Below are 72,089 nucleotides of genomic sequence, written 5' to 3'. Positions count from 1 at the left end.
AACTCACTACCCCTTTGTTGATACCGATGCATATCTAGTTAGTTCTGATGTAAGTCTTTCTGGGTACATTTGTACTCAAGTTTGCTTAATTTATGTTTTGCAGAGAGACTTCAGTCTCGCTAGTAGTTCCATGTGGACTTCGACATTTAGCTTGATACCTCAGCTACGATCTTGTGCCCTCGGCAGGATCTGGTAGATAGTCAGGCTTCTTAGCCTTTTTCATTTGTAGATGTCTGTACCCAGACATGTTAAGCTTCCGCATGTGCCTTGACTTGTATGCTCTGAATGTTGGGTCATGAGACCCATGTTTGTAATATCTCGCTCCTCGGAGCTTAATGAATAAATACTTTGAGTCGTAGAGTTTTGTTGTGATGCCATGTTGTATTTACACATATCGAGCATATTGTGTGTATGATTGAAATGCTTGGTATGTGTGGGATCCGACAACCTAGTTGTTTATCCTTGGTAGCCTCTCTTATGGGGAAATGTAGTCTTGTGCTGCCATGAGCCATAGTATTCCGCTGGAGCCGGTTCACCGGAGTCCTGCTAGCCCAGCACTACTGGTCTGGAACACTTGACTGACCGGCATGTGATTCACTTTGTTCCTGTGTCTGTCCCTTCGGGGAAATGTCACGTGGTGACATCCGCAGTCTTGCCTAGCCTGCTACAGCCCGGTTCACCGGAGTCCTGTTAGCCCAGTGCTATAGCCCGGATTCGCACACTGCTGACCGACATGCTCGATGTTGATTCATGTATGCCTGTCCCCGTAAGTTAGTGCCACTTTGGGTTCATGACTAGTCATGTCGGCCCGGGTTCTCTGTCATATGGATGCTAGCGACACTATCATATACATGAGCCAAAAGGCGCAAATGGTCCCGAGCTATGGTAAGGCGACACCCATGGGAATACCATGCGTGAGGCCGCAAAGTGATATGAGGTGTTACCGGCTAGATCGATGTGACTTGGAATCGGGGTCCTGACCGCATTGGTATCAAAGCCTGACTGCCTGTAGGATTACGAAGCCAAACTGGTCGATGTTGAGTCTAGAAATGTTTAGTTATATAAGGGAATTGATTGTGGATGGGAACATAAGGCTCTTTTTACTCCTTTACCTTATGCCCTTTTGATCTGAGTCATCCTCTTCTTTTCTACGGGGATTAAGAACTAGGCTTCTCTTCTATCTCTCGGGATGACATGTTACTAAACCGTAGTTGCCTAGGATTGTTAAGTTCAAGCCTCAGTTCAATTCCTACTACTTCCATATGTTCATAGCTGGCCTCAGAACCTTGATATTGTGATGTTGAGTGGTTATGCCACCATTCTGTAGGATGTCTCAAATCATTTTGAGCATTTACAGCCGTTATGTTGTCCGAGTCATCCTAGGTTTTTAAATAGTCTGATGCACTTGCAAATCTTTCCTCCATGTTCCCGTTGTATTTTTGGGCCAGATTAAGCACACTAATCGGTGTGTTGAGGTACTCCGTTGCCTTGATGTGTATGTTGGAGTTAGTATTATGACCCTAGGTGTCCTCGAGAATTTAGCAATGCTTCCGTATCCCTAGTGTGATGATTCTTGCCATCATTCTTGAAAGCATCCCGTGATGCCATTTAGTAGTAGGTATTCTACTCCTAGGTTTTGAACCCGAGATTCACCCTACTTCATGGTGTTAGTATTTCCTAGTTCCCTTAAGATATTAGTAACCTTGTGATAGTCCTTGAGGTCCATGGTATTTCCTTCTTCCAGATACCATGAACCATTAAGGCAGAAGTTCTTTGAACCAAAAGATCATCATTAGAGTACTCCTGAGGAGTTCTCCATTCATAATTGTGATTCTGCCAGTTCTACCTTTCTGCATGGGTTATCCGGAAGAAATATTATGAACTCGTTTAACATACTAATCTATGCATCCACAACTCAGAAAGTTATATGTTCCTTTGAGTTGTCTCCCTTCATTTGTATTCCGACCATCGCCTATCAATTGATAGTCAGGATTAATTGTGCATCCGTGTTATCGATGCTTATTATTCCTGTGGTCCGTCAAGCCATTCTATCTCGGAATGACTAGGAGAAACAAACTCCAGTACCTCATCCATATCCAGGATTGGGTCAAAGTAGTTGTGTTCTGCAGATCAAATGCCCATCCAACTTTTGCTCTGTTCTACCCTAGAGTATTACCCCCTTTATATCAGGATTGTCATGAGAATTGCACCATCTCTCATGAATTCTTGACGCAGTGATACTTCGTGCCATCATTTTTCATTCCTCGGTTCCGTGTTGTCGCAACCGGAATGTCGGCAAGTGAACCATGATGTGTGAAATCAATACTCCTAGCAACCGTGTTGCTTGGTTGTTAATTGACACTAATATCATTCTTAGCGTGTTGGTTATCAAAACACTATTCTAGGATTGATTGTACTACCTTGTCCTTATTCTGGTGCACTCTTCGATCAATGAGTTAGGATTATTCAATCCCTTGCTTATTTTTCTATATGGTCTTGCTCTGAAAAGCAAGATTGTTCTCGAGCTTAGTAACATATTGGTGGTTCGTGATTTTCCTAATATCTTCTCGGAAGCATTACCAGGTTGTCCCCTGACTGTTATGTTGAGTTCGTGATCAAGTTGGTTTTCCAATAAATCACTCCTTCTCCAAGAATCTGTGTTGGATATCCCTGAGCTAGTTGGTTGAGCAAGACAACAACTTGGAGAGTTGGAAGATAAAAGCTTGTCTAACTTAGTCCATGTTAAGGGATATCTTTTTGTGTGTGTGCGTTGAAGAAAGATAATATCTCCATCGATTGGTCCTCGTGATCAGTTGTTGGATCTATTGCCTTGTCAAAACTTTGACTTGAGTATGGGCTATCGTCAAATCAAGCCAGAACCAATGATATTCGTAATGTTGTCTTACTCGTGGTTGATCCCTTGAGCATACACCATTACATCTTTTGGTCTGACCAATGCTATCGCCGTGTTCACATAATGGTGGAAGTCAAGTGATATGGAAATTCCGATGAGTCGCTGTTGAGCCCATCAGCAGCATTTTGTCTCCTCCATGATTTGTGTTGAACATCCAACTAATGTTGGAAACTTGTGTAAGCATTTTCTTCATGCCCCGTTCATGAAGTATATGTTTGGATGAAAGAAGTGACCTCCTTTGATTCACGTGCATTTGATGTAAGCTGCCGCCGTGAATCCGAGAAAGTTTGTTTCGCTTCCTCTGGAATCATCCTAAGTCAGTCATGCATGTGCGAAGTATTCTATGGTCTGATAGACTGATCATCTTCATTCCATATGTATCCCCTAGCACACAAATCCACTGATTGATTGGTTCAAGGAAAGGAAGTTCCTTCTTAAGAGCATGCCTTATGCAAGGACCTCAATATCCTCGATATTGGTTCCTAATCGGAACTCGGTAGTGGTTTTTTATAAGACTACCATGTGGTCATGCTTGTCTAGGACAGTGCGTTCACATGTGTGTAGCAGAACTAACTCATGTTTTGGAGCTTGCTATCGTAGTTCATCTCCCGAGAGTCTCACAACGTTATCTCGTTGATTTGTGTTGCAAATCTTGTTTTCAGACATGTGAGTCTGAAGTATCCTGTTTCTAACCATATCTGAATCTCAGGCAGATATGATGGTTGGAACATTCCCAACAAGTGCATTTTGTTCCCAGCTTGCACCGCCATTGTGCCAATCCTACCATGGGTTGCCCTCTCGGTAATTACTACTCAGGATTATCTTCAAAGTGGACCTGCCATGGATTCCACCCATCTCCGGTGATAAGCAAAATCATCCCTTGCGTTGTCTTCAACAAGGTAATCCACATCATCCATACTAGTCCAAGTGTGCCATTCTACCGAACCCCTCCAAACGATCGCTCGAGATTTGCCTTAGGCTGGCATAGAGAGTCTCAATGATCTCTATATCAAAAGTAATTCTTTTTACCACTTAAGGTAATAATTCTAAGAGTCATTTTTCCTGAGCTGCCCCGTTATGGTATCATGGCAACTCAACTCCTTGCTACGTTGACAACCGTTCACCACTTCTTAAGTGTGGAATTGTTGTCTACCTAGTGACCCTTGGTCATCTGTTTCACTCCATCCCTCTAGATGTATGCTTCGTGTCTCAGCCCGAGAGATGTTGCTATGTATCATTCCATGATTTGATCCTGAGTTGTTTGATCTTCAAGGAGATCGATTGTGGTAGAATTTCCTTTCCCTTTTGTCATCATGTTGGATGAAGATCTCGAAAGCAAAGACGTCAAGATCAATTTGAAGCGATGAATCAACATCTCTGAGAAGGACAGTTGGATCATGAAGATTGCATTAGCTTTGTGTCCCCTCTTTCCTCATACATCACGTCTTGAATTCGGGATGAGATTCTTGTTTAGTGGGGGTGAGCTGTCACAACCCTAGTTCAGTAATGCACTTGGGTTGGATCTGCATGTTGCATCATGTTTAAATTTTATTTAAACCTGGAATGGGGATGACCAAACCCAAGCAATAAATGAATTCAAACTAGGTTCAAATTCAAATGTTCTCAATGAGCCCAAAATGCCCTTCCAAAAATGTTCATTATTTATGGAAAAAGGTTAAAACCTTAACCAGAGGTCATGCACATTTTTCAAGGCGTTTATGGTCTTTGAATTAAATCATATTGTAATTGAATTGGGGTTATAAATTCTTATAAATACTTTTATAACTCCAATCATTCTGAAAATATTGTGGGGCTTTTGGTTAGTCCATATTTGCATCCACAAATAATTTCAGAAGCAAAAAAATTGGTTTAGTATTAGTACTAAATCAAAACAGAGCAAAACAAATAGAAAACAGAAAGAAATAAAAAAGGAACTAACCTGGACTTACCTCCTCGGCCCGAGCCAGGCAGACGGCCCAGCTGTCGGCCCAGCCCACAGCCGACACCAGTCATCGTCCTCCTTGTGCCAGGAGGACGAGAGGCACGTGCTCGCCACTTGAGCGCATGGGCGCCACGCCACCTGCCTGCCTTCCCCACCCCCTTAATGCTCCGGCCTCTCTGGACGCCGCCACGACGCACCCCGGCTCTCACACTCTCCCTCGCTCTCACACCCTACCCTGGATCTCCCTCTCTCTCATGGCCGAGCGCGTCGTCGCCGCCGTTAGCAGCCCCCGTGGCCACCGACCACCCTCGCCCTGCCAATGAGTCCAGAAGCACCGCAGCTACTTCCTCGTCCTCTCCACCGAGCTACGCGATGCCGGTTGCCCTGCAACGACGCCATCGCAGGAGGATAACCGTCTCCTGTAGCGCCTTCCCGCAACGTCTCCGTTGTCGGGTTTGGTCGTCCCCGGCGGAACTCCGACGAGAGCCAACGTGGCGCGATCATTAGCGCTAATCCCCACCAGCTAAACCGCCCTCAGACGCTGACAGTGGGCCCCGCAACGAGTCAAAGCGCGAGTCAACACAGAATTATCCCCTCTGTCACTGACCAGTGGGCCCTACAGGTCAGGTTTGACCTAGGCCGGCCCTGTTGACTTACTGAGGTCACGCGGATGTCATGTTGACACAGTAAAGGATTTTCTGTATTAAAACTAATTCAGGAAATTCCAGAAAATAGTTAAAACTTCTAAAAATCAAAGAAAATAATCTATAGCTCGGATTGAAAAGATTTATATATGAAAAATGATCAGAAAAATCCAAAGAATCTGAATCTGGCATTTTCGTGCATGTTGGAACAACTTAAAGTTGCTGTTTAGGACAATCCAATTAAATGGCATTTAAGAAATCACATATGGAGTTTGAATTTGAACTTAGGGTTCAAACCAACTCCATTTAACCTGTTGCTAGTTGCATTAGCTGAAAACATAGCATATTGACATGTCATGATCATGCATCATATTGTGCATTGCATTGATTGTGCTCTTTCTGTGTTTGCCGGTGGTTGTCCCCTCTTGATAGACGTGTTCCGACGATGAGTTCGATGACACCGATGAAGAGCTATACTATCTTCAGAAGTGCCAGGCAAGCAAAACCCCCTTTGTTCATTCTGATACAATCGCACTCTCTCGCTCCTGCTCTCCTTTACTGCATTAGGACAACAATGATTCAACTATTACATGCGGCGGTAGTTGAACCCCTTTCCTCTGCATGACCTGTCATTGCCACAGTAAATAGATGAAACCCACTAGCATGAGTAGGAGTTGTTTGAGCCCTGATGTGCCTACTCATTCATTCTTGTTTATCATGCCTGCTACTGCTTAGAGTTGAGTCGGGTATGATTCATCGGGGATGAATTGGAATGGCGATGAACATGTCCTGCTGTGTGTGAGCTAAGTGTGTGAACACGATTTGGTAAAGGTGGCGGTGAGAGGCCATGTAGGAGTACATGGTGGGTTGTCTCATTGAAACCGTCCTCAGGAACTGAGTTCTGTGTTTGTGATCCATGAACAGCTACTACCACTCATTGGGATCCTTAGTTGACCCTCTCGACATATTAACTGCCCTAGTCCTCTATACAGGAGTTGCAACTAGTTTCTGGTGTTTATAGGATATGTGTTGGCGGTCGTGCATAGCGCTGACCCTAGGGGTGCCTATGATGCGGTAGATACACCGTGGCACGGTGTACCGGGCGCCCGTTTGGTGTCTCGGGAACCCTGCATACATCGTTTGGGGCTGTGACCGAAACTCCGGCCGGATCTCCTCACGGATGGAACCCGAATAGGCGATAAACCTGGACTAGAGACTTGTGTGGTTAGTCAGGTCGTAGCCGACACCCTCTCCAGGCTTCCGCTTGAAGATTGCCGAGATACATGACGTGTATAAGGTGATAAGTGGTGGGAGCGTGTGTGAAGAAGTACACCCCTGCAGGGTTATCATTATCTATTCGAATAGCTGGATTCCTCGGATATGGAAACTTGGAACCCTTGCATAGTTCATAGACAAGTTAAAGTGGATACTCTAAAATGCGCAAGATAAGCGTGAGTGCTATGGATGGCGTTCTCGTAGGGAGACGGGAGCGGATCCATAGTGGTGTATTGATATGGTGAATATGTGGACTCGTGTGCGCCACCTCAAGAGTTGCTTGCAGTTGTAATTTAGGTTAGCCACTGAGTCAAAGCTGGCTTGCTGCAGTTAAACTCCACTACCCCTTTGTTGATACCGATGCATATGTAGTTAGTTCTGATGTAAGTCTTGCTGGGTACATTTGTACTCACGTTTTCTTAATTTATGTTTTGCAGAGAGACTTCTGTCTCGCTAGTAGTTCCATGTGGACTTCGGCGTTAAGCTTGATACCTCAGCTACGATCTTGTGCCCTCGGCAGGATCTGGTAGATAGTCAGGCTTCTCTGCCTTTTTCATTTGTAGATGTCTGTACCCAGACATGTTAAGCTTCCGCATGTGCCTTGACTTGTATGCTCTGGATGTTGGGTCATGAGACCCATGTTTGTAATATCTCGCTCCTCGGAGCCTAATGAATAAATACTTTGAGTCATAGAGTTTTGTTGTGATGCCATGTTGTATTTACACATATCGAGCATATTGTGTGTATGATTTAAATGCTTGGTATGTGTGGGATTCGACAACCTAGTTGTTTATCCTTGGTAGCCTCTCTTATGGGGAAATGTAGTCTTGTGCTGCCATGAGCCATAGTAGTCCGCTACAGCCCGGTTCACCGGAGTCCTGCTAGCCCAACACTACTGCTCTGGAACACTTGACTGGCCGGCATGTGATTCACTTCGTTCCTGTGTCTTTCCCTTCGGGGAAATGTCACGCGGTGACATCCAGAGTCCTGCCTAGCCTGCTACAGCCCGGTTCACCGGAGTCCTGTTAGCCCAGTGCTACAGCCCGGATTCGCACACTGCTGACCGACATGCTCGATGTTGATTCATGTATGCCTGTCCCCGTAAGTTAGAGCCACCTTGGGTTCACGACTAGTCATGTCGGCCCGGGTTCTCTATCATATGGATGCTAGCGACACTATCATATACGTGAGCCAAAAGGCACAAACGATCCCGGGCCATAGTGAGTCGACACCCATGGGAATACCGTGCGTGAGGCCGCAAAGTGATATGAGGTGTTACCGTCCAGATCGATGTGACTTGGAATCGGGTTCCTGACAAGCTCCGAATCATGTCTTTGGTCAAATGTTGGGTTTGCCCGGCTCCCGTGTTTTGCTACCTTACGTTCCGCTCTATCGGCTAAGGCGGCACAAGGAGAACTACTGCGATTGTGCCCTGGTTCATCCGGATGAGCACCTCAGTAGAGAAAACCGAAAACTGACTGTCATGACAAAGCACGAGACTGGTCAACTACTCAATGACTTAGCGAAATCTTCGGGATTCCTCCGGATTAACGAAGGGCCGTTTCCCGGTCATGTATGTAGGCGCACCGTATCCGGACGAGCGCGGAGGTACCAGGGGCTATATAGTAGTCCCACCGTCAAACTCCTATGGCTAAGTGAAAGTGTTAAAGCAATATAGCCCGATTGCCTCGTTCGCTGCGCTACCACCACCTTAATGGACCAAGACGTTGGATCAAGTATGAATACACGTTTTTTGCGAACACCCCCGCATTATATGTGTGGGGGCTGAAGCCGACGACTGCAAACTTTCAGGTTATATACATATATACATAAACAGGCGCACAGGAGGCATCATAATACTTTCAGGAAAAAGTATAAACACGGCCTTTATAATTCAATAAAACATTGTTTTTACAATGGGAATACATGTCACAAGAACATAATATTCTTCGAGCACTGAGCCTCTATAGAACGAGCGACTTCAAGGACTTCTTCAAAGTAGTGCTCGGCAGATACTCGGCCTACGGCCGAACTCTGGGTTGCAATAGCGGTGGCCTCCATCTCTGCCCAGTATGTCTTGACACGGGCAAGTGCCATACACGCACCCTCTATGCACGCCGACCTCTTCATAGCGTCGATGTGCGGCACAACACCAAGGAACTTTTGCACTAAACTAAAATAACTATTCGGCCTTGGCCCTTCTCGCCACAGATGATCCACAACATACCTCATGGCAAGCCCGGACAACCTATGGAGCTCGGCCCACTCGGCCATTCGCTCATTTAAAAGCAGCGGACGCACTGGAACTGTGACCAGAATAGCCTTTCCACTTCAAGATCTTTTTGATCCTTGAAGTACTCGGCCGCATCAGCAACACTGGCTGCCAAATCCACTTATGCGTCTGCAGAACTCCATAGTTGATCAAGAGGGGCATACTTCAGATCTCCAAATTCGTCCGCAACAAAAAGGGCTTACCAGCCGCGATATCTCCAACTTGACGCAGCTCCTCCTTCACCGCTCTGATTTTAGAGCGGGCTTCCTTGGCTGCTACCATGGCCTTCTCCAGGTCCGCCGCCTTCGCCCGGCTTTCTTTTTCAAGAAGCTGGTAACAGTCGGCGGCATCTTTCAACTCAGTGGCCATCTTGACTATTTTTTCCTTGCTTTGGCAATGCGTAGCCTGTTCGGCCTCAGCTCTTCGACCGCCTTTAGAGCGGCCGCATCACCATTCCTGGCTTGTTCCTTGGCTCAGGCAAGTTCCGCCCGAAGGGTCTCCACGGTGGCAGCTCCATCTGCAGTCACAACATATTAAAGATACAAGCATCATACTCCTCTTACTATGTGTTGATCACCGGAGAAATCACATACCCTGTGCCTCGTCGAGCCGCTTGTTGACAAGCACGATGTCGACATCTGCCGCATCAAGTTGCTGCTTCAGCTTGGCAAACTCACCATTCTGACTAGCCACCGGACTTTCAGCCACCTGCACATGAAGGCGTCCTGATTATTACCTGGGACTATGATCCTCTGTTTGTCACCGTTCTCGACGGCAACCAGAGTCTCAGGGGCAACTATCTGCATAAGGCTCACCAAACATGTGCGGTACTATCAAAAACATACAATATTTCACGTACCTTAAAGCCTTTCAATAGACTCATAAAAGCTTCATGCAACCCGCTTTCGGCGGATGAAATCCTCTCAATTACCGTACCCATTAGCGTACGATGCGCTTCTGAGATGGCCGCTTGCTCCAGAAGATCCTTCAGTGCGTTCGATCGCACACCGGAAGGTTCCGGACTGTTTCTGTTGCTCTCTTTAGGAGTCGAATACTGAGGACTTCGGGTGGCCGAAGGATTACCCTCTGGCCTTGGCGGATCAGGAGAAACCCTCCGCGACGACACTTCAGGGTCGCCCGCCTCATGAGGCGGGGTGCATGGGGAGGTGTTTCGCTCTCCATCATCTCTGGAAGAAGATCCCCCAAAGACGAACTCTGTCAAGAAGGGCTACGATCCGAACTACAAGATACATGCTTCGGTTATTGTCTTCAGAAGTAATGTAGGATATTCTTACTATTAAGTACTTTTTGTTTACTTACAGCTCGGTAGAGGGCTGATCCCCTTGCGGGCACTGTGCGGCAAGAGTATCCTACGAGGCAGGACCCTCTCGCGAAGATTTCTTCCCCCGTTTGGAAACCATTGTTTCTGGGTCTTCAGAGGTCGTCCTCTTCCTTCCTCGGGGAGAGCGAATTTCAGATTCTTCTCCCTGGTTATCCTCCTTCACGGATGTGCTAATTCCCATGGTTTGGATGAATAATGAGTGAGGCCTGCTTTCAGCCTCTTTATTCCCCCCTTTATCTTCCCCTGAGGGCGCCTGATAAGGCACCGGCTCAAGCATTCTGGCCAGCATTGGATCTACTGAGCCTTCGGGAAGGGGGGCCAAACACCTGATCATCTTCGCCTTTGTTACCCAGTCCCGGTCAAAGAGCGACCTTTCAGAATGATGTTGTGATACATAAAAAACAACGCGTTCGGCCACGGGATTACTTACTTGGGTATTTGGACGATTGCGGCTCAGACCCGCATCCTCGGTGGTGTCCGGACACCTTATTCGTGGTCCGAAGAACAATTTGTACATCTCCTCGAGCGTCATGCCGAGGAAGTGCTGGATAGTTCGCGGTCCTTCCGGGGTGAACTCCCACATACGGAGGGGTCGGCGTTGGCAAGGTGGGACTCGACGAACTAGCATGACATGCATTACCGTGGCCAGGCTGACATCTCTCTCGAGGAGATCTCGGATACGACTCTGCAATATCGGCACATCATTTACTGGCGGCCCCCAGTCCAGCCCCTTGTTGATCCATGACGTCAGTTGTGGTGGGGGGCCCGAGCGAAAGGCAGGGGCGGCTACCCACTTGGTACTCCAGGGAGCTGTGATATAAAACCACTCCCGTTGCCATAAACTGGACGCCTTTGGGAAGGAACCCTCTGGCCACGGAACATCAGCGCTTTTGCTTATTACGGCACCTCCGCACTCTACGTGTCGCCCCTCGATCATCGTCGGCTTCACATTGAAAGTCTTGAGCCACATGCCGAAGTGTGGGGTAATGCGGAGGAAGGCCTCACACACGACGATGAACGACGAGATGTGAAGGAGGGAATCCTAGGCTGGGTCATGGAAATCCAGCCCATAATAGAACATGAGCTCTCTAACAAAGGGATCCAGAGAGAGGCCTAGCCCTCGGAGGAAGTGAGAGATGAATACAATGCTCTCGTCGGGTTCGGGAGTGGGAATGACCTGCCCTCGAGCAGGCAGCCTGTGCGAGATTTCGCCGGTCAAGTACATGGCCTCTCTTAGCTTCTTGATGTCTTCCTCTGTGACAGAGGAAGGCATCCAACGACCTTGGAGGTTGGATCCTGACATGGTTGAAGGTCCAAAGCGCCTGACCTGAGCCTTGGGTGTTGGAACTCAAGGCGGGGGAAGGATTCGATTGAGTACGAGAGGGAAAAAAGGACAGGCCTTGGCCTCTTTATAAAGAGGGTGAATATCAAGCGTCCTCCTTGTGGCCGTTTGGGACTTGCCTAAAATCGAGTAGTCATACCAATGGGCACGATTGGGTTACCCATGTCCGCATTGATGAGAATTTCTTAATAAGGGGGACACGATCTCTTCTTCGACAAGACATGTCAAGAAAACCGCCTCGCGATATGTGTAGTGCTGGTTGAGAAAAACGGTTTGAATAATGACCGGGCCATGGCATGATGTCATGTTGCTAAACGTGTCAGCATATTAGATTTGTGGAAATATTATTCTCTCTACGGTGGTACGTGGAACTTGTTTTGCAAAGCCGAACACTATCCTTGTGTTCAAAATCTTCTATGGAGTATTCTGAGGAAGAACCCGCCTTGCAATGCCGAAGACAAATCTGCACGTCGGACTCATCGTCATTGAAGCCTGGTTCAGGGGCTACTGAGGGAGTCCTGGATTAGGGGGTCTCCGGACAGCTGGACTATATCCTTTGGCCAGACTGTTGGACTATGAAGATACAAGATTGAAGACTTCATCCCGTGTCCGGATGGGACTTTCCTTGGCGTGGAAGGCAAGCCTGGCAATACGGATATGCAAATCTCCTCCCTTGTAACCGACTCTGTGTAACCCTAGCCCCCTCCGGTGTCTATATAAACCAGAGGGTTTAGTCCACAGGACAACAACAATCATACCATAGGATATAGCTTCTAGGGTTTAGCCGCTACGATCTTGTGGTAGATCAACTCTTGTAATACTCATATCATCAAGATCAATCAAGCAGGAAGTAGGGTATTACCTCCATCGAGAGGGCCCGAAACTGGGTAAACATCATGTCCCCCGCCTCCTATTAGCATCCGCATTAGATGCAGAGTTCGGGACTCCCTACCCAAGATCCGCCGGTTTTGACACCGACAAGCACCTATACAAATAGTAAATCAAATTTGGCATCAAATCACTGATTACATGGCATGAAGTTGGATTATGAATTTATGACTATTTATTTATACATATCCAGAGATTATGGTTCAATTTTTAAGCACAGCCGTCTATGTATAGACCAATATTGAAGAAATTAATGGCACAAACATAGGTAGGTCATTCAAAATCAATTTTCAAGTCCTGGCTAGGTATTATTAGCACGAACACTAACCCTAATCAGATTACTAGCAGAAATCATTTGCACAGATGAAACAACTAATCACTTATCACCTGTACCATTCAAACAATCAATACACTACACAGATCTAACAAAACTTACTCAGATTTCATGGATTGGGAGAACATAACCACATGATTTCTATTCCAAAAAGGGGTAGGCAGGAGTAACCAAAGAAACCCGATGATCTATTTGACACATAAATGGGTATAGATGATTAACTAGCTATCCGTCGTCGTTGGAGTCATCGCCGGAGTGGTCGTCGGAGTTGTCGCCGGAGTGGTCATCGGAGTCAGTGTGAAACTCCGCCTCTGGCTGTGGAAGCTCGACGATGTCGACGACGTCAGGGTCTAGCGATAACTCACCAGCGGTGACAGCAACCTCTGTCTCAATCTCCACGCCGTGCTCCGCTACTTTAGCAGCCCCGGCGTCGCCACTCCCTCCGATGGGGCGCTTCGGCGGCGTCCTCATAAACTAATGGCTTTGAGGACTGAGAGCGGCGTCGAGGTTGCAAGCAGAGAGAGAGAGGATTGTGTGTGCGTAGCGAGGATGGGTGGTGCGGCCGCTCGGGCACACCATTAGTATGGAGTAGTGGGAGTTGTGGGAGAGAGGCGGGCGGCGGTCAAACCGACGTCTCACCTCCTGGTGAGCCTGTGCACCGGACTGCTGGCATGCCTACCAAAATTTCACACAACTACTCGCACGCCTCCCGATGACACTACGCAGCGAGCATGCCTCCGTCAATTCACACACCTGCACGTACGCCTCCCCGTCTTCCTGCGCGGCGACTACTCGCATGCGTCCCATCAACTCACGCCTGCTCGCATGCCTCACGGGTCATGCGGCAGCATGTATATTGTTTTTCTTTTTCGATGATTAATGCTGCCGCTTTATTTCTTAACCGAAGCATGACACGTATCCATTGTTGGTCTAACGCTCATGGTTCGAATAAATAATCCGTTTGGGATATTGGTTCCCAATTATTAATAATCTCCCGTATGTAATTAGATAAAGATTACATCAAAACTGGTCTCAAATTTGACCCAAAAAATTACAATGCCACTTTGTATTGGTGTCCATATGAAACACGATAAGTTTCATGAACTTCAAATAAGTTTTGGATGTACTAGAATTTAAAAATCAAAATTCTCAATGGTTGAAATTTGTTGCACGGGGAGTAAACATGCACCCAGTGAGACACATGTGTTTTTGCAATCCATTTAGGTGCACTGTCACGTGTGCATGTAGCTCAAATTTGATTTTTGCACATTATACCCATAGAAAATCAATCAATCAATGTACTAAAACGTCTTAATGATCTTTGTGATTTTTTTTGAAATTAAAACGTCCCTCCTTTGGTAACATGTATGTTCACCGCGGGATAATTAATTTAACGTGCATCGTAGTTGCGGTGGATTCGCGGTGTGTGTGCAGGTGTGTGCGTCTGGGGGTGGCGGGTGGCTCGCAGTACACTACGAGTTGTGAGCCACCGTGTGGGTTGGCTATTTTGTTAGGCAGGCTGGTGCCACATCTGAGTCATGAAATCATTATTTAAAACATTACACAACCCTTTCATACATAAATGTTTTGGCCACATGCAGTCGATGGTTGTCCTATGTGGCACCTCGGCTCAGAGAAAACCGGAACGCCCTGTATTCCAGCACAGAGGTCGAGGTGATGTCTTCTGGAATACGGCACTTCTTAGTATAGAACAAACCAGCTCTCTATTACAACACGAGTATGAATAGAAGGTCTCCGATATTATAATGAATAACATCGGCACGGCGACACTACGCCAACCATGGTTGCTCTATACAAGCAGCATAACAACTCGAAGCAGCGGAACAACTACTGGCAGCGGAACAACGAACATCGATGATGGACTCCAATCCGTAGGGACTCTGGCTGGAACGTTTATCCTAGCTCACGAACACGGGAACAACACCAACCGAGCAAGCAATCCAGGCACGACCTGCAAACTGGCATGACACGCCAGGTCAGTACATTGAATGTACTTGCAAGCTCACAATAACCAGAAGCATTCAAGACAAACAACAGCATGGCAATTACATTTTAAGCGGGAATTATCATTGGATCATCAGGTTAACATGGCATGAACAACTTGAACATAATATCTCTAGAACAATATGATAATGGCCAGAACATATGATGATACTAGCATGCAACATGATGACACTACATGCACCATTTATTCTTCTTGGGTTACCTCGTAACCATCACATGCATCACTTACCAACCTTGGACATTACATGACCATCTCGGGATCAAATCAAGCTTGGTATAAACAATACCGTAGTAATCATCAAATGACCACAAGGAGCTTGATCCTTACCCTCGATTCTCGCACAACATCACGAATATCCAACAGCTTGGTATCCTCGATACCACGGTGATCATTCCGGTGAGCACAACCATGACCAACACTTTGTCTCAAACGGTGATCTTTCCGGTAATCACAACCAACTTATCTCATCATCAAACCGGGGTTGTTATTAAGCACATATTATTATTACTGTTGAATCATAGTGTGACCAACTACAAACTAGGCCCTTATCCGCGGGCGCGGCTATCGATAGATTTAATATACACTCTCCAGAGGTTAGTACACTTTACCCACACTATGGAACCCATGGCCTCGCACTCCCATTCAGGTGGACCAACGACGTTCCGACAAAACCGATCTACTGTCATGACACTCTCCCGGTCACTCCGACTCACTTCCCACTGGGCTAGTCCTGGGTGGCCCCGTGTCTACCAAAGACACAGCGACCACCGTCATGGCCAAACGGTCCCAAACAGGGACCCGGATCCATAACAACAACAACGGGCACACAAGGTTACGTCTGCTTACCAGGCCAGGGTACCGCACGCCTATAACCTTCCCTATAGTTAGAGGCACCGACGAGAGGCACGACAATAGACCAAGTTAGGACCTTCCCATATAGGTAAGCGTGGTTGCGTTGGTCAGTTCGATATGGTGGCACCATGACTCATCCACCAGTTGTTCAATTTCAATTTAATCCGGTTAAACTTGAATGCAAATATGCCGAGCCATGATAAAATACATGATGCAATTACAATGCATGAGCATGATATCGACATAATCATGAGAGAACCACATATCTATCCACCATATCAACAATAAATCATCTCCAACTGAGCATGGCATAATGATGAGTATGAATATTACAAGTACAACAGTACTCATAGCATGACCACTAGCATCAACAACAAATATCATGCAAGAACAGATCAACAATGCCATCATGCAAGCATTTAACCAACTGGATGCAATGGAGCATGCATAACAACGGGACTCAGGACAGACGGCAGTCATGCACCAAAGACCATTACCCACATCAACATGTACTCCTGGCAAGCATAAGCATATGAAAAGAATACTAGCAACTAGCAGGGCATGACAATCAGGTGCATAACAACATAGCAAGAAAGTAAACACTAATCCAGAAGCATTACCGAAACAACGATAACCATAGTTTAAACAAGCAAACATTTAATAAATATTCAAGTTGAAAACCATGGCTACTGCATGACTATCATGCAAGTGGGTATTGTGCCTTGCCTGGGGTGACGTAGACTCCAGGAAGAAGTGCGGTGAAGCCGTGGAACGAAACGTCGGACAGTTCTTTCCCGGAGGGGGCTGATTAGAGGAAAGTGCAAAATGGTCATTTTCACTGTGAAACCACCTGGTGAAAATGTTACCAAAAGATAGATCTCGACGAGACGAAGTGAGCGCTTGTTTCACTTCAATCGGAGTAATGGTTACGGAGTTATGAGGTGTAGAAGATCAGGGACTAATCTGTGAAAAATTTATCACCAACGGGTCCCTGAGTGGATAAGGTAGAAACAGATTTAAGGAAATACGCTTTCTGACTTAGAAAACGTACTTCAGGCCGAAGTAGGAATAGAATACGCTTTCAGAGGGAAGAAAACGTACTTTGTGAAATGCACTTCCACTTGCCACGTGGGATGGAGGGGTGAGACACTACGCGTGGGGCCCAGGGAGCAGGGGAGGGGCCAACTCTCCTGTCTTCTTCCTCCTCGCTGCTCCCTCGTGCAGGGCAGAGGAGGCAGGGGAGGGGCCAGCTGCCAGCGACGAGGTGGGCTGCAACGGTCGTCTCCCGCCCGGCTGAGGGCACCGGTGGGACGGCAGAGCCAAGTCGCGCCCGTTCTCGATGAAGGACGGCGCTAGGGAGGGCTAGGGTGACCGCGGTGAGGGGCACCCGAGCGGAGCGCCGGCAGCGGCTGAGCTTGGGGGCTAGGGGCTTCGGTCCTCCGGCGATGAATGAAGGGTGGAGGAGGGTGCGCAGGACTCCGGTGAGGCTGTTGGCATGGTCTGGAGGTGGAGGCCAAGAGGAGTAGGCGGCAGCCGAACATGGAGGCCACGACCATGGTGCACTCCGGCGAGGGCCGAGGTGGTGGGGCGGCTCAGTGGGACGAGGGGGAGTCGGTGGACATGGTAGGAGTTGGAGAAGAGGCTCGGGTTGGTCGGAACCAAGCCGAGGCTGAGGCGGCCATGGTGGATAGAGGTGAACTCCGGCGAGATGGGGCGATTCCAGAGAGCAAATGAGGCGAGGGAGAGATGGTTGAGGTGCGGAGGGACTCCGGGGTCCTATATATAGGCCCGACGAAGGCTTTGGAGCTCAAGCAAGCTTGAGCAGTGCTCTAATGTAGGTCAGAGGTCGGGCACTGTTCTAGCAGCGCATTTATGGCGAACCACGACAAGGCACCGATGCAGGGCGATGCAGTCGAGCACGGGCGAGCTCCAGGACATGAATGGAGGTCGAGACGAGGAGGGAGGAGACGAGAACAGTGGCCGGAACAAGCCAGAGTACGCGCTCAGCCATGACGCAAGCGTGATCACCACGCGCACTAGCGCAAGTGGCACTCTTTGGAGTGGCCGACCATGTCCAGTAGATAGACCGTCGTGCCCTTAGTCAAAATGAGGAAATAAATCGGTCCAGGGGCAAAGAAGAGATTTGCACTTAGCTCCAAAGTAAATCAGTAAGAAGGTGTTTGTAACTCTTTGTGGTTAAAACAGCTTGGTAATGTGGTAAAGAGTTTATCTGCTGATGATCAGACACTAAGGTGATGTTGATCACCAAAAATCAGACTAATAAGAGGAGTTTAGATGAGGGTTGCTGTAGAAAGTGCTAAACTGGCCAGAATTAGGGATTTGGATGATACACTCACATACTTGATTTCTGTGAGCTGAAATTTGGCATAGAGGGGTTATATGATGATATGAAGCTGCTGTAAAAGTTTCATGCCATTTGGAAATACCAACGTGTCACTTGCTTCACAAAGCTTCATTCTGGACAGAAACTTGGAAAAATTACACATGGCAATTGGATTAACCAATTGAGGTAAAACTTGGTGGAGGGAGTTTATATAGGCAGAAGCATGTCCTCATAAAGTTTCATCTCAATTGAAGTAATATAACATATAGTTTCTTAACAAATTGAAATTCTGACCAGAAACTAAGATTTGGGGCTGGGCTCACATAGATGAGTTACATGAGCTCATATTTGGTGGAGAGTCATGATTTGATCATATAAAGGACCATGCAAAATTCTACTCATTTGGATATTGCTAGCTTGTACTTCCTTCACAATCACTTCCCTCAGACAGGAACTTTGAAAAATTTCTCAAGAATATTTACTAGGAAAATTGAGTTGAATTTTGGCATGAGGCAATTAGTTGGACAGGAAAAGATGTCCAAGAAGTTTGGGTTGAATTGGGTAAAGATAAATAGCACTTGCTTCACAATGTGCCATTTAGGACAGAATAGGAAATGAATTTATTGAGCATGATGGGAAACATGGCCAATGATATATTTTGCCATATTTGAGGAAGATATTACCCAAACAACTTATGAGAATTATTTGGGAATTTTAGGAGTGACAGAAATATAAGTTTCTTCACAACCTAGGGTTTTAAGGGTTATTCCTTTATCAGAAAAAGGAATATTCCCAACAAAAGAAGTGTGACGCCCCCGATTCAATCGCACACTAATCATACACGCAAATGTGTATGATCAAGATCAGGGACTCACGGGAAGATATCACAACACAACTCTATGAATAAAATAAGTCATACAAGCATCATATTATAAGCCAGGGGCCTCGAAGGCTCGAATACAAGAGCTCGATCATAGACGAGTCAGCGAAAGAAACAATATTTGAGTACAGACATAAGTTAAACAAGTTTGCCTTAAGAAGGCTAGCACAAACTGGGATACAGATCGAAAGAGGCGCAGGCCTCCTGCCTGGGATCCTCCTAAACTACTCCTGGTCGCCGTCAGCGGGCTGCACGTAGTATTAGGCACCTCCCGAGTAGTAGTAGTCGTCATCGACGGTGGCGTCTGGCTCCAGGGCTCCAACGTCTGGTCGCAGCAATCGAGTATAGAAAGGGGGAAAAGGGAGAGCAAGGCAACCGTGAGTACTCATCCAAAGTACTCGCAAGCAAGGAGCTACACTACATATGTATGCATTGGTATCAAATGGAAAAGGCTATCATATGTGGACTGAACTGCAGAATGCCAGAATAAGAGGGGGATAACTAGTCCTTTCGAAGACTACGCTTCTGGTAACCTCCATCTTGTAGCAAGAGAAGAGAGTAGATGGTAAGTTCACCAAGTAGCATCGCATAGCATAATCCTAACCGATGATCTTCTCCTCGTCGCCCTGTTAGAGAGCGACCACCAGGTTGTATCTGGCACTTGGAAAGGTGTGTTTTATTAATTATCCGGTTCTAGTTGTCATAAGGTCAAGGTACAACTCCAAGTCATCCTGTTACCGAAAATCACGGCTATTCGAATAGATTAACTTCCCTGCAGGGGTGCACCACATAACCCAACACGCTCGATCCCATTTGGCCGGACACACTTTTCTGGGTCATGCCCGGCCTCGGAAGATCAACATGTCGCAGCCCTACCTAAGCACAACAGAGAGGTCAGCACACCGGTCTAAATCCTATGGCGCAGGGGTCTGGGCCCATCGCCCTTTGCACACCTGCACGTTGCGAATGCGGCCGGAAGCAGAACTAGCACCCTTAATACAAGAGCAGGCTTATGGTCCAATCCGGCGTGCGCCACTCAGTCGCTGACATCACGAAGGCTTCGGCTGATACCACGACGTCGAGTGCCCATAACTGTCCCCGCGTAGATGGTTAGTGCGTATAGGCCAGTGGCCTGACTCAGATCAAATACCAACATCTCGTTAAACATGTTATCTTGAAATAACCGCGAACGCCGACCAGGGCCAGGCCCACCTCTCTCCTAGGTGGTCTCAACGTGCCCTGTCGCTTCGCCACAATGATCCACTCGCGAGTACTCCTACGAGCCGACCCGTCTTTAGTCATCACAAGTATCATATATTATGTATAAGTATATACCCGTGATCACCTCCCGAGTGATCACGGCCCGATAGTATAGCATGGCGGACGGACAAGAATGTATGGCCACTGATGATAAACTAGCATCCTATACTAAGCATTAGGATTGCGGGTAAAGGTAACAACAGTATTAACAAGGACAGGCTATGCATCAGGATAGGATTAATGGAAAGCAGTAACATGCTACACTACTCTAATGCAAGCAGTATAGAGAGTAGAGTAGGCGATATCTGGTGATCAAGGGGGGGGCTTGCCTGGTTGCTCTGGCAAGAGAGAGGGGTCGTCAACATCGTAGTCGTACTGGATAGCAGCGGCGTCGGTCTCGGTGTTTAGCGAGAGAGGAGGGGGAAGAAACAATAAATATTAAGCAAACAGATGCATAGCGATGCATGACATGACAAGTATCGGTGCTAGGGGTGCCCTAACGCGGTAAGAGATGATACCGGGGAAGGGGGGAAACATCCGGGAAAGTATTCCCGGTGTTTCGCGTTTTCGGACGGATGAACCGGAGGGGGAAAGTTGCGTGTTCGCTATGCTAGGGATGTGTGGCGGACGAATGGGCTGCGTATCCGGATTCTTCTCGTCGCTCTAAGCAACTTTCATGTTGAAAATAATTTAATCCGAGTTATGGATTAAAAGATATGATTTTCTAAAGATTTTATTGATTTCTGGAATTATTTTTAATTCGAAAATTATTGCTAAATTGATAGGCGCACCTAGCATAGTGTACACAAAAGTGTACCCAGTGGCTGACAGGTGGGCCAGAGGTACCCAGTTGACCAGTCAACGTTTGACTGGTCAACAGGGGTGGGACCCTGATTGTTTAATTATTTAACTAACAATTTAATTAGTTTTAGTTAGTTATTAGATTAATCTAATTATGATTAGTTAGTTTAATTAATTGTTTAATTTATTCAAACACAATTAATTAAGTTAATTAATTAATTATTATTTACTATTTATTCATTATTATTTATCCATTATTTTTAATTATTTTTTTAATTAATTAATTTTTTTCATTTTCGTTTATACTAGGGCTGGGCCCTAGCAGTCAGTGGCCCAGAGGACTAGCGGGTGCGGGCAACGAGTGTGGGTGCCGGGCTAAGGTCGTAGCCCACCCGGTTGCGGGGCGAGGCCATGGCTATCCGGCTGCGGGGGTCGCCGGCGTGGGGCTTCAACGGAACCAGGCAGACCGCAGCGGTGGTGAACTCCGGTGGGCAGCAGTTGGGTGCCGCGGGCGCGGCACGGACGGCGGCGAGCGGGGCCACGCGGGCGAAGACGGGGCGCGCGGCGGCACAAGAGACGGTGGGGCGGCGAGCAGCGGCGGCACGACGAGGCCTGCACGGTCGAGGGCGGCGAGATAGCAGGGCGACGCGCTGGCCATGGCCGGATCGAGCACATGACCCCGGCGGAGGGGCGGAGCGCGGCGTTGGGTAGCGGAAGGTGCGGCCAGCGATGGATAGCGGTGTGTGAGCGGCGGTAGGCGGAGACGTGGCCACGAGCGCGCGTCGTGGGCGAGCACGGGGGGTGCGCATGCGAGATGGCGCGGGGCGCGCGTGCGAGTGGCGGGAGCGGGTGCAGGGCGCGGTGAGCAGGGGAGCGGAGGGAGGCGAGGGCGCGACGCGGGGATGGGCGCGACCGCGTGGGGGGGGAGCCGCAGGGGGTGCCCTAGGTGAGCCGAAGCGGGGAAGAGGGCGCGGCCACAGCGCGTGCACGGGCGCGGGACGGCGCGGTCGCGAGGTGACCGGATGAGGAGAGGGGGAGCTCACGGGGTAGCGTAGGGGTTCGAGGGCAGCGTTGCTTGGGGAGGAGGTCGGGGACGTTGCACGCGAAGAGGGGCAGGCCGGCGAGGGAGCGCCGGCGACGGGCGGCGGCGTCGGGCGCGCAGCGAGGGAGAAGGGAATCGAGGCTCCTCCCGATCCAGATCCAGAGCGAGGGGGTGGGGGCGAGCGAGTGGGGAGTGGGCTAGGTCACGGGGGGAGAGGGGGTTAGGTAGCACTACTAGGGAAAAGCCTATACATAGAATTTTACCAGTAGCGCTGTACAAAATCAAGCGCTGCTGCTACTTAGTAGCAGCGCGCGTAAATAAACCGCGCTACTGCTATGACTTTAGCAGTAGCGCGTACTAGCGAAAAGCGCTGCTGCTACGTTTGAACTGGGCGCACATGGCTAGCCCAACCTAGCAGTAGCGCGTATAATGGCCCAGCGCTACTACTAATCTCCTTAGCTGCAGCGCGCTTACGTGTAAAGCGCTGCTGCTAACGGAAATAAAATAAAGTGAAAAACAAGTAGAAAAGTAAATGAAAATGAAAGAAATAGAAAAAGGAGAAAGGGAAAAAATAAAATGTAGAGAAAAATAAAAGAAAAAAGGAAAAAAGGAGAAAGGAATTGCAGTAGCGGGTTCTGCAGAAAATCGCTATAGCTGCAGCGTGTATTCCAGAACGCGCTGTAGCTAACGTAGCAGTAGAGCCCTTTCTGGAACGCGCTACTGGTACTTCTGACTTAACCACGCGGTTCGTCCTTCACCACGGCCACTTCATCCCCCAAATCAACTCCACTCTCGCTGCCGCCGTCGCCCCTCGGCCGCCGCACACTCTCCCCACGCCGCCCCCGACCCCAGATTCAACGCCGGCCCCGCCCCCGACCTCAATGCCGCCCGGGACGCCGCCCCCGACCCCGACCTCAACACCGCCCCGGACGCCGCCCCCGCCCCCCGACCTCAACGCCGCCCCGGAGCCCCGACCACGACCTCGACGCCGCCTGCCCCTCCCTCGTTGCAGGCACCCGAGGTGAGCACGCCTGCTCCTCCCTCTCCCCTACCTCTGCCTAGGGTTTCAACCTCCATCAAATTAGTTAGGGTGGAAACGAATCGGATGCGGATGCGGCTCAAATGAGTTAGGGTTCATGTAAGGGTGGAAACGAATCAAATTTCTAAGATGAATCATAAAACGAGTAAAATTTGACCACTTATTTCACTTTATAGTTGGATAATTGGAATATCCGCTACCACTTTCCACCCCTATAGGTTCATCAAATTAGATGGTAATTAGGGTAGTAGTTCTTAGGTACTAATTAGTTAGTAAGAACTAGGTACTAATTAGGTACTAGAATATTTTTATTTATAGTAAGTTTATTTTTAGTAAGAACAAGTTGAATTAATAGAACTAGTTAGTAAGAACTTGTTGCTATTTTTTTTAGTTAAAGCAATTTTCCCGCATCGACGTGGATGATGCCTATCCCGCATCCTCGTCATCGAGTCGGCGGAGCATGACACCTGCTTGACCAGATGGGCCATGTCCGGGACTGGGCTCCGCCGGGGTGGTACTGGGAGGCGCTACCTACCGGGGGGCACAGGTTGGTGAGGAGCCAGCCTGTCGTTGACCCGAACCTTCTTTGGTGGCGGTCGCGTGGGCCAGTGACGGTCCAGAGGCTCGAGGACTCCGCGAAGGTGGTGCGTCACCGTGTCAGTGAGGAGGACGCGCACGTCCATCGCTACTTGTTTGTGCTGGAGCACAGGTTCTCCAATACCTGGCAGGTTCTCCAGGGATCTCACTGGAGCTATGATCCCGTGATGGTTCCTTCTCTGTGGGTGTCCACCGCCCGCGCCGATACCCGTCGTGTGCTAGGGTTTTAGTTGTACTAGTGATGTTATATGTATGACACTATTCGGGATGTATTAGTGATAATATTCGACGATGTACGGACGCATGAGATGATTTACTTTTGCTTATTGAATGCATGTTAATTTGAGTCTTATAAGATAATTTGAAATGTATATCTTGTGTTGCTCAATATCCAAGTGGCCGGTCATGTTTGCAGGTTACACCTTCGAGTGGCCTATGTTTTGCCGGAGTGTTGATTCATTTCCGTTTCGGCAAATTTCAGGCGCTCGATATATCCTATTTTAGCAAAGGTCATGCCAGATTTTTCCGTGAATTTTGGCATGACTTTTGCCAGAATATGTAGGAAATATCAAGTGCCCCGGATTTGTGTGTTGAGTATCCTGGTAGTTGTCTTCTATCGATTTTCAATTAATGTTTTAACTATGAACGTAGGAAATGTCTGACGACAAAAAGGATTTTGGTATTTGCAAATACTGCGAAGACGAGCGCGGCCTGTGCGACGGAATCTTCCTAGATGATGATAGGCACTTCAGCATCAAGCTGGACGAGAACTTCGAAGTGGATACAGTAAGTCACAACGACAAGTCTTTTTTCGTAATTAAGCATGACATCTGCTTCATTTGCTTCAACTTATATTTTTTTACTATTCTACTAGCGTATCCCCTGCCATGCAAGAGTTTTTGTATTGGATAAGATAGGTTTCAGTCATACTATGGAGGTAAAGAAAGTTTATTTGAAGACCGAGCATGGTTATATTTTCCACGCAAAATTATACAATTCAGACGACTACACCTATTTTTGATGCAAAACATGGAGAGCACTATGCAAGACTTATGCATTTCAGCCTGATATGGTTATCACCTTTGATATTCGTCCGGAAGATGATATTGAAGGTAATACCGACATCTGGGTCGATGTGCAGGCGCCTCCAGTTACACCAAAATGTAAGTTTCTCAACCATATTTATGTCTTTGATATTGTTTATTCAAAAATAGTTGACAACTAATTTGTATTGTCAGCTTATTTCGGTGCAAGCAAACATGTCCAGCGCCTGGTAGATAGGACCTACTACTGTCCCGGGGCTGAACTAAACTGCGAGGAGCTAAGTCATTATGTTTCATGGCTTGAGGATCTTGATACCGTCAAGACAAATTTTCTTCCTGGACTTAGAAATCTTAGTACTGAAAATGTGCGACCAATAGTGTTCGTCATGAACTACGGTCACATCTATTTAGGAAGGATGGTAAGATTTTTACTATTTGTCCTCAGTGCATCTTTTCCATACATTATTTGTGAAGCTAAACTTCATTGCTAAGTAGGTGACCATACGATGTTCTTCAACAGGGACTCCCGATGAATGTTGTGCCTTATGGGATCGAGACTACAGGTACCATGAGTATTATTAGCTTACGGCCAAGATATCCTACATGTTACTTTAGTGCATTCAAGATCAGAAATGAATGCTTAATAGTGCAAGACTGGACCAGATATGTGATGGGGGAGCGCAGACAAGTACTAGGGGGCAGCAAACAGATGTGCTACCCAAAATTAGGAGACAGGTTCATCTGCATGCTCCAACTTGATCAAGGAGGAGAGCTACACATGTTTTATGTTGTTTTACCTAAGAGAGAGTAGCAGGAGTGATTAGCTAGAAATGAGTTTGAAGATGATGATGTGCTACACTATTACTATGATGATAAAATAGCTAGTGTTGGTGGTAATGACTGATGATTAGTATTAGCTGGTGATAGGGGTGATTAAATAAATATTGTTGGTGCTAATGATTATATGATGATTAAATAGCTTGTGCTGGCGGATTAGATTCAAGTGGAGGCAACATGTGGTGCACATCGAAAGTACTACTAGTCCAAACTAGATCAAGTTTGGATTAGTAGTATACTTTTGACATGCACCACATATTGCCTCCACTTGAACCTAATCCACCTTCATTTGACACACTGTTATGGACATAATGATGTAAACCTCATAACTGGTATTGTACCAATATTTGTACGATGGCGCATAAATACACTAAAAATAAAAAAAATAAAAAAACAATACTAGTAGCGATGGAAAGAAAACACGCTGCCAGTAGTTACATTAGCAGCAGCGTGGGAGTGAACAAGCGCTGCAGCTATTTGTCCTAGCAGTAGCGCGTGTGGCACGCGTTACTGCTAAGCAATAGCTGTAGCACCTTATTAGTAGCGCGCCTACCCGCGCTACTAGTGAGCACAAAACCAGCGCTACTGCTAGGGTTTTCCCTAGTAGTGTAGTGGGGTGGCTCCGTCCGAGTGGGCCGGCCAGTTGGGCTGAGGCCCAGGTGGGCCTTTTATTCTTTTTTTATTTTGTTTCGTTTTCTCTTTTGTATTTTCTTTTTCTTTTATTTCTTTTCCTTTTCTGTTTTAATTAATTTTAGCGCATTTAAGGATTTTATAAAATTGTGTTTTCTTTACTATAATTGCCCTTGTAATATTCAGCACCGCCCGAACATTTTTGTTACAGCTTTTGAAAAAATTTGTTGTTTACATTAATTTAAATTTGAATTTGACGTGGTTTGAACTAATGGAAGTATAGCAACAGTAATCGAGGTGACGTGGCATGATTAGCGTGGAATTACTGTAGCAAGATTATCCGGGCGTTACAAATCTCCTCCACTACAAGAAATCTCGTCCCGAGATTTAGGAGGTAGAAGGAAACAATGCAGGGTATTCATCACGCAAGCAGTCCTCGCGTTCCCAAGTGGCTTCGTCTTCAGAGTGATTCGACCACTGGACTTTGAGGAACTTGATCGCCTTCTGACGTGTGCGGCGTTCAGCTTGGTCGAGAATGCGGACCGGATGCTCTTTATAGGAGAGGTCCTGTTGCAATTCGAGCACTTCATGATCCACTGCTCGGATTGGATCCTTGAAGCAACGGCGGAGCTGTGACACGTGGAACACATCGTGAACCTGAGAAAGGTTCGGCGGAAGCTCCAGTTGATATGCCACTTTTCCACGCCTTTGGATAATAGTGAAGGGACCGATATAGCAAGGAGCTAGCTTGCCCTTGATCCCAAAGCGGTGAGCACCCTTCATTGCTGTAACTCAAAGATAAGCCTTTTCGCCAGGTTGATAGACCATGTCTTGGTGATGACGGTCATACTGACTTTTCTGATGTGACTGAGCAGTCTTGAGATTCTCGCGAATAATGCGAACTTGTTCTTCGGCCTGTTGGATAATATCCGGACCGAAGAGTGGACGTTCCCCAGTTTCTGACCAGTTCAGAGGGGTCCGACACTTTCGTCCATATAGCACTTCGAAGGGGGGCATCTTCATACTAGCTTGATAGCTATTAGTATAAGAGAACATGGCATATGGAAGAGATTCCTCCCATTTCTTGCCAAAGGAAATTACACAAGCTCGAAGCATGTCTTCAAGAACTTGGTTGACACGTTCAACCTGTCCTTGCGACTGAGGATGAAACGTCGTACTAAACGACAGGTGCGTTCCCATAGCTTCTTGGAAACTCACCCAAAACCTTGAAGTGAATAAGCTGCCACGGTCTGAACTGATAACCAGTGGAATACCATGAAGTGAAACAATTCTGGCCATGTAGAGAGTAGCAAGCTGACTAGCAGTGATTATCTCTTTCACCGCCAGAAAATGTGCAACTTTAGAAAGCCGGTCAATGACGACAAGAATAGCATCATTACCTTTCTGTGATTTGGGAAATCGAGTGACGAAGTCCATTTTAACATGGTCCCATTTCCATTCAGGAATAGAGATAGGTTGCAGAGTTCCAGCAACATAACGAGCAATATCCTGCTTCATATTAGACCACCAGAATCTTTGACGGATGTCTTGGTACATCTTTGTACTACCAGGATGAATAGACAAAGGCGTATCATGAGCTTCTTTCATAACCCCTTTAGTCTGATCCAGGTTTTTCCTCGAACGTGGTACCACTAGGCGACCTTTGAAGTACAAGGCGTCATCATCGGCGATAGAGAAGAAGGAGGGCTTTCCTTCTGCTAGATGACGTTTAATCTTATGGACTTCAGAGTCACAACCTTGAATAGTCTTTATACCAGCTACGAGATCTAGTACGACAGCCAGGGTATTTAGAGAACCCTTAGTATCAACACGAAGATTCATCTTCTGAAACTCTGGGGGAGGGGGGGCGAGTGCTCCAGGAGGAATAATATGAAGGTTCAGCTTCCTAAATTCTTTGACAAGCGAGGGCTGAACTTTGTGAACCTGGAGGTGATTGCAGTAAGACTTGCGGCTCAAGGCATCAACCTTTACATTAGCCTTGCCGGGGGTATAGGATATACCCATGTGAAAATCTGCAACATTCTCCATCCATCTCTGCTGACAGAGGTTCAGATCTGGCTGAGTAAACAGATACTTCAGACTTTGGTGGTCGGTGAACATCTCGCAACGATTACTGAGAAGGTAATGTCGCCACTGCTTCAGTGCATGAATGACAGCAGCAAGCTCGAGGTCGTGAACTGGGTATTTTTCTTCATGAGGGCATAGTTGACGAGAGGCATAAGCAATCACTCTACGCTCTTGCATTAGGACACAGCCTAATCCTTGACGGGAAGCGTCGCAGTAAATGACGAAGTCCTTCTTAGTATCAGGTGGTGCAAGCACTGGGGCAGAAGTCAACTTCTCTTTGAGCGCCTGGAAACTTTCCTGACACTTGTCTGTCCAGTCAAACTTGACACCCTTATGCAACATATTAGGCAGAGGCCTGGAAACCTTGGAGAAGTTCTCGACGAATCGACGGCAATAGCTGGCGAGACTGAGAAAACTTCGGACGTGCTTGACATTCTTCGGAGGAGTCCAATCGAGAATAGCCTGAACTAGTTCAGGGTTGACGGCAATACCATCCTTGGAGATGACATGCCCAAGATAGGTTACTTCGGGGAGCTAGAATTCACACTTGGAATACTTAGCATACAGTTGATGCTCTCGAAGCTTTTCCAGCACAAGACGAAGATGTTCAGCATGTTCTTCCTCGTTCTTGGAAAATACAAGGATATCGTCCAGATAAACCATGACGAACTTGTCGAGGTAATCCCTGAATATATAGTTCATCAGACGAGAGAAGGTGGTTGGAGCATTCGTTAAGCCGAATGACATGACGGTGTACTCGTAAGACCCATACCGGGTCACGAAGGCGGTCTTTGGGATATCCTCTTCACGAACACGGATCTGGTGGTAACCCAACCTCAAATCGAGTTTGGAGAACACTGATGAGCTAGCCAGTAGATCATAAAGATCATTGATCCGAGGAAGAGGATATTTATTCTGAATGGTAGCTTGGTTTATAGGACGGTAGTCTTGGACTAATCGATTTGTCCCATCCTTCTTCTTAACAAAGAGAGAAGGTGCTCCCCAAGGATATCAACTTAGGCGAATGAAACCTTTGACAAGAGATTTGTCGATTTCCTCCTTAAGTTCAATGAGTTCATGCGGCGGCATCTTGTAGGGTCGTTTAGCTATAGGGGTGGTGCCGGGTTTCAAGTCGATGATGAATTCGACAGCTCTAGCAGGGGGAATCCCTGGGAGTTCTTCTGGGAAGACGTCTTGGAACTCACGAATGACCGGAATGTTTTCAATGACCTTGAGTGGTGAAGCGTTCAACACATTCAAGGCATAAACACGTGCCTCGGCGTTCTGAACTAGATGAGCTTGGTAAGCAATTATTTCATCAGAAGGGTGTAGCAGAAGGACGACCTTAGTGGCGCAAACTATAGAAGCAGTATGCGCTTTCAACCAATCCATTCCAAGAATGAGGTCGATGCTACAGGACTTCAGTACGATGGGAGAGGCAAGGAATTCCAGTCCTTCAATTTCAATGGGAACATTGTGACTAACCATAGAGGTTTAACACTGGCCCGCAGGAGTGTGTACCACAATCGCAGTGTTCATCTCTTCGTATGTAATGCCATGCATGAATGCAAACTCAGCTGATATGAATGAATGCGATGCTCCCGTATCAAATAAAACAGATGTTGGTACTGAATTTACGAGGAGTGTACCCATCATGGTAGCAGGCTGGTCTAGAACTTCATTGAGATCAACATGGTTGGCATGAACACGACCATAAGATTAGGCACTGTTGTTGCGAGGCTGGTTGCTTCCACGACCAGCTGTGGGAAGGGCCAGTTGATTCTGATTCTGATTGCAGTCTCTGGCATGGTGACCTAGCTGACCACACTTGTAGTAGAGACCATTATTGGGAGTGGGAACAGGAGCTTGGGGTGGTGGAGCTGGAAGCCTTGGTTGCCTAGTTGGAGGAGCAGGCAGACGAGGTGCAGCATAGGACTGCCTTGGGGCAGGTGCAGTTGGCTGGTACATAGTGTTGGGAATCCATATCTTACGCTTCTGCGAAGACGGGCCCGAGGATGAGCCCATGTCACGGCTGCGCCTGTGAGAGCTCTGGTATTCCTGCAGACCAGTTTCGACATTGATGGCCTTGTTCACCAGGGTGGCGAAATCAGCGAAGTCATGCGCTAGAAGTGCGAGCTTGATATCAGCTTGAAGGCCATCACAAAACTTCTCTTGTCTACGTGCATCAGTTGCAATGTCCTCTTCAGCATAGCGGGACAAGTACAGAAACTCCCGCTGATAAGCTTCAACAGTTTTGTTGCCTTGGGTGAGGTTGCGGAACTCACGCTTCTTTCGGTCCATGACTCCCTGAGGAATGAAGCGAGCACGGAAAGCAGCTTGGAAGTCTGGCCAGGTGATGATTGTTCCAACCGGCAGAGTACGCCTGTGGCTGTCCCACCATTGAGCTACGGGTCCCTTCAGGAAGAAGGAAGCAAAGGTGACGTAGCTGGCAGGGGCTACATCAGCAGACTCCATCTCATAGGTGATGTCACGGAGCCAGTCATCAGCATCCAGAGGCTGAGTTGAGCTGCGGTACACGGTTGGGTTGAGGCGCATGAAATCCTGCAGAGTCACTTGGGTTGGCTGCTGGTTCATATTGGGGCGAGGAAACTGAGCCATAATATTCTCCATGAACTGACGATTCAGCTCAAACTGTTGCATCATCCCAGCCATGTACTCAGGCGGTGGTGGGGCGTTGCACCACGACCATGACCACCCGGTCTAACCATCCTGCTATTATATAACAGGGGTAGTTCAGCATTGATAAATTGCGAGGACAAGTATCATTCATGATGAAACATGCATAATGAAAGGAACACGATAGATACTACATAGTAGTTGGCACATCTTACAAAAGTGATCATGCATAGAGTTCGGTACACAGACTAAGAACATCATAGGCGGCACGCAAGCTCGCGGCAAATGCACCTAACACTAACAAGAAAGCCTACATTAGTACCAGGAGGAACTGTGGAGGTAGGTGTAGCCTGACAGCTGGTAGTGACGCGAAGGGAAGACCTCCAAACGAGTAGCCTGGGGTCCGCGGATACTCTGGTGCAGAACCCAATGCGCAGGTGGCAGGAAAGGACCAAGTGCAGGAGAGTAGCCTCCCACATCTGGAAAACCGACGCCCTGGGGCGTCACGGTCCTGGCAGGGTAGATCGCAGAACGCGACAGATCACCAGATCGGACAAAGGGGAGCAACAGCGTCAGAGCACGATACAAGTGCTGACGGGTGGTGTACAACTCATGGCGAAGAGCTCAGTTAGCTCTATCCAGCCCATCAGCATGCAGAACCAGGTCCTGATGGTACAAGGGCTCTCGGGTGACAGTGGAGTAGGCAGTAGTGTAGTATCCCTCCGCACCAACATCGGATGCGATAGCAATGTGCCTGATGGGGGAGGTGTCCAACTCCTGATACTCTCCACGAAGACGTGTCAGAGCAGCATAAGCAGCATCGTGGACCGCCATGTCGATAGTCACTCCAACACCATGAGCAGTGTGCATCATAGTAGTGGAGTCATACTCCCGAGAGTAGAGGTGGACGATGGCACGGTACTGCTCCTGGTTGAAGTCCCTATACTCCTCACAGACGGTGTACTCAGGGTGCCAGCGATAACCTAGATACACTACTAGGGAAAAGCCTACCAGCAGCGAGGGTTTTGGGCCTCTCAGTAGCGCGGGCACCGGCGCTACTAATAAGGCGCTACAGCTAACGTATAGCAGTAGCGCCGGTTGTCCCACGCTACTGCTATACATGAATAGCTGTAGCGCTCTTTGGGAAAGGGCGCTACTGATATTATCTACAGCGCTATTTGCTGGGACGCGCTACTGACAATGCGGCACTACTGCTAAATTTCCCCCCTCGCTACTACTAGTTTATTTATTAGTTTTTTCCTGCATATTTGTTTTGTATTTGAATAGGCTTTATACAATAATCTTTAGCATATCATACACATACAAATGTAATCATAGCATATACATACAATTAGTATCATCAAATCATGTCATCATCATAATCATTATCCAACACAAAGTGGTCTCTCGTCATCATCTCGAAAATAGCGATACAAGTCTCGAATGATATGCAAATACATCGTCATCCATCTAAACAATGATATACGCGAGAAGAGCTATCACTTTGAGAACATGAGTTCGTATCCCTCTTTCGCATTAGCGTGAACCTCTAAACTAACTACTGCCTATCGCTCGGAAACCGGAAGGGCCTGACACTCCGGCCATTTGTCGTATATATACTCCTGTCATAGCACTTCTTCGCCATCTATGATCTATGCACTTGCATCATCACATGAGTCGATGATATGCAACATATATAGTTGAGCAACAGAAAGAGACAAACTTGGCAAAAATAAAAACAACATATCATAAGCATAAATAACAAAGTTCATCGTACGCCAAAATGCCCTAACTAGAGTGATTTTCGCTAGTCAAGGAGGAGGACGGTTTAATTACATCACAAATAAAGTTTCACCGTGCATAACTCAAAGTTTTGTCATACAGAAAGTATGGACTAAACGGACACATTGTCATATATCGACAATCACTCCAACATGTCGTTCCATCCATCCAAGTCAGGGAGATAGTCCCCGAGCCTAGTGAAAGGCTTCAGGTCGAGACGCTGAGAGGCTATCCATGTTCGGACGTCTTCCCACGACATTTGTCCTTCTCCGTAGAACATCCCTGTTTTTCCGACGACCTCCTTCATGATGATTTGGGCAAGTTCGCGCTGGATGTTATAGAACTCAGCTCGAAGTCGATGATCCTCGATATCTCCTATGTCCTTTGCCCATTGCAGAATATGGGCATCGTCGGAAGAAGGTGCCATGCGAAGGTTCTGGTGATCCCGTCTGTACTCCAGCATGTGGTGTAGGACATAGAATCCATCATTAAGAGAATCGTCTAGTTGCTGGATGCAGCAGAAGTTGGTCTTATGGCCGAAGGCGACCCTGCCGCCCCTCATCTTCTTGTCCCTGACCTCTCCACCAAGTGATTGGTGGTGATACATAGCACTGTCGAGAACATCCTTGATGTGGGTGTAATCCTTTTTGTGAATGTTCTTTGACGTGTCCAAGTAAAGAGCGTGGGAGAATCGGGGGTAGAGGATGATGAGGACGGCGCGCCCGCCGCTGCGCAAAATAAGTCCTCAAATTAATTAGCCTCCACCGTGCAAATGAATGATTGAAATCGAAGGAAGGATAGCAGCGCGGATGACTTACACGGGATGATAAGGCACGAGAATCGCCCCCTTGTCCTTATTGGTGAGCATGAAACTGACGATGTAATCCCTCGCGTATTCACGGTGATTTGCGCAGACTCCCAAGAAGCCCTCGTGCATGTAGTACGGGTCAGCAACACAGATATGAGATATTTGCTCAACCCCGATGATGTAGTTCATGTGCAAGGCATAAAGGCGGACAAACGTAAAATCCAGCTTCTTCACGTGAAACATGTCGAATATGTAATCGAATCGGAGGAAGAACTTATCCGCGGGGAAGCTGTCGATGTACGACATTTGCCACGGAACGTTAACCACGTAGAGTGGGTATCCTGGATCTTTCGAGGCGATGAGGTCTTTCTCTACCTGCAGCACATCGTCATGAAGTCTCTTTAGATTGCCGAATCTGGCCCGTAGCACTGTTGCAGGTAGGATTGGTTGACCGGGGATATGCCATTTATCCGCACCGGGGATATCTATACGGTCCTGAAGCCGAGGCTGCTGAGGCGGCTGGATCATAGAAACAACTTTTTTGCCTTTCCTCGCTCTCTTCCTAAACTTCTTTACTACCGGAAGGTCATCCATAATATGTTGAGACGACAATTCAGGCACCGACTCATGACGCTCAAACCCTGAGGAGGCGCCAGTATAGACATACTGTTCAGCAACGCCATCGTCGTCCTCATCCTCATCCATGGAGACGTCATCAGCGACTAATGGAGCCTCCTCCTTAACCCATCCGCTATCACCCAACCCGACACCCGACGATAATTGGGTAGGTGGGGTGTTGATGTTCATACCTTGCTGAGGCTGCGTGCTCGTGGGTGTGCTCCTGGCCGCCTCCAGACGAAGCAGACTCTTTGGCCACAACAGGACCCACCCAGCATTGCAACAATCACCAAGCCGTCGCGGTGTCTCGTCGTCATCCCCCCGTAGTACTAGAGGAGGCAAATTCTCGTGGCCCGGGTTTGACACTGGCCACGGAAACCTTGAAGACGTTCGGGGGGATTGGCCAGCTGTGGAACAATGGTTCCTTCGGCTCCATTATCGTCGCCTTCCCCACGTCCACCTTCTGGTCGCCGATGGTGTACAATATGGTGCACGGGGTTTCGTCGGCCTGCAAAGAAAAGTCTGCGACGTGAGACATCCGAAAGGCAATGAAAACAGGAGATTATACATTTATATTGAAGGGGGCCGGTGTGACAGATACCGTGAGGGCGTCGAGCTCAGCCAAAGACGAAGCACCGCCTAGCACGTCCGGTGCGGGAGCTGGTGCGGGAGCCGGTGCGGGAGCAGGTGCAGCTGCAGGTGCTGGTGCAACGCTAGTCGAGCTGCTCCCCGCCAAGAAGTCAGCAAGGGGAAAGTCCGCTGCATCTTTTTTTGGATTTTCCTGGTCCAATTGGAAACGGCCGGAACCAAGGTAGTAGAGATATCTAAAGCCACCTGTTTTGCGGCAGCTACCACTGTTGCAACTGTGTCAGTTGATTTCTTCTCAACTGCAATCTCAACCCTCTTGTCGATGTTTTCTTCATTTAACCTCCGTCTTTCCTTTCTCTCCTCCGTGGTATCACGGTAGTACTTCTTCCACGTGGCGCCGTCTCCGACACCGTGCACGCGTCCATACGACGGTCGAGTATCCACCGGTTGTTGTTTCAATATGTTCAACGCCCGGTTGAATGGAGTGTCCCACTTGGGCCTCGCCAATGCCTCAGACGGCGAGTCGCTTTCGGCCGCAATCCTGTGCTGCTCTCTCTGCAAAAGACACAACGATCGTTTACAAATATGACTAACGTGTGCAGTCGAATTGATCAGAAACTAAAATTAACAGCAGTCTCATGAACTCCGTAATGACCGGTGTTGTTTCGTAAACCTTTTTCACTGGGTCCCAACGGTGCCGGGCCCTGAGGACGTCACGCTCCTGCGGGACGGTAAACTCCGCCAAGGGGTCTGGGATGCCCAGACTCGCGGCTTCCGCGTCCTCCTTGGCCCATTTGGACCTCTTTCCGCCGTAACAACGGCTTCCGAGGTGGTGGCTCCCAATGTTCCTCTCTTGAAGCCCCTTCATGTACTTAGACTTTTTTTTGGCATCTTCGGCCTCACAAGCCTCCTTGAATATTTGAAACTACTCTTCCGTGATTGTCGGATTATCCTTTACAATCTCGGAGTAGGGTTCCTTCTTGTCGATGATCCTTGTTTTCACTCGATTTTTCCAGGCGGCCAACGCATCGCTAAACTTGGTCATGGCGTGTTTGTTTATCTTCTTCATTGTCGGGTCCTCATGTGGATCTTTATAATCCTTCTCATTCCGGCCCGGGAACAAGAATATCTGGTGAAACTTCTTTAGGAGGGAGCTCCTCATATTTTCTATCTTCTGTAGTTTCTCATCGTTGATGGTGGCGGTTGTCCGTACGATGCAGCCTATTTGATTGCCGTAGCATCGACGCGCTTCCTCGGGCGTTGTTGGCTCAAAATTGCCGTCGTCCACCTCCGTGACCACCACTCTAGTAGTCCTGAGTTTGTTAGGAACCCGTTGCCTCTTTGCTTTCGGTTTTACACCGGCTCCGCTCCCCGAGGCAGCGCCGGTCTCAGTCTCAGCGTCGATCTCGATGCCAGTCTGAGCGCCAGTCTCAGTCTTAGCACCGGTCTGCGTGTCGGTCTCAGTCCCCGATGCCACCGGTGGGCCCAGCAATAACATCGGTTGATCATCGGTAAGGCTAAAAAATTCTTCTGCCGCCCGGTAGGCGTCGTCGCAATCACCAGAACCCTGTCCTTCATCGTTGCTAGCCATTTTTCCTATGATTAAATCTAGTCAATTAATTCTAGACCTAATAAAATGAATAATGACATAAAAAAGGCCTATTGTTTTGCAGGAATGTTGACTCCTTCCTGGTGCGGCAAATCGCGGGCACTCGATATGTCCTAGTTTTTAGCACAAGTCATGCCGAAATTCACGGAAAATTTCGGCATGAGCTTTGCTAAAAAGTGGACAAATCGAGAACCTAAAATTTGCCGGAAAAGAAATGAATCAACATTCTGGCAAAACATAGGCCACTAAGCATCATTCCCTGCAAACAACGTCCAAATATACACGAGCAACCACATGTGCGAACAGTGTAGAAGAAAATTCATTTAACTACTAATAGAACAAAATTCAGTTAACTTTAGTGCTCTATAATGATGAAAGGAAAAAAAATTCAGTTAACTACTAATTTCATTCATTTAGGTTATTCATTTAACATCACCTAATTAACCTACTTTACCAATACTACTAGCAGCACTACTAACCTAATTAACCTAGCAAAACTCTAGTGCCCTAACTGAAAAACATCTAATTAACATCTAATTTTTTCTCTAAAATACAGAGAGAGATGAGTGAGGGGGAGGGGTGGGGGACTTACAGACAGGGGAGAGACGGTGGCGGGGAGGTGCTCGGTGACGGAGGCAGGGGCGGAGAGGGCAGGCTCGGGCACGGGCAAGGGCGGTCCTGGGCGGGCTCGGGCGGCGGTGAGGTGGAGGGCGCCGACGGTGACGTGGAGGGCGGCCTTGGGCGGTGGCTGTGAGGCTGAGGGCGGCGGCGGTGAGGCTGAGGGCGGCCTCGGGCAGCGGCGGTGAGGCTAAGGGCGGCATCGGGCGGCGGCGGTGAGGCTGAGGGCAGCGGCGGTGAGGAGACGGCGGTGAGGGCGAGGGACGATTTGGGGAAGAATTGGTGGCCGGGGGGCGGGGTGGGGGGAAACCGCTGTTTAAGTGAAACGTAACGGTAGCGCGTTTCCAGAAATACGCTATAGCTAAGTTAGCTATAGCGCGTTTACTGAAACCCGCTACTGCTATTCCTTTCTCCTTTTTTCCCTTTTTTCTTTTATTTTTCTTTACATTTTATTTTTTCCCTTTCTCCTTTTTCTATTTCTTTCATTTTCATTTACTTTTCTACTTGTTTTTCACTTTATTTTATTTCTGTTAGCAGCAGTGCTTTACACGTAAGCGCGCTGCAGCTAAGGAGATTAGCAGTAGCGCTGGGCCATTATACGTGCTACTGCTAGGTTCGGCTAGCCATGTGCGCCCAGTTCAAACGTAGCAGCAGCGCTTTTCGCTAGTATGCACTACTCCTAAAGTCATAGCAGTAGCGCGGTTTATTTACGCGCGCTGCTACTAAGTAGCAGCAGCGCTTGATTTTGTACAGTGCTACTGGTAAAATTCTGTGTATAGGCTTTTCCCTAGTAGTGATAGGTCATCATCTCAACCAACACAGCAGGTGATCCCGAGGCACCAATGGCCGTCCTGTGGCGCACGACCTGTCTTGTGGGTTCCATCTGAAAAAAAAGATGTTTCAAAGGAGTCAACTGACAGTGTGGATAATGTTCAATATACACTCTAATGAATAGCTAGGGCTTATCCAACCTTGGGGTGAACGTGGTCATGGCATCTTAATGTTAAAGTTAGTAAAATCGTTTAACCCGAGTAGGAGAGAGTTTAGAGTCCCGGAGTAAGGATTGAGGAGTAAAAGATCCTAATACCACCCAATGGCGACGTGGGCCCATAGGCCACACAGCCATGTTAGTAAAAAGTTTTACAATAACTAGACTCAACTTCGGCCAAGGAGTGTGGAAGGGGGATTCCTACAGGCAGTCGGCTCTGATACCAACTTGTGACGCCCCCGATTCAATCGTACACTAATCATACACGCAAATGTGTACGATCAAGATCAGGGACTCACAGGAAGATATCACAACACAACTCTGCAAATAAAATAAGTCATACAAGCATCATATTACAAGCCAGGGGCCTCGAAGGCTCGAATACAAGAGCTCGATCATAGACGAGTCAGTGGAAGCAACAATATCTGAGTACAGACATAAGTTAAACAAGTTTGCCTTAAGAAGGCTAGCACAAACTGGGATACAGATCGAAAGAGGCGCAGGCCTCCTACCTGGGATCCTCCTAAACTACTCCTAGTCGCCGTCAGCGGGCAGCACGTAGTAGTAGGCACCTCCCGAGTAGTAGTAGTCGTCATCGACGGTGGCGTCTGGCTCCAGGGCTCCAACGTCTGGTCGCAGCAATCGAGTATAGAAAGGGGGAAAAGGGAGAGCAAGGCAACCATGAGTACTCATCCAAAGTACTCGCAAGCAAGGAGCTACACTACATATGTATGCATTGGTATCAAATGGAAAAGGCTATCATATGTGGACTGAACTGCATAATTCCGGAATAAGAGGGGGATAACTAGTCCTTTCGAAGACTACGCTTCTGGTAACCTCCATCTTGCAGCAGGAGAAGAGAGTAGATGGTAAGTTCACCAAGTAGCATCGCATAGCATAATCCTAACAGATGATCCTCTCCTCGTCGCCCTGTTAGAGAGCGACCACCGGGTTGTATCTGGCACTTGGAAAGGTGTGTTTTATTAAGTATCCGGTTCTAGTTGTCATAAGGTCAAGGTACAACTCCAAGTCGTCCTGTTACCGAAGATCATGGCTATTCGAATAGATTAACTTCCCTGCAGGGGTGCACCACATAACCCAACACGCTCGATCCCATTTGGCCAGACACACTTTTCTAGGTCATGCCCGGCCTCGGAAGATCAACACGTCGCAGCCCTACCTAGGCACAACAGAGAGGTCAGCACGCCGGTCTAAATCCTATGGCGCAGGGGTCTGGGCCCATCGCCCTTTGCACACCTGCACGTTGCGAACGCGGCCGGAAGCAGAACTAGCCCCCTTAATACAAGAGCGGGCTTACGGTCCAATCCGGCGCGCGCCACTCAGTCGCTAACGTCACAAAGGCTTCGGCTGATACCACGATGTCGAGTGCCCATAACTGTGCCCGTGTAGATGGTTAGTGCGTATAGGCCAGTGGCCAGACTCAGATCAAATACCAAGATCTCGTTAAACGTGTTATCTTGAAATAACCGCGAACGCCGACCAGGGCCAGGCCCACCTCTCTCCTAGGTGGTCTCAACCTGCCCTGTCGCTTCGCCACAAAGATCCACTCGCGGGTACTCCTACGAGCCGACCCGTCTTTAGTCATCACAAGTATCATATATTATGTATAAGTATAAACCTGTGATCACCTCCCGAGTGATCACAGCCCGATAGTATAGCGTGGCAGACGGACGAGAATGTATGGCCACTGATGATAAACTAGCATCCTATACTAAGCATTAGGATTGCAGGTAAAGGTAACAACAGTAGTAGCAAGGACAGGCTATGCATCAGGATAGGATTAACGGAAAGCAGTAGCATGCTACACTACTCTAACGCAAGCAGTATAGAGTGTAGAGTAGGTGATATCTGGTGATCAAGGGGGGGCTTACCTGGTTGCTCTGGCAAGAGAGCGGGGTCATCAACACCGTAGTCGTACTGGATAGCAGCGGCGTCGGTCTCGGTGTCTAGCGAGAGAGGAGGGGGAAGAAACAATAAATATTAAGCAAACAGATGCATAAAGATGCATGACATGACAAGTATCGGTGCTAGGGGTGCCCTAACGTGGTAAGAGATGATACTGGGGAAGGGGGGAAACATCCAGGAAAGTATTCCCGGTGTTTCGCGTTTTCGGACGGATGAACCGGAGGGGGAAAGTTGCGTGTTTGCTATGCTAGGGATGCATGGAGGACGAACGGGTTGCGTATCCGGATTCGTCTCGTCGTTCTAAGCAACTTTCATGTTGAAAATAATTTAATCCGAGTTACGGATTAAAAGATATGATTTTCTAAAGATTTTATTGATTTCTGGAATTAATTTTAATTCGAAAATAATTGCTAAATTGCTAGGCGCACCCAGCACAATGGCTGACAGGTGGGCTAGTGGGACCCAGTTGACCAGTCAACGTTTGACTGGTCAACAGGGGTGGGACCCCCCTGTCATTGACTGTTTAATTATTTAACTAACAATTTAATTTGTTTTAGTTAGTTATTAGATTAATCTAATTATGATTAGTTAGTTTAGTTAATTGTTTAGTTTATTCAAACAAAATTAATTAAGTCAATTAATTAATTATTATTTACTATTTATTCATTTATTATTTATCCATTTATTTTTAATTATTTTTTTAATTAATTTATTTTTTTTCATTTTCGTTCATACTAGGGCTGGGCCCCAGCAGTCAGTGGCCCAGAGGCCTAGCGGGTGCGGGCAACGAGTGTGGGTGCCGGGCTAAGGTCGTAGCCCACCCGGTTGCGGGGCGAGGCCGTGGCCATCCGGCTGCGGGGTCGTCGGCGTGGGGCTCCGACGGAACCAGGCAGACCGCAGCGGTGGTGAACTCCGGCGGGCAGAAGTTGGGTGCCGTGGGTGCGGCACGAACGGCGGCGAGCGGGGCCATGCGGGCGAAGACGGGGCGCGCGGCGGCACAAGAGACGGTGGGGCGGTGAGCAGCGGCGGCACGACGAGGCCTGCACGGTCCAGGGCAGCGAGGGAGCAGGGCGACGCGCTGGCCATGGCCGGATCAGGCACATGACAGCGGCAGAGGGGTGGAGCGCGGCGTTGGGTAGCGGAGGGTGCGGCCGGCGATGGATAGCGGTGGGTGAGCGGCGATAGGCGGAGAGGAGGCCACGAGCGCGCGTCGCGGGCGAGCATGGGGGGTGCGCGGCGCGCGTGCGAGATGGTCCGGGGCGCGCGCGCGAGGGGCGGGAGCGGGTGCGGGGCGCGGTGAGCAGGGGAGCGGAGGAAGGCGCGGGCGCGACGCGGGGATGGGCGCGGCCGCGGGGGGAGGAGCCGCAGGGGGTGCCCTAGGTGAGCCGAAGCAGGGAAGAGGGCGCGGCCACGGCGCGTGCACGGGCGCGAGGTGACCAGACGAGGAGAGGGGGAGCTCACAAGGTAGCGTAGGGGTTCGAGGGCAGCGTTGATTGGGGAGGAGGCCGGGGACGTTGCGCGCGAAGAGGGGCATGCCCTCGAGGGAGCGCCGGCGACGGGCGGCGGCGTCGGGCGCGCAGCGAGGGAGAAGTGGATCGGGGCTCCTCCCGATCCAGATCCAGAGCGAGGGGGTGGGGACAAGCGAGTGGGGAGTGGGCTAGCTCACGGGGGGAGAGGGGGTTAGGTAGTGGGGTCGCTCGGTCCGAGTGGGCCGGCCAGTTGGGCCGAGGCCCAGGTGGGCCAAGGCCCAGGTGGGCCAAGGGGGCCTTTTATTCTTTTTGTGTTTTTTTTGTTTTCTCTTTTGTATTTTCTTTTTCTTTTATTTCTTTTCCTTTTCTATTTTAATTAATTTTAGCGCATTTAAGGATTTTATAAAATTGTGTTTCTTTACTATAATTACCCTCGTAATATTCAGCACCGCCCGAACATTTCTGTTACAGTTTTTGAAAATTTTTGTTGTTTACATTAATTTAAATTTGAATTTGATGCGGTTTGAACTAACGGAAGTTTAGCAACAGTAATCGAGGTGACGTGGCATGATTAGCGTGGAATTACTGTAGCAAGATTATCCGGGCGTTACAAGAAGTTTGGGTTAGGTCAAGGATGGAATTACATGATCTTGGTATGAGGATGAGGGTGACAAGCCACTATAAAACCTAGGAAGACATGATCTTCCCAAGTTTCAGAACCACATAGCCACGGAAAAGAAAAGGGCAAAAATCCAGGGTGTTACATCCTACACGACCCTCGATACTCGAGTGTGACACTTTCTGTGGGCCCGTGAGGTCGTCGTCCATCACTTTGACGAACAGCCGGCAGTGAGGTTAATTTGACCAGCAAGGTATAATCTTTTTTGTTTGTGTTATGGTGGTATATAGTACGCGTCGAAGAGGTGGGAGGGGACTAGCATATATACTATACGTATGCGTCCGTGAACAAGTACACCTCACTCAGTGTCGGGAGTTTTTGGTTACCGAGGCACGTGCCACATCAAAATTGTGAAATTGGTTATTCAAACATCACACACCACCTTTTTGGGCTACATGCATATATATCCTAGCCAGGACACTCACGTGTGACGCTTCCATCTATGGGCCCATGAGGCCATCATCGATGCATGCATGCATGCATCACTTTGACCTACATCAGGAGAGGTTAATTAATTTCACCATCGATGATGATTCTTTTGGGTTGTACATATATTACGACATGAGCATATAGTACGCGGTGAAGAGGGGGAAGGGGACCATCATATGTAGTACGCTTGATATGAACCTCGCCCTGTGTGGGTGCATGGTTTACGGTTTTTGAGGCATGTGGCACATCAAAGTTATGCATTTTGGGTATTCAACATATATATATTTGGCCCACATGCAAAGCGGTGGTGGTTGTCCTCTCGCACCCACTTAAGCGGTTATCAGTGATATCGATGCTTTCCATCTATGGGTCCGCTTGGTCCACCACTTCTTTTTGCCTCACAACAAGAGAGGTTAATTTGACTTAGGAGGGGATTATTATTTTTTCTCTGGGATGACATGCATGATACACTTTGAGCACACACATATGCATGTGTACACATGAATCCCTCCCATTGAGTCGAAGTGGCTAGTACAACGACACCATCATGAACCGATCTCGCTCTGTGTGGGGAGCTAGTGTACGATTTTTGACACATACGCCAGATCAATGTTGTGTATTCTAACATGCATGCACACATCACCTCCATACATATGCATGTAGTGGTTGCCTTCGAACAAGACACTCCCTCGCATGGTTATCGGCGACAAGCCTATATATTTGTGGGCCCGCGTGGACATCCATGATCACCTTGACCAACAACAAGATAGGTTACCATGGTGGATTCTTCATTTGGTAAGTGTTATCGTAGTATAGGTCATGGTTTGATTCAGACATAATTAAGTTTGAGCGCATATAGTACTATGCATGCATGCATGCATATATGAATCCCCGTCGTTGGCTTGAAGTGCGGTGTAACATACATATGCATCGTCAACCTAACCCTCACTCAGTGTGGGGATTTCTAGTTCGAAATCACGGTCCCACATCAAAGTTGTTCATTGTTACTCAAAAAAACACCTCTCCATACATATGTTTGGGCCACACGCATGTAGTGGTTGTCTTTGGGGACTAGCTACTTGCGTGATTATTGGCGAGCTAGCCCATCTCCAGGGTCGCATGGATGGCCATCACTTTGACCAACAACAAGAGAGAGGTTGTACGACCAAGGTGGATTATTCTTGGTCCGTTTTATGATCCATCTTGGTGAGATATATGCCTCTTTGGCCCGTCGAGTGAAAGTGTGTGTGTGGGGGGGTTGCTACATCGCACTTTGCTAGGTGAACCTCGGTTGGGGGGGCATGCATTCATAGCTTAATTAGGATTCCCTTCGTGGCGACACGAGAGGGGTGGGGGCTGCTAGCTACATCGCACTTTGCTAGGTGAACCTCGGCTGGGGGGGAGGGGAGGGGGCATGCTCATAGCTTAGGATTCCCTTCATGCCGACACGAGTGGGGGGCTGCTAGCTACTTCGCACTTTGCTAGGTGAACCTCAGTTGGGGGGGCATGTGCATTCATAGCTTAGGATTCCCTTTGCGCTGAGACGAAATAGGGGTGGCTGCTAGCTACTTCACACTTTGCTAGGGTAAACCTCAGTTGGGGGGGGGCTGCTAGCTCTACTTCACACTTTTCTAGGTGAACCTCGGTTGGGGGGCATGCATTCATAGCTTAGGATTCCCTTCGTTCCGACATGAGGGAGGGGGCTGCTAGCTACTTCGCACTTTGCTACGATGAACCTCGGTTGGGGGGCATGCTTTCATATATAGCTTAGGATTCCCTTCAAGCCGACACGAGGCAGGAGGGCGGCTGCTAGCTACTTCACACTTTTCTAGGTGAATTCAAACCTTGGTTGAGGGGGAGGGGGCATGCATTCATATATAGCTTAGGATTCCCTTCCTGCCGACATGAGGGAGGAGGGGGGCTGCTAGCTACTTCGCACTTTGGTAGGTGAACCTCGGTTGCGGGGGAGGGGGCATGCATTCATAGCTTAGGATTCCCTTCGTGCCGACACGATAGGGTGGGAGCAAGCAATACCGTGCGCTTTTCCAGAGAGGTGCCACATCAAAGTTGCATTTGGTATTTGAAAATGAAACCACACTTTTGATACATAAATTTGGTCCACATGCAAGTGTGTTCGTTTTCTGACCCTCTCCCGCATCATTTTTCGCCAAATTTATGAACATTAGACAAGTCGGATGATGCAACAGACACGGTTCACTCAAACTAACCGTGTGCCACGCTGGTGCACCTGTCACACACACATACGCATAGTACATTGAGCTCCATGAGGCTCCCCCTCTCAAAAATATCTGCCCGCTTGAAGGGTTTTTCTGTTTCATAACACAAGGTTGTTATCTCTGGACCGTGTGCGATGTTTCTTGTTCCCAATCCCACCTGCGTCGAAAATATCTACCCGCCTCGAGGTTTTTTTTCATAACACACGGTTGTTATCTCCGGACCGTGTGCGATGCACTATCATCAAAATTTTCAATAGCCTGGCATTTCACTCCCGCGTAGTAAAATTTTCAGCACCCGCGTCATTTCCTCAAACACCCCGCGCCCCCCTCCACACACACACACACCAAAACCTCCTCGGGCGTGCGCGCGCGCACACACACACACACCCCTCCCTCGCTCGAAACCCTAGCAAAGTCCCCGCCACCGCCGCTGCCGCAAGGCCCCCATTGTCAACATCTTCCGGTTTGCCCATGCAGCTTAACCACGGATCTCCATACCCAGGCCGCCCTGAGTTTCTTAGATGACGCCTGCCAAACGACCCCGTTCCCACAGATCCCCATCCTCATCCCCATCCCCCACTCCAGAGCATCGCAGCCTAAGCCCAGCTATGCTTCCCGTGGAGCTCGAGGAGCGAATGGCCCAACAAAGGTGTATAGCGGTCTCTTCGCCCGACGTCGCCGAGGAAGCTGACGACCATTACTGGCGGCAGACACTCAAGCATCGGGCTAGAGTATGCGGGCATTTCTTGTCCGCCGGCTACGACATCGAGGTCATCGACGGCAATGCCCTGAGGCGGGCTGTGTCACAGGTTAAGTGGCCCACCACCATCCCCTCGGGTTCAACCGCCGTCGATCTCATGCATGGACCCACCGCTGATCTCCTGTGGCTCGCTGTCAACAATTTGCCATTCTACATCGCCATCGAGCCCCTTTTGTCATTTATGAAGGACACGTTCTGCCACGCTGGCTTGGGATCCACATCTTCCAAGTCAGACCTCATCGACGGCGACCACGAGGAGGCACCCTCTCCGGCTCTTCCAAGGGGAAAGAGCCCATCTTCTCTTCCAAGGGGAAAGCGCCTGTCTGCGACATTAGGGAGGGCACCCTACAGCCGTGCTCTTCCAAGGGGAAGGAGCCCATCTGCGACAACATGGAGCACACCCAGGTTCCGTGCTCTTCCCACGGGAACGAGCCCATCTATGACAAGTGAGGAAACCCATGATTTATTTATTTCAGTTGTTACAATGTGATGCTCTATATGTGCAATTATTTATTGTGCAGTACATTTCATCAATCCAGTTTTAGACAAAGCAATAGGAATGCATATATTTGCTTGCTGTTAAGCCTGTTATAGCTAGCATATGCCTCTTTTAAAGTTTTTTGATTGTTCGGTTGTTTGTAGTTAGCATATGTTCAGTGTAAAATGCTATCTTTGGTTGTTCGTAGTACGCCTTGTTTATTCCAGTTATTCACAACGTGATGTTCTATATGTGCAAGTATGAACTGTGGAGTTCAATTTCATCAGTACTAGTTTCAACAATACCACTATGAATGACTACATTTGGTTGCTGCATCTTGTAGTTAACACGCCTTTCCATTTTTATTTAACCATAACCAGTGTACTTAGATCGACACAATACTAGTTTGAATGACCATGTTTGTTGGGTTTCGTAGTAATTTCAAAAAATTTCCTACGCACACGCAAGATCATGTGATGCATAGCAACGAGAGGGGAGAGTGTTTTCTACGTACCCAACGCAGACCGACTGCGGAAGCGCTGACACGACGTAGAGGAAGTAGTCGTACGTCTTCACGATCCAACCGATCAAGCACCGAAACTACGGCACCTCCGAGTTCGAGCACACGTTCAGCTCGATGACGATCCCCGGACTCCGATCCAGCAAATTGTCGGGGAAGAGTTCCGTCAGCACGACGGCGTGGTGACGATCTTGATGTACTACAGCAGCAGGGCTACGCCTAAAATCCGCTACAGTATTATCGAGGTATATGGTGGCAGGGGGCACCGCACACGGCTAAGGAATAGATCACGTGGATCAACTTGTGTGTTCTAGGGTGCCTCTACCTCAGTATATAAAGGAGCCAAGGGGGGAGGGGGGCGCCGGCCAAGGGAGAGGGCGCAGGAGGAGTCCTACTCCTTCCGGGAGTAGGACTCCCCCCCCCAATCCTATTCCAACTAGGATTCCCCAAGGGGGGAAAGAGAGAGAGGGGGGCCGGCCACCTTCTCCTAGTCCTAATAGGACTAGGGGAGGGGGAAGTGGTGCAGCCACCTTGGGCTGCCCCTTTCTCCTTTCCACTAAGGCCCATGAAGTCCCATATGGTTCCCGGGGGGTTCCGGTAACCTCCCGGTAACCCGGTAAAATCCCGATTTCACCCGGAACACTTCTGATGTCCAAACATAGGCTTCCAATATATCAATCTTTACGTTTCGACCATTTCGAGACTCCTCGTCATGTCCGTGATCACATCCGGGACTCCGAACAACCTTCGGTACATCAAAATGCATAAACTCATAATGAAACTGTCATCGTAACCTTAAGCGTGCGGACCCTATGGGTTCGAGAACAATGTAGACATGACCGAGACACGTCTCCGGTCAAAAACCAATAGCGGGACCTGGATGCCCATATTTGCTCCTACATATTCTACGAAGATCTTTATCGTTCAGACCGCATAACAACATACGTTGTTCCCTTTGTCATCGGTATGTTACTTGCCCGAGATTCGATCGTCGGTATCCAATACCTAGTTCAATCTCGTTACCGGCAAGTCTCTTTACTCGTTCCGTAACACATCATCTCACAACTAACATATTAGTTGAAATGCTTGCAAGGCTTATGTGATGTGTATTACCGAGAGGGCCCAGAGATACCTCTCCGACAATCGGAGTGACAAATCCTAATCTCTAAATTCGCCAACCCAACATCTACCTTTGGAGACACCTGTAATGCTACTTTATAATCATCCAGTTACGTTGTGATGTTTGGTAGCACCCAAAGTGTTCCTTCGGCAAACGGGAGTTGCATAATCTCATAGTCATAGGAACATGTATAAGTCATGAAGAAAGCAATAGCAATATACTAAACGATCGGGTGCTAAGCTAATGGAATGGGTCATGTCAATCAGATCATTCAACTAATGATGTGACCTCGTTAATCAAATAACAACTCATTGTTCATGGTTAGGAAACATAACCATCTTTGATTAACGAGCTAGTCAAGTAGAGGCATACTAGTGACACTTTGTTTGTCTATGTATTCACACATGTATTATGTTTCCGGTTAATACAATTCTAGCATGAATAGTAAACATTTATCATGATTATAAGGAAATAAATAATAACTTTATTATTGCCTCTAGGGCATATTTCCTTCAGTCTCCCACTTGCACTAGAGTCAATAATCTAGATTACACTGTAATGATTCTAACACCCATGGAGCTTTGGTGCTGATCATGTTTTGCTCGTGGAAGAGGCTTAGTCAACGGGTCTGCAACATTCAGATCCGTATGTATCTTGCAAATCTCTATGTCTCCCACCTGGACTAGATCCCGGATGGAGTTGAAGCGTCTCTTGATGTGTTTGGTCCTTTTGTGAAATCTGGTTTCCTTTGCCAAGGCAATTGCACCAGTATTGTCACAAAAGATTTTCATTGGACCCGATGCATTAGGTATGACACCTAGATTGGATATGAACTCCTTCATCCAGACTCCTTCGTTCGCTGCTTCTGAAGCAGCTATGTACTCCGCTTCACTTGTAGATCCCGCTACGACGCTTTGTTTAGAACTGCACCAACTGACAGCTCCACCGTTTAATGTAAACACGTATCCGGTTTGCGATTTAGAATCGTCCGGATCAGTGTCAAAGCTTGCATCAACGTAACCTTTTACAGTGAGCTCTTTATCACCTCCATATACGAGAAACATATCCTTAGTCCTTTTCAGGTATTTCAGGATGTTCTTGACCGTTGTCCAGTGATCCACTCCTGGATTACTTTGGTGCCTCCCTGCTAAACTTATAGCAAGGCACACATCAGGTCTGGTACACAGCATTGCATACATGATAGATCCTATGGCTGATGCATAGGGAACATCTTTCATATTCTCTCTACCTTCTGCAGTGGTCGGGCATTGAGTCTTACTCAACTTCACACCTTGTAACACAGGCAAGAACCCTTTCTTTGCTTGATCCAGTTTGAACTTCTTCAAAATTTTGTCAAGGTATGTGCTTTGTGAAAGTCCAATTAAGCGTCTTGATCTATCTCTATAGATCTTAATGCCTAATATGTAAGCAGCTTCACCGAGGTCTTTCATTGAAAAACTTTTATTCAAGTATCCCTTTATGCTATCCAGAAATTCTATATCATTTCCAATCAGCAATATGTCATCCACATATAATATCAGAAATGCTACAGAGCTCCCACTCACTTTCTTGTAAATACAGGATTCTCCAAAAGTCTGTATAAAACCAAATGCTTTGATCACACTATCAAAACGTTTATTCCAACTCTGAGAGGCTTGCACCAGTCCATAAATGGATCGCTGGAGCTTGCACACTTTGTTAGCTCCCTTTGGATTGACAAAACCTTCCGGTTGCATCATATACAACTCTTCTTCTAGAAATCCATTCAGGAATGCAGTTTTGACATCCATCTCCCAAATTTCATAATCATAAAATGCGGCAATCGCTAACATGATTCGGACGGACTTAAGCATCGCTACGGGTGAGAAGGTCTCATCGTAGTCAATCCCTTGAACTTGCCGAAAACCTTTTGCGACAAGTCGAGCTTTGTAGACAGTAACATTACCATCAGCGTCAGTCTTCTTCTTAAAAATCCATTTATTTTCAATTGCTTGCCGATCATCGGGCAAGTCAACCAAAGTCCATACTTTGTTCTCATACATGGATCCCATCTCAGATTTCATGGCTTCAAGCCACTTTGCGGAATCTGGGCTCACCATCGCTTCTTCATAGTTCGTAGGTTCATCATGATCTAGTAGCATGACTTGCAGAACAGGATTACCGTACCACTCTGGTGCGGATCTTACTCTGGTTGATCTACAAGGTTCAGTAGTATCTTGATCTGAAGTTTCATGATCATTATCATTGGCTTCCTCACTAACTGGTGTAGGTGTCACTGAAACAGTTTTCTGTGATGTACTACTTTCCAGTAAGGGAGCAGGTACAGTTACCTCATCAAGTTCTACTTTCCTCCCACTCACTTCTTTCGAGAGAAACTCCTTCTCTAGAAAGGATCCATTCTTGGCAACGAATGTTTTGCCTTCGGATCTGTGATAGAAGGTGTACCCAACAGTTTCCTTTGGGTATCCTATGAAGACACATTTCTCCGATTTGGGTTCGAGCTTATCAGGTTGAAGCTTTTTCACATAAGCATCGCAGCCCCAAACTTTAAGAGACGACAACTTTGGTTTCTTGCCAAACCACAGTTCATAAGGCGTCGTCTCAACGGATTTTGATGGTGCCCTATTTAACGTGAATGCGGCCGTCCCTAGAGCATAACCCCAAAACGATAGCGGTAAATCAGTAAGAGACATCACAGATCGCACCATATCTAGTAAAGTACGATTACGAGTTCGGACACACCATTATGCTGTGGTGTTCCGGGTGGCGTGAGTTGCGAAACTATTCCACAGTTTTTCAAATGTACACCAAACTCGTAACTCAAATATTCTCCTCCACGATTAGATCGTAGAAACTTTATTTTCTTGTTACGATGATTTTCAACTTCACTCTGAAATTCTTTGAGCTTTTCAAATGTTTCAGACTTATGTTTCATTAAGTAGATATACCCATATCTGCTTAAATCATCTGTGAAGGTGAGAAAATAACGATATCCGCCACGAGCCTCAATATTCATCAGACCACATACATCGGTATGTATGATTTCCAACAAATCTGTTGCTCTCTCCATAGTACCGGAGAACGGTGTTTTAGTCATCTTGCCCATGAGGCACGGTTCGCAAGTACCAAGTGATTCATAATCAAGTGGTTCCAAAAGTCCATCAGTATGGAGTTTCTTCATGCGCTTTATACCGATATGACCTAAACGACAGTGCCACAAATAAGTTGCACTTTCATTATCAACTCTGCATCTTTTGGCTTCAACATTATGAATATGTGTATTACTACTATCGAGATTCAATAAGAATAGACCACTCTTCAATGGTGCATGACCATAAAAGATATTACTCATATAAATAGAACAACCATTATTCTCTGATTTAAATGAATAACCGTCTCGCATTAAACAAGATCCAGATATAATGTTCATGCTCAACGCTGGCACCAAATAACAATTATTTAGGTCTAATATTAATCCCGAAGGTAGATGTAGAGGTAGCGTGCCGACCGCGATCACATCAACTTTGGAACCGTTTCCCACGCGCATCGTCACCTCGTCCTTTGCCAGTGCCCGCTTATTCCGTAGTCCCTGTTTCGAGTTGCAAATATTAGCAACAGAACCAGTATCAAATACCCAGGTGCTACTACGAGCTCTAGTAAGGTACACATCAATAACATGTATATCACATATACCTTTGTTCACCTTGCCATCCTTCTTATCCGCCAAATACTTGGGGCAGTTCCGCTTCCAGTGACCAGTCTGCTTGCAGTAGAAGCACTCAGTTTCAGGCTTAGGTCCAGACTTGGGTTTCTTCTCCTGAGCAGCAACTTGCTTGTTGTTCTTCTTGAAGTTCCCCTTCTTCTTCCCTTTGCCCTTTTTCTTGAAACTAGTGGTTTTGTTAACCATCATCACTTGATGCTCCTTTTTGATTTCTACCTCCGCAGCTTTCAGCATTGCGAAGAGCTCGGGAATAGTCTTGTTCATCCCTTGCATATTATAGTTCATCACGAAGCTCTTGTAGCTTGGTGGCAGTGATTGGAGAATTCTGTCAATGACGCAATCATCCGGAAGATTAACTCCCAATTGAATCAAGTGATTATTATACCCAGACATTTTGAGTATATGCTCACTGACAGAACTGTTCTCCTCCATCTTGCAGCTATAGAACTTATTGGAGACTTCATATCTCTCAATTCGGGCATTTGCTTGAAATATTAACTTCAACTCCTGGAACATCTCATATGCTCCATGACGTTCAAAACGTCGTTGAAGTCCCGATTCTAAGCCGTAAAGCATGGCACACTGAACTATCGAGTAGTCATCAGCTTTGCTCTGCCAGATGTTCATAACATCTGGTGTTGCTCCAGCAGCAGGCCTGGCACCCAGCGGTGCTTCCAGGACGTAATTCTTCTGTGCAGCAACGAGGATAATCCTCAAGTTACGGACCCAGTCCGTGTAATTGCTACCATCATCTTTCAACTTTGCTTTCTCAAGGAACGCATTAAAATTCAACGGAACAACAGCACGAGCCATCTATCTACAATCAACATAAACAAGCAAGATACTATTAGGTACTAAGTTCATGATAAATTTAAGTTCAATTAATCATATTACTTAAGAACTCCCACTTAGATAGACATCCCTCTAATCTTCTAAGTGATTACGTGATCCAAATCAACTAAACCATAACCGATCATCACGTGAGATGGAGTAGTTTTCAATGGTGAACATCGTTTATGTTGATCATATCTACTATATGATTCACGCTCGACCTTTCGGTCTCCGTGTTCCGAGGCCATATCTGCATATGCTAGGCTCGTCAAGTTTAACCTGAGTATTCTGCGTGTGCAAAACTGGCTTGCACCCGTTGTAGATGGACGTAGAGCTTATCACACCCGATCATCACGTGGTGTCTGGGCACGACGAACTTTGGCAACGGTGCATACTCAGGGAGAACACTTCTTGATAATTTAGTGAGAGATCATCTTATAATGCCACCGTCAATCAAAGCAAGATAAGATGCATAAAAAGATAAACATCACATGCAATCAATATAAGTGATATGATATGGCCATCATCATCTTGTGCTTGTGATCTCCATCTCCGAAGCACCGTCATGATCACCATTGTCACCTGCGCGACACCTTGATCTCCATCGTAGCATCGTTGTCGTCTCGCCAATCTTATGCTTCCACGACTATCACTACCGTTTAGTAATAAAGTAAAGCATTACATCGCGATTGCATTGCATACAATAAAGCGACAACCATATGGCTCCTGCCAGTTGCCGATAATTCGGTTACAAAACATGATCATCTCATAAAATAGAATTCAGCATCATGCCTTGACCATATCACATCACAACATGCCCTGCAAAAACAAGTTAGACGTCCTCTACTTTGTTCTTGCATTTTTTACGTGGCTGCTACGGGCTTAAGTAAGAACCAATCTCACCTACGCATGAAAACCACAACGATAGTTTGTCAAATAGATTCCGTTTTAACCTTCGCAAGGACCGGGCGTAGCCATACTTGGTTCAACTAAAGTTGGAGAGAAAGTCGCCCGCAAGCCATCTATGTGCAAAGCACGTCGAGGGAACCGGTCTCGCGTAAGCGTACGCGTAAGGTTGGTCCGGGTCGTCTCGTCCAACAATACCGCCGAACCAAAGTATGACATGCTGGTAGGCAGTATGACTTGTATCGTCCACAACTCACTTGTGTTCTACTCGTGCATATAGCATCAACATAAATAACCTAGGCTCGGATGCCACTGTTGGGTTTCGTAGTAATTTCAAAAAATTTCCTACGCACACGCAAGATCATGTGATGCATAGCAACGAGAGGGGAGAGTGTTGTCTAAGTACCCAACGCAGACCGACTGCGGAAGCGCTGACACGACGTAGAGGAAGTAGTCGTACGTCTTCACGATCCAACCGATCAAGCACCGAAACTACGGCACCTCCGAGTTCGAGCACACGTTCAGCTCGATGACGATCCACGGACTCCGATCCAGCAAAGTGTCGGGGAAGAGTTCCGTCAGCACGACGGCGTGGTGACGATCTTGATGTACTACAGCAGCAGGGCTTCGCCTAAACTCCGCTACAGTATTATCGAGGTATATGGTGGCAGGGGGCACGGCATACGGCTAAGGAATAGATCACATGGATCAACTTGTGTGTTCTAGGGTGCCTCTACCTCAGTATATAAAGGAGCCAAGGGGGGAGGGGGGCGCCGGCCAAGGGAGAGGGCGCAGGAGGAGTCCTACTCCTTCCGGGAGTAGGACTCCCCCCCCAATCCTATTCCAACTAGGATTCCCCAAGGGGGGAAAGAGAGAGAGGGGGGCCGGCCACCTTTGCCTAGTCCTAATAGGACTAGGGGAGGGGGAAGTGGTGCAGCCACCTTGGGCTGCCCCTTTCTCCTTTACACTAAGGCCCATGAAGGCCCATATGGTTCCCGGGGGGTTCCAGTAACCTCCCGGTAACCCGGTAAAATCCCGATTTCACCCGGAACACTTCCGATGTCCAAACATAGGCTTCCAATATATCAATCTTTACGTTTCGACCATTTCGAGACTCCTCGTCATGTCCGTGATCACATCCGGGACTCCGAACAACCTTCGGTACATCAAAATGCATAAACTCATAATGACACTGTCATCGTAACCTTAAGCGTGCGGACCCTACAGGTTCGAGAACAATGTAGACATGACCGAGACACGTCTCTGGTCAATAACCAATAGCGGGATCTGGATGCCCATATTGGCTCCTACATATTCTACGAAGATCTTTATCGGTCAGACCGCATAACAACATACGTTGTTCCCTTTGTCATCGGTATGTTACTTGCCCGAGATTCGATCGTCGGTATCCAATACCTAGTTCAATCTCGTTACCGGCAAGTCTCTTTACTCGTTCTGTAACACATCATCTCACAACTAACATATTAGTTGAAATGCTTGCAAGGCTTATGTGATGTGTATTACCGAGAGGGCCCAGAGATACCTCTCCGACAATCGGAGTGACAAATCCTAATCTCGAAATACGCCAACCCAACATCTACCTTTGGAGACACCTGTAATGCTCCTTTATAATCACCCAGTTACGTTGTGACGTTTGGTAGCACCCAAAGTGTTCCTCCGGCAAACGGGAGTTGCATAATCTCATAGTCATAGGAACATGTATAAGTCATGAAGAAAGCAATAGCAATATACTAAACGATCGGGTGCTAAGCTAATGGAATGGGTCATGTCAATCAGATCATTCAACTAATGATGTGACCTCGTTAATCAAATAACAACTCATTGTTCATGGTTAGGAAACATAACCATCTTTGATTAACGAGCTAGTCAAGTAGAGGCATACTAGTGACACTTTGTTTGTCTATGTATTCACACATGTATTATGTTTCCGGTTAATACAATTCTAGCATGAATAATAAACATTTATCTTGAGTATAAGGAAATAAATAATAACTTTATTATTTCCTCTAGGGCATATTTCCTTCAATGTTCGCTTGTTGTTAAATGTTAGGCCTGTTGTAGTTAACACACCTTTCCACTTGTTTTGCTTTACTAGCGTGCTTAAACCTGCACACTGAAGCTATCTTTTGGAGATTATTTTGTCTGCCATGTGTAATTTTTGTTGATGTTTAGCCTGTTGTGCTTAACATGCTTCTTGATGTACCTATATAGGACAATTTGGGAATGACTGTTGTTTTCCATCGAGGTTAGTTTCATCCTATGGCTTATATCTACTCACTGTTCAGGATATCCGTAGCTGGTACCATATAGGCCGGCGGCTAACAAGGGACTAATCGGTGAATCGGACTTTTAACTGAATATATCTGCAACCCATTTCCTTAGGTTAACTAGGGCCATATGTAATATATCTGAGGCTACATAGCAACATGCACTGTACTTAATGTCTAAATATGCAATCCTAGGCTACATAGTATCAAGGAAGAGTGTTACATTAATTTTCTAATGATGTCTAGATATACGTAGAAGAGCAGCAGCAGCAATAGCAACAACACAGCCATGTTTGGATACTCAACTTAGCTAGAGGTTAGAGTTAGTTTCTAGCTCATTACTAACCCTGAACTAACTCCATCCAAAGAGTTGTTTGGATGGCAGGGTTAGATTGACAATAAATGCACCAGGAGAACTAGCTCCAATTAGCACCTCTTGGGTTGGATACTAGTTTTTTTGGGTGGGTTATAGATGCAACTAGCTTAAACTAGCCCTCATGTTTAGATATACTTTAGGGCTATTCGAGCCCGAACTAGCTCAAACTAACTGTAGCCCGTGGATACAGCAGCAGATAATTTTTAAGAACAAACTAAACTCCTTTCGGCCCATAATATAAGATGTTAATTCATCTAATATGTGAGTATGTTGGATGTTATAAGATACCCGCTCCGTTCCTAAATATTTGTTCTTTTCAGAGATTTCAAATGGACTACCACATACAGATGTATATAGACATATTATAAAAGAGTGTTGTACTACATCGTTGTGCCATTGTTGTTTAGCTTCTAATATTAACTTGGTGCTTTTAGGTACATATGTCATTGGTAAAGATCTGTGTTTTGACCCTTTCTGCATATGGGGCAATGAGATATCGATGAACCAGCATCAAGTGAGGAAGCTGATAAAGATTGTTAGTAAAATGGGTCCAAAGATGGCAATTAAACTATCTGTTTACACTTTATCCAAGACAATAGTGAACTGTAGGATGGTAAGTAAGAACTCTGCAGACTTCTTTTTACTACTCATAATGAGTTGTGTTAGATGACAATGTCTGAAATCTTATTCCTTTGCAGTGGTTGCCAAAGCAGTTTACTCAAGATTACCTCTCAAACTACATGATTGGTGGCCATGCAAAGGTTAAAGTATTTCTACCAGAACACGATGATTATCTAGATGTTTCATGAAGACCGTAAAGGATGGGCGGTCGACCATCACAAGGGGTTGGACTAGAGTCGTGCGTGCCTTCTGCATGGAGGAGGGCACAATATGGGCATTCCGCTTCACCTTGTTCAACAACCAGAATATATTTCGCCTCTTTCTTTACCGTCTTTAATAGTACAAGTATAAAACTGTGGTTCATCATTCTTTATTTGGTTCTTATGTAATTCTTGAACATACGTACCTATGAATCGAATAATGCATTGGTTGTTTGAACCTGATGGATATGAATAAAGCTGTAGCAGACATTCAAATTCAAATCCAAATCTAGTACAATTTGGAAAAGCAACAATTAAATTACGGTGGAATTATGCTCTCCGGGTTGTTACGTCACACATGGTTGGTAAAACACAAACGTTTGCGATATTCACCATAATCTGAGACGGTTCGCAGAGAGGAAACATATGCAAGCATGCACACAGTTGCCGTTTGCAAAGCGTGTGCGATGTCATACAATATCACAAACAGTGCGGGCAAACTAAACGTTTGTGTTAGTTGCCTAATCGTACACGATTCGCAACCATGAAGTGTTTCTGATGAAGTATGCATCATAAACGTTGCACCACAGAATAGCGTGTGTGATAGTTGTCGTGTACAACGATGTTACAACGGTCCGACGTTTCGTAGTCCTGTCTGACACTCGTACGACGATTAGCTAATATTATTAATGGTGAACCGTTTGTGATGGGCCGCGCATCGTAAATGTAGCACCACAGAATTCCGACTGCGATGGCAATGCGAGCAGAAATGATTAGGAGTACTGTAGGGGCCCTATCCCCGACGGTTTCTGGGTCGTGTGGGAAGGACCCCCCTATCGCCCACACTCACTTGGCGATGGTTCCAAATGCCGTCGTGGAAAGGGGTTTTAAACCGTTTGTTTAGGACTGACGTGCACCAGTGAGTTCTTCCAGTTTTTCAATTAAAAGGCCCTCGATAAATGAACGGTCACTTGCTACTGTCTGTAAGTACTACTTCTGTCATTAAGCCTCTATATATAGCTTAGCTCTTTCATTGCATGTATATATAATTATCCTCACTATATTATGCAGATTGAAGATCGTCGAATGCAGAAAGGCAAAATCTATGATATTGGGTTCATTAACACAAATCTCATAGATGAATATACGGTTACGTTTCATGCCAAAGAAACTGAGACCAACTTGCTACGATCATTGGTACTAAATCAAAACAAAGATAAAATACTCTTTCCTTACAACTTCAAGTGAGTGTTACTGTCTTGTGCATATTCGGTTTCCCTTAATACTCGAGGTTATAGCAATGTAATTGATGAGTTATGCATGTGTGCTCAGGTTCCACTATATTCTCCTAGAGATTAAGCTTGAGCAGGGACTAGTAACCGTCTTAGACTCGAGACGAAAATCTCCCGAGGACTATGCGGACATGACTAAAATGCTCGAGAAGTAAGTTCAATCGATCATTATCGCACCATATCGGCAACTTTGTTCATTTCCTGATATCAAGTAATTGTTTTCTTTGTCTCGCAGGGTTTGGAAAGTATTCACCGCACAAGCTCCGGGACTGTCGGGGGAGCTGCCATGGACATACTCGAAAGTAAGTAGTACTAGCTAGCTAGTTCCGCGCATCTCCCGTTGATTCTAGCTACTTTCATAAATGCCATTTATAATGCTTCATTATCAGTTTGATTGACCTCTATTTCTCACAAAGTGTTTGTGGCAGGAACCCGGGAATAATTACTGTGGATACTACGTCTGCGAGTTCATCTACGATGCGACTTGCAAAAACTTCCGGGGCTACTCTAAAAGACAATTTGAAGTGCATAAGCAATAATATTCACAATTTCATTTTATTACCATCATTTGTGTTGAGTTTCATTCATATATATGTATTGACCCACTTCTTCAAATTAGATGTGGCAGATGCAGGATGAACTCCTACCACAAGATTGCATGAAAGCAATTCAAGAGGAATTGGCGGGATTCTTTCTTGACCACGTCATCAATAAAGCCGAAGAATACCATGTGGAACTTGAGTTCAGATGCTAGGGGATTGTAAGAGATCTTACATTGTGTGTGTGTGTGTGTCTATATATATAGTGTTACTATTTATCACCCAGGCTGCAGAATAAGTTATTCTTCATCCGAGGTAATCTTACGATCATTTCATAATTAAATTACATTTTGAATTCAAATAGTTACATTCCTATTGATTCACTACGTAAAATTTGACATAAGAAAATAAAAATATAGATCATAAGATAAGAAAATTTACAATTTATGTGTATTTTAGACTATGTTTTTATGTTTGTAATTTTACATAATATAAAATATTTTTACGGTGATTATATAATTTATTACGGTCCCTTTTTGCGTCGGAAATAAGACAAAACTTACGGAACGTAAAATTACGGTGCATTGATGGTAAAATAGAGGGGGTGAAGAATAACTATTCCTCACCCAGGGTGACGAACAGCGCGACCCTATATATATATAGGACTCCTCTTCTGTACTCCTGGGAGTATGTACTCTCATTCTCAATATACCTCATATACGCATTAATTATACCTCTTTATTATTCTTAATATACTTCATTAAATATTGTAAGATACTCCAATACGAGTTTTGTTGAAAAAATATCATCTGCGATGTACTTTTTGTAATATACCTTTTTCACGTACAAACATATCAGTATATACGTAAATATTTAAAAATATGTAGACTCACATGAATTTTTTCATGGAACTCATTTTGGGGTATCTAATAATTAGTAATGAAGTATATTAAAAATAATAAAGTGGTATAAAAGATTAATCTATGTGGTATATGAGAAGCGGGAGTACGTACTCCTACGAGTACACAACCATTTTCTTATATATATATATATATGTGTGTGTGTGTGTGTGTGTGTGTGTGTGTAGCCAGTAGCGTCGGATAGATATACGAAAACTTGTTGTTTGACTAATCTCTTGTAGAAGGAGAGGTCGATCACTTCTCTCTGTATATGTTCATGAAGATCTTCTGTACTTAATGGTTTCCTTCATTTGCTTACTAGCTAGCGTGTCGAGCCCTCTCTATACGTATAGTACGTAGCGTCGACCAAGCACGGAGATAAGAGAGGACACTTCTCTCTATTAGCTAGCTAACACAATATATGAAACTCCTAAATTAACCCTACAAAACCCCCAACCCCCCCTCTCTTTAGAAAAAACAAAAACCCTAGCCCCTGAACTACTGACGCGTGGACGCTTATTGGTCCTGGTTGGTGCTACCAACCGGGACAAAAGGCCCCCCTGCCTGGGCAAGCCACAGAGCCCACGTGGAGGCCCATCTGTCTCGGTTGGTATAAGAACCGAGACGAAAGGTATTGGGCTTTAGTACCGACCCTTTAGTCCCGGTTGCCGAACTGGGACAAATGGGCCTTATGAACTGGGACAAATGAGCTTTTTTCTACTAGTGCTAGTTAGGTTAACTAGTTTAATTAGGTTAATTATCTAGGTTAGTGCAAAAATTTAGTTAGGGATTTGATAGAGAACTAGCTAGGTTAACTAGTTTAATTAGGTTAATTATCTAGGTAAACTAGGTTAACTAGCTAGGTTAACTAACTAGGTTAACTAGCTAGGTTAATTAGGTTTGTTAGGTTAACAAGCTAGGTTAACTACGTTCGCTAGGTTAGAGCAAAAATTTATTTTAGACCATTAGTTCAGAAGGGTTAGAGAAAATGGAGTTCCTTTGCAATTTAATTGGGTTCTGCCCTAGGCAGAGAAGGGGTTAGAGAAAATAATGTGTGTGCGTGTGTGAGAGAGAGAGAGAGGAATAGCTAGAACAGAATTTGGGTTCTGTCCTAGGCAGAGAAGTGTTTAGTGAGGTCATTTTGCAAAGGTTTTTGAATTTTGAAAAGACCACTATTTTTAAAGGAAAAGAATTTAGGCAAGTTTTATTTTAAAGATGATCCCTTCCTAGACTTTTAGCTTTAAACAAAAAACAAAAGCATTTAGCTAAAAATAAAAAACAGTAGCTATGGCATTTAGCTATAAACAAAAGATAGAATTGATGTTATATGATATATGTCATTGATGTTCATTTGCATATTCCATTATTGTTGATTATATCTTTTCATTAAAGTGGTCATGTTATATCTTTTCATTGAAGTGGTTGGATCATGCCCAAGTGGCCTTTTGTTGTTTCTAGGGAATGAATCCGAGTGGCCTATGTTTTGCCGGAATGTTGATTCATTGCCGTTCCAGCAAATTTCAGGTGCTCGATTTGTCCACTTTTTAGTAAAGGTCATGCCGAAATTTTCCGTGAATTTCGGCATGACTTGTGCTATAAACTAGGACATATCATGTGCCCGGGATTTGCCGCACCGGGAAGGAATCAACGTTCCTGCAAAACATAGGCCTTTTTATGTCATTATTCATTTTATTAGGTCTAGAATTAATTGACTAGATTTAATCGTAGGAAACATGGCTAGCAACAATGAAGCACAGGGTTCTGGTGATTGCGACGATTCTACCTGGCGGCAGAAGAATTTTTGAACCTTGTCGACAATCAATGGTTGTTGTTGCTGGGCCCAACTGTCACATCCGAGACCGACATCGAGACCGGCGCCGATACTTGCGTTGAGACCAAGACCGGCACTGAGACTAGCGAAGCCGGTATAGAACCAAAACCGAAGAGGAGACGTCGACGCCCAAACCAGCTCAACACTACTTTAGTGGTGGTCACGGAAGTGGATGACGACAATTTTGAGCCAAAAGAGCCCTCGGAAGCGTGAGCGTGCTACGGCAATCAAATATGATGCATCGTATGAACAACCACCACCATCAATGATGAGAAACTAGGGAAGAAAGAAAATATGAGGCCCTCCCTCCTAATGAAGCTGCACCAGGTATTCTTGTTCCCGCGCCGGGATGAAAAGAAATATACTGATCCAAATAAAGACCCGACTATGAAGAAGATAAACAAATGCGCCATGAGCAAGTTTAGCGACGCGTTGGACGCCTGGAAAGTAAGGGTGAAAGCAAGGATCATCGACAAAAAGGAACCCTACTCCGAGATTGTAAAGGATAATCCGACAATTACGGAAGAGCAGTTTGAAATATTCAAGGTGGCTTGCGATGCCGAAGTTGCGAAAGAAAAGTCGAAGTATATGAAGGGGCTTCAAGAGAGGAACATGGGGTGCCACCACCTTGGAAGCCGTGGTTATGCGGGGAAGTGGTCCATATGGGCGAAGGAGGACGCGGAACACGAAAGTCTGGGCATCCTAGACCCCTTGGCGGAGTTCACTGTTCCACAGGAGCGTGACGTTCTCAGGGCCCGGTACCGTTGGGACCCAGTGAAGAAGGTTTTCGAGACGGACGCGGTCACGACGGAGTTCATGAGACTGTTGGTAATTTTAGTTTCTGATCAATTTGACTGCACATTTAGTCATATTTTAAACGATCCTTGTTCCTTTTGCAGAGAGAGCAGCACAGGATTGCGGCCGAAAGCGACTCGCCATCTGAGGCGTTGGCGAGGCCCAAGTGGGACACCCCATTCAACCGGGCCTTGAACATATTGAAACGACTCTCGGTGGACACTCGGCCGCCATATGGACACGTGCACGGCGTCGGAGACGGCGACACATGGAAGAAGTACTACCGTGAGACCACAGAGGAGAGAATTGAAATACAGAGGTTAACTAAAGAAAACATCGACAAGACGTTCAAGATTGCGGTTGAGAAGAAATCAGGTGAGACAGTCAAAGCAACGGTAGCTGTCGCAAACGGGATATGGCAGCTACGTGTGGTGTCTTGGTTCTAGCTATCGTCAGTTGGAGCAGACAAAATCCAAATAATGATGCAACGGACTTCCCGTTGCCGACTTCTCTGGGAGCATCTCGACTAGCGTTGCACCAGCCCCTGCTCCAAGCACCTGCTCCCGCACCAGCTCCTGCACCGGCTTGATATGTATCCAACGTATCTACTTTTCCTAATGCTTTTCCTCTTGTTTTGGACTCTAATTTGCATGATTTGAGTGAAACTAACCCCGGACTAGCGCTGTTTTCAGCAGAACTACCATGGTGTTGTTTTTGTGCAGATTTCTCGGAATGGAACAAAACTTTGTGAGGAATTTTTATATAAATAAAGAGAATTTCTGGAGCCAAAATCCACCGGAGGGGGGGCACCTGGGTGGGCAGAACCCACTAGGGTGCGCCCCCTTCTAGCGCGCCCAGGTCGGTTGTCCCCACCTGGTGGCCCCGCAAACCCAGATTCCAACTCCATAAATACCTATTTTTCTAGAAAAGAATCTAGGAGAAAGAATTAGCGCGATCCACGAGATGGAGACGCCGTCACCTCCTATTCTTCATCGGGAAGCTAGATCTGGAGTCTGTTTGGGGCTCTGGAGAGGGGGATATTCGTTCTTCGTCATCACCAACCCTTCTCCATCGCCAATTCCATGATGCTCCCCACCGGGAGTGGGTAATTGCTTCGTAGGCTCGCTGGTCGGTGAGGAGTTGGATGAGATTCATCATGTAATCGAGTTAGTTTTGTTAGGGCTTGATCCCTAGTATCCACCATGTTCTAAGATTGATGTTGTTATGACTTTGCCATGCTTAATACTTGTGACTTTAGGCCCGGGTGCCATGGTTTCAAATCTGAACCGTTTATGTTATCACCATTATATATGTGTTCTAGATCCGATCTTGCAAGTTATAGTCACCTACTATGTGTTATGATCCGGCAACCCCAGAGTGACAATAGTCGGGACCACTACCGGTGATGACTGTAGTTTGAGGAGTTCATGTATTCACCATGTGTTAATGCTTTGTTCCGGTTCTCTATTAAAAGGAGGCCTTAATATCCCTTAGTTTCCAATATGGACCCCGCTACCACGAGACTGTAGGACAAAAGATGTCATGCAAGTTCTTTCCATAAGCATGTATGGCTATTTATGGAATACATGCCTACATTATATTGATGAACTAGAGCTAGTGCCGTATCGCCCTAGGTTATAACTGTCGCATGATGAATATCATCCAACAAGTCACCGATTCAATGCCTACAAATTTATCTTATATTGTTCTTGCTAAGTTACTACTACTACTATTACTGTTGCACTTACTACAAAAATACCGCTATCACTGTTACCATTACTATTGCTGCTGTCACTATTATCAAAGCTGTCATATTACTTTGCTATTGATCACGTCGCTGTAGATAATTAGCCGGGTTACCCGCGCATTTGCGCGGCTAGAATAACCCCTTAGGATTTGTTTCCTCTGCTAACTATATGGCCTCTCACTCAACCATTCTTGATTAAATTTTCCTTCAACTGTATGTCATTATAGAAAAAAATGCAAAATCCCAATGAAACATGCAAGTACATTAAGTTGTTACAAAAAATTCCTTGGCATGTGAGATTGGAAGACTGATGCAAAACCATATATGGGATTTCTCGCCAATCTTGGTGGTTTTTCCTCTTTGATTCCATCTTCCTTGCCCCTCAATTTGTATCATTGCTCAATTGGCCGTTTTTGAGTAATTCCCTACCAAGAATTAAATCTAAACATGAAAGACATGTGTGTAAAATTCTCCTGTCGCATTCTTAGTTACCTTTGTTGATTACTGTTGCATACCCACATATGAGTTGTCCCCTTCAAAACTTATATTCATGATAATCATGCACGTGTTGTTTTGTATTATCTTGTATTTTAATATTTTCATTAATTATATGAGTCATGTAAAGCTAATTATACACAACAAATATGTTTAGATGTTTCTTTATATGAAATTCAAGGAATGAAAATAGTATTTGCAAACTCCATTTTGTTTTTAATTATGAATCCAAATTTCATACAGAAATTATGCTTAGGTTCTTCATCTGAATTTCATTTTGTTAAGTTCTATTGCACAGTTTATTATCCTATATAGTTGTATATGCTATGGACTTTCCGTAACATATTGGCTAATCTACGGTTCTACTCCATTGTAATCAATCATCAGTGCAAATATATCATCCTGTGTCGATGAATTGTAGTGACTTATATTCTGTGGCGTTAATGTAAAATTTAAAGAACAGATTGATCGCCACAGTAATAGTTTCTATTGAGAGCCTTGAAAATTCATATACTATAGATATATATTTCAACCTAATGTTGCTTTACTATAAGAACTAACATATATATTATCCTAAAAAAATCAACTGATGATTGATTATGGCTTGATCGTGTATGATGGGTCCTTAATTATGAACGTTTCTTTCTTTCTTTAACCTCGAAATGTACCATGCTGGGTGTGTATTTTAATTTTTGTTGTCAAACCATTTTGCTATGTTTTTTGGGGTTCCAGAGTTTTACTATTGTTACAGATTCAGAGATCCATACATTCTAACATGGTGCACCTATCATTTAAATCATCTTATGGGATGGCTTCTTACTGCAAACTAATTACTATGTCTTCGTCCACTGCATCTACAACATATTTCACATGCATGGCTTCATCAAATGGGAGGTGACATAATATATTTGAATCTATTTGATGGGTTATTGTGCGCTAGTTTGAAAAACTTTTTTATGGCACTGAACTATAAACTTTAAGTTGGCGCATGTGATTTATTAGAAAATAATCATAACCCAACTAATGCAAACTGTGGTGGCATGGAGGGTATAGGTCACTATCTATTTAAACAGCTTCATGGCCTTCTGACGCTGTCGTTTCTGGCCATATCAGATATCAGACTCGAATATACCTGCCTTGGACTTATAAGCACATCACTGCTTGCTTGATCGATATCACTATATAGACTATCAAGATCTTGCCCCATAGACTCTAGATCGATATAGCCATATGGATTCTCGGGTAACCTTATGTAGAATCTTTATGTGTTCACTCCAGATGGTAGTGGTCCCCTGAGCGCATCTATGAAAAAATTATTTTCTATATATATGGTTGGCTGTAGAGGGGTTGCTACCATCTCCAGGTCAATTATTTTCTATATATATATATATATATATATATATATATATATATATATATATATATATATATAGCTATGCTAAAATAAGCCTGAGCGTACCGCATCTTATTCTGCGCGCTACCGGCCACTCGAACCACCCCAACTAGGAAAACCCACACGCGCGAGCGTCCTTTATAATTCGATCGTAAATAGCCTGCCACAATTACCAGAACGACGCTCCTAGTTTAAAACGACTCTCAATTTATGGTAACCCTCCTCTCTTGGTTACTATTGCATGTGGCTACATTACCACTGTGCGAGCACGCACCATCTACATGTCATCGTAGTAATGACACATGCAAGTAATGGTAAACTCATAGTACTAGCACTATTACTATACAAGATCGTCCTTCTCGATAGTAGATAATTATAACTTTATGGTAACGTCATGTGAGGCATGTTAATACTTATTTTCATGCTACCTGCACTTTATGGTAAAGTGGTGTCTTACGTGTAGTATAAGAATATCGCATGGGTACTAAACATGGATTAGGGACTGGTGCTCTCCGTCACGTAATGGCTTTAATTCTATTACCATAAAAACTGTCTTTTTTACGATGGATAACGGTACGAGCAATGGAATATCATGTGGGCCATGCAATCCAGTAAAGTTGTTTGTTCCGTTACCATATATGATATCTCTTTTACTATCAATAGCGAATAGAGGCGTGTGGAGCGGAGGTGGGGCACCTAGCAGCGGTAACAGAAATAATTCCATTACGATTTCCACTGCAGTTTTTACCATCAATTCCTAAAGCGGGGCGGGGGTGGGGCAAGGAACGAGCAATTAGCGATCGGCGCGTACGATAATCGACTCTACGCTCTCGCTTAGTTTAGCGCTACCGTGTATATATATAGTTGACTGTAGAGGGGTTGCTACCATCTCCAGATCAACTTGTGAGCTTTGTGCATGTCTCTTCTTTTCTCCGGCGAGATTTGCGCATCTCTGGTTGTTGCTGCACATCCATGCATGCTTCTCCAGTTAGTTGTTTGGAAGCCAGGGATAAACCTTTCCTCTCCGTCATGTACAACCTGCAAACGTGATAGCTGAGATTGATGACTGCAGCGGTGTTTGCTGTCAAAGCAGAAGAACTCTCATCCTTATCGTGGTGGAGCTTGTGGTAGACCTCATCATACAGACGTAGACTCGAATAATTTGCTGTACTCGTTAGAAGCCTCTCCTGTCGTGGTCCCCCCAAAAAATGCCTCCCGTCGTGCGGAACACTGGCACCTAAAGATCCGGTTCACGGTGCTTCTCTTCTTGGCAGTTGCTAGCGTTAGGCCATCTCCACCGCGCGACCTCAAACGGACCTCCGGTTTGGCCGGATTTTATCTCTTTGGGGCGTCAATGGATTCGCTCATGTCCGCGTTTGTCCGATGGGTCGTGGGTGTGCCCAACGCGCGGCCGCACCCAAAAACCTGTCCGGGGTGGTCGTGAATAATTTTTTTAAAAAAACTTAAATGAAATGACTAAAAAAGTAAATAAACGCAGTTAAAAAACATAAAAACATATATAGAGGGGTTACGGCCATAAAACGGTCCAGTTTGTCAGTCCACTTAAACGGCCCAGTTCATAATTAACATAAAACCAAAATAAAAAAGTCTCCCGCGCACTCCTGCCGCGCCCGTTGATGTTGTGGCCGTCGCCGTCTTCACTGGCCGCTGGTGTCGTCGTCGTCGCTGACGAGGTCGACGTACTCCGGCGGCGTCCACAGGTGGGCCGGCGGTCTGTGGTGCACGGGGGCGACGGGCTGCAAGGTGGCCGGTGGTGCCTGCACCACTTCCTCCCGAGGCGAGGCCTCCCGCTCCGGCGACCGCGACGGCGTGTGGCACCAGTTGACGGCCCCCAGGGCGGCCGCCATCTTCTTAGCGGAGCACGACCAGCTCCACCCCTGGCCCACCAGGTCAGGGTCCAACGCGGCCACCGGCGGCTCCTCCACCACCTCCTCCCGGGGCGCCATCTCCAGCTCGCGGATGGCAACATAGCCAGCCGCGGAGAGGGCCATCGTCGCCTCAAGGTCTGCCCATTGACACTCGTCGTGCGTGTGCATGGAGTCCTCCAGCACACGCTCCATGAGCTGGGCCTCCTCCTCCGCCGTCATGCGAGGAGGTGGGGGTGGTGATGGAGATGGCGACGGCGACGGCGTGGGCGTTAGGCCGCGCACCCGCGTACGCCCGCGCGCCTGGGGAGCCGCTCGGGGCTCACGTGGCCGCCGCGGTCCCGTCGACGTGCCGGCGAAGAACGACGCCCGCCGCACGTCGTGCTCATCGCGGAGCCACATGTCCCACAATGTCGAGTCGGGGGCGTACCTCTCGTCGTAGTAGAGGTCATCCGGGAGGAGGCGGCGGCGGCGCTCGATCTCCTGGTGGCGCGCACGGGCGCTCTGCGGGACGGGTGGGATCGGCACGCGGTCGGCCGACAGGTGCCAGTTATTGGGGAGGTGGACGTCGCTTCAGGGCAGCGGCGTCCTCATCTCCCAATAATGGCGGCAGACGGCCGCCTCGATGTAGTGTCGGTCGCCCTCGCCGGCGGCCGTGGGCGCGATGGAGAACGCGGGCGGCGCGGGGGCCCGATGTGGTGGCGATGGCAATGCGGGCTCCACCTTCTTCACCTAGCCGCGGCGGCGTCCCGATGAGGAACCAACCTTGCGGTCGTGCTTGCCTTTGCGTCCGTAGTTCTAGAGGCCCATGGCTGCGGGCGGGCGGCCGGCGAGTTCTTGGCTAGGGTTTGGGTTCGGCGCTGTCGGGTTTCGAGGAGGCCGCGGGGTGGCATGGGACAGTGTGGACGACGACCCGTCCACGCTTTCCACTTAAAGAAGGACGGCGACCTTTCGATGTGTGGATGACAGGTGGGGCCGCCCGCTCGTGGGCATTGATGTGGACGGATGGGAGGTAGGTGGCCGCCTGCCACGCGACCCCGACACGGACGAGGCTCGCGTCCATTTGGTGTTCGTCGCGACCCAAATCCAGCGCAAGTTTGTGCTCGAAATGGGTCGGTCCGGACATAAAACGGACAAGATGAATCCGGGCCGTCGCGCGCTGGGCCGCCTCGTTTGTTCGATTTACTCTAAACAGTCGGGGCCGAACATGGTAGGGTCACGCGATGGTGTTGGCCTTATTGTCGCCGGCCGACACGACGTATCTTCTGTGCTTCATTATGAAGCAATGTAAACCAATAGACTCGCTTTGTACTAATTATGGAAGCTGCACAAAGCTAGCTCGCTAGATGGAATCGATCTTCTAGCCACAGACGCGCATACGAAAACAATCGAAGGCGAAAGACACATGTGTAGTAGATTATGGGGATGTACATGTATTTATACACGGTTAAGTGCAGACCAAACAACAACTGGTGACGTTTCCTACTTTTACACAAAGACGTGCAGAATGCGGTGTTTAATCTCTAACATTGCCTCTTTTTCTAAAAGAAAAAATCTAACATATTGTCTTGGAGTATACGGAACCAATTTGGCATACGTCTCCAATTGCCTCAAGCATGTAGATTGTTGCCAACATGCTAGTCAATCTATGCTGTTTGAACATCTTTAATTATAGAGTGCTTAATCTCCGCCGTTGGTTTTCTATGGTTCTAATAACATAATAGATAAACTTCCTAGTCCATCAATCCACGTTGAGTAATAATGAATCTCCCAGACCCTATTGATTTTCATGCACGGTTTGATTAATGTTACTCCTAGATTTTCTTCTTTTCATCATAACTTTTGCTATAGTTTAATCTGAACCATCTTCTGCAGCTCAAAATCTTAACAGGTCATGGTAAATCCGTGTATAATATTGACATGAATGCAAACATGTGGTTTAGCACCATAGCTTCATGCCTGGAATCGATCTTCTTGCCACAGACACGCATATGAAAACAATCGATGGCGAAAGACACATGTGTAGTAGATTACGGGGATGTACATGTATTTATACACGGTTAAGTGCAGACCAAACAACAACCGGTGATGTTTCCTACTTTTACACGAAGACGTGCAGAATGTGGTGTTTAATCTCTAACATTGCCCCTTTTTCTAAAAGAAAAAAATCTAACATATTGCCTTGGAGTATACGGAACGAACTTGGCATACGTCTCCAATTGCCTCAAGCATGTAGATTGTTGCCAACATGCTAGTCAATCTATGTTGTTTGAACATCTTTAACTATAGAGTGCTTAATCTCCGCCGTTGGTTTTCTATGGTTCTAATAATATAATAGATAAACTTCCTAGTCCATCAATCCACGTTGAGTAATAATGAATCTCCCAGACCCCATGGATTTCCATGCACGGTTTGATTAATGTTACTCCTAGATTTTCTTCTTTTCGTCATAACTTTTGCTATAGTTTAATCTGAACCATCTTCTGCAGCTCAAAATCTTAATAGGCCATGGTAAATCCGTGTATAATATTGATGTGAATGCAAACTTGTGGTTTAGCACCATAGCTTCATGCAGGCGTTTTGCACATGGAAAATATTGATTAACATGCATGCAAACGTGTGGTTCTGCAGCCTCAAGGAATGCATGTCCTAGGAGTGTACGCCTCCTGTATTTTTCCTGTACGTGCTTGGTTTTTACCGTAAACCTCCCCGACTTTTGTATATCCCCATAAGAACCGGATCGGACACTGATGCCTCATGCCTAATCTATTGTACGTGAGAGTTAAAAAAAAACTATTGTACGTGACACGTTCATCTGTTTATAGTTGACAATATTTTTACGTAACGCTGACATCTTTAAATCTTAGCTGTTAATCTCTTAGATTAATGGTTGACATAGTTTAATCTATGTGGATGAACATGGTGGCTTATTTGACTTCTATTTTAATTATATAATAGATAAAAGATTATTCTCCATGTGTGGTTGAATTGACAACTCAGCTGCTAATACCTTCAAATATTCTTTGGCTCCCTTTGTGTAGAATCTTTAAATTTGGGTTGAATACTCTACCCTTGAAAACTGTTGCGATCCCCTATACTTGTGGGTTATCAAGACCTTTTTCTGGCGCCATTGCCGGGGAGCATAGCTATATTTGTTGAGTCACTTGAAATTATTATCAATTTGTCACTATGAAGAATCTGAAGGATGCTAAGACTAAGATTTATCCCTCTAAGAGAAGGGGAGGTAATGAACTGTCATCCAGTTCTGCTGTAGATTACCTTCTGTTATAAGTAAACTTGCAACACCACCACATGTTATTAATCCTGATATGTCACAAGTTATTGAAGATACTACTTCTGCTATGAATGATACTTATGATAATGCTAGTACCTTGCTTGATGATAATGATGTGCCACTTGATGATTTTCTTGATGAATAAATTGCTAGAGTAATACAACATGATGTTGTTGAATCTGATGATGAACTTGAAACTGAAACTCCTGAAACACCTATTAGAACAAGCCTTCCTAAATATGAATTTCCTAAGGTATCAGAAGATTATTGTTGGGTTCTACTGTAGGGTGCGTCGACTACAAATTAAAATTGTCCTACGCGCAAAACAACCAAGAACATGCTACGGAAGATGGATCACAGTTCGTTACCACTAGACGCGCAGTGCCATGCAGCGGAAGAAGAGTTGGGGCAGTGCGTCCGCGTGGATCGTCTCCTCCTCGTCCGATCTCCCTCGTACAGCCGGTCGTAGCTAGGTTCCCACGTACAGGTTCGCCGGAGCGGCGCAAGTGCACCACCTCTAACGGTATCCGCGCATGCAGGAGGAACATCGTGTGGCAGACTGCTAGGTCCGATCACACAACCGGCGGCGAGTGGAGGTGTCTATTCGCAACACATGCAAAATCTAGTGACAGCGCCGAAGCGATCAACCGCATGATTGTGCCGCACCCCACTTTATATAGGCATCCGTCGCGGGCTCAATACTTGGGCCTCGCACGGACCCTAAAGCCCATAAGTCTACTCGGCAACAATTCGAATACAGCTCGGATCACATCCGACCAGTGTCCTCGGATCCGACCTCGTAGGTTCCTTCCCTTAAGCGCGTGACCCCTTAGGTTCAAGCTGGCTTGGTCGCAGTTCGGATCACCTCCGGACTACATGGCTGGTAGCGGCCTCTAGCAAGGCGCGCCAACCACCAAGCAGACGATGAACCTGGTTAGGCAAACCTGTACATCACACTTCTACTCCTTTTGCCACACGATATATGTTGTCGGGCTCAAGGCGAGTCTGTCATCCTTGTGCTAGTCCGATCTCTTTTCTCGTTCCAGTGATGCCGACCACAAACCAGATTATCTCATAATCCTTTTCCCATAGCCATGCTTATCCTGGTCGGATCACACAAGGGGCCTAGAGTACATCTCTCCTGATTGGAGGGGCAAATCCCATCTTGCTCGACCATGTCTCGTAGCATGGGTTTGGACAAACCCGAAACCTACCTTTGTAACTACCTAGTCACGGAGTAGCGTTTGGTTGGCCCAAACCAAGCCTGTTACCATCCCGAGTACATGCGCCAGCTCAGGTCTTATGACATAGAACGT

At 46.6% G+C, this 72,089-nt stretch overlaps 1 protein-coding gene and 1 pseudogene across 1 annotated transcript; one reads left to right on the top strand and one right to left on the bottom strand.

The window, feature by feature from the left end:
* Positions 1 to 29,614: 29,614 nt before the first annotated feature.
* On the bottom strand, positions 29,615 to 30,987 carry LOC147960969 (uncharacterized; annotated as a pseudogene).
* Positions 30,988 to 61,750: 30,763 nt separating this feature from the next.
* LOC147960968 (uncharacterized) lies at positions 61,751 to 62,403 on the top strand. Its single transcript, XM_087533607.1, has 2 exons — positions 61,751 to 61,990; positions 62,062 to 62,403. The coding sequence occupies exons 1-2, from the start codon at positions 61,751 to 61,753 to the stop codon at positions 62,401 to 62,403; spliced, it is 582 nt and encodes a 193-aa protein (XP_087389733.1).
* Positions 62,404 to 72,089: the final 9,686 nt, after the last annotated feature.

The sequence above is a fragment of the Triticum urartu genome, chromosome 7A, assembly GCF_056163025.1.
Source record: "Triticum urartu cultivar PI428250 chromosome 7A, HENAU_Tu73, whole genome shotgun sequence".
NCBI lineage: Eukaryota > Viridiplantae > Streptophyta > Magnoliopsida > Poales > Poaceae > Triticum > Triticum urartu.
The sequence above is the reverse complement of the archived record's forward strand: the minus strand, read 5'-3'. Positions and strand labels throughout refer to the sequence as shown.

Excerpts from the sequence above, each read along its gene's own strand:
- LOC147960968 (XM_087533607.1), top strand. The coding sequence starts at position 61,751 with ATGAAGGGGCTTCAAGAGAGGAACATGGGGTGCCACCACCTTGGAAGC. Across the intron at positions 61,991-62,061 it reads CGGAGTTCATGAGACTGTTG|AGAGAGCAGCACAGGATTGC; the intron begins GTAATTTTAGTT and ends TTCCTTTTGCAG.